At 38.6% G+C, this 60,948-nt stretch overlaps 1 protein-coding gene across 1 annotated transcript; it reads left to right on the top strand.

Moving 5' to 3' along the window:
• The first annotated feature begins 407 nt into the window (after window positions 1-407).
• On the top strand, window positions 408-38,765 carry LOC137071281 (globoside alpha-1,3-N-acetylgalactosaminyltransferase 1-like). The gene is made up of 7 exons (XM_067439127.1): window positions 408-530; window positions 8,367-8,429; window positions 22,842-22,868; window positions 23,287-23,334; window positions 24,740-24,769; window positions 25,368-25,505; window positions 37,263-38,765. The coding sequence occupies exons 1-7, from the start codon at window positions 469-471 to the stop codon at window positions 37,948-37,950; spliced, it is 1,056 nt and encodes a 351-aa protein (XP_067295228.1). The 5' UTR covers window positions 408-468; the 3' UTR covers window positions 37,951-38,765.
• Window positions 38,766-60,948: the final 22,183 nt, after the last annotated feature.

The following is a 60,948-nucleotide window of genomic DNA, read 5'->3' as shown; positions in this document are numbered from 1 at the left end:
GTGAAAAGACAGTCTCTGTGATAATATCTAGGTGTGAGAACCTTTGTGTTAGAATTGTCTTACTTTTTTAATATGAGACAGCTATCAAATATTAAACCAGTCCGTCTACTTCCTCACCTGGGCCCTAGTTCGTTAAGCTCTAAGCAGATAAACAAGTTCATGTACAAGTGATGTGAGCTCTTCACAATAGTTCATAAAAATGTGTTGTTCCCAGCATACTGTAATAACTACAAAAAGATGGCTAATTTAGGTCAAAACAAGTTAACTGTATACTAAGAGAGTATTGTATACTTTGCATATCATGTATATTTTATGCAAAAAAACAAACAACAAAAAAAAAACATTCACCTTGCTCTACCAGTAGAGCAACAGTAACTATACTCCTCCCATTGTGACTCTTTTGAATGCTTCCTCTTCTGGGCATTCATTTCTCCAAGTGAATAATTCACAAAACCTAATACAGGAAAAATGAAACTCCTACAAAATGCTAATATCTTTCTTCTTGTGTTGACTGGCCTCTCAATAACTGGGTATGTACTTACTATTTTATAATTTGTAGATGTTTACTTTTACCTTTAGTGTTTAGATCTTAAATGAATAAACTACAACAAATCAGTACTGAAACTGTCTAGGTTTTTAGGTGTAATTTTAATTTGCACTCTGTGTGTCAAGTCAAGATACCTTTATTCATATAGCGCTTTTTATAATACAGAATTTTTCAAAGTGGCTTTACTGTGATAACAGGAAAATAATGTGGCAAAGTTTGTTTTGGCTGTACAGAAGCTCTAAAAGAAAATAGTGTCATTGTCGAGCTTAAGTAAGTAAGCTTAAGTAACTAAAATAAACTTGTGGAATAAACCATGGTTGCATTTAGGAATATCATCCTGGATACAACATCGTTTTTCATCTTTTAAAATACATTGAACTTTTTCTTCAAATTGCAAACTATTATACTTTGCTTTATTTTGTTATGTACAAAAGGGACCATTTGTCCATAACTGTATAAAACATTTTAAAAAAAATAAAAAATACTGCATACACACAAAGGGCAAGTCCTGTTTGAATTGTCCAGATCCAGTATTACAGGTTTTGTTTTAAATGTCCTTTTAATGATCCAGCCAGAAACAAGCTGGGTAATGTTTACGTTATACACTACAATGTGTTTTGTGGGAAAAATAGTTGCTGGTGAAAGATTGAACACTATAACTGCTTCTGAACCAACATGAACTCATCCACTTCATCAGGAACATTTTCTTGAACTTAAGTCAAGTACAATTTCCTTACAGCCTTTCGCCATCTTGTCAAACTTGCCGATGTTTGCAGACATGCTCTGACCCGATCCTTGAGCAATGCCAAGTGTGTCATACTCGCCACTTCTCACAATAAACAGCTTTTATACAGACCCAGATTACATTGATCATTAGTCAGCTGTACATACACATATACCTGCGTTATTCAGAGAAACACGATTATAAGGCCACGATTAAGGCCATACAGAGTAAGTGCGTTTTGCGTAACTATATGTGATTTCAGTTGAATCTATTTTTTTTTTTTGTAAATTCAGAATACATTTTTGGTGAATTTTGATTTGTTCTTAAAATCGTTCATATGCACATTTGACGCCAGGGCTGGACTGGGACTAAAATTCGGCTCTGGCATACCCAGCACATCCGGCCCATGAGTTCCCCGTAAATGGGGTTGGGGCCTTAAATTGGATTATATAAATAAAACTAGGACAATGGCAAATAATGATAGATATTATCGAATTTGCTGCACATGCAGACAAACTTAATATAGCTTTTTTTTGTCACACAGAAATGCGTTTGGCAGTAAAGCACTGATGATTTTGAGCTAGGATGCATTAAAGTAAATGTACTGCTTTTAAATGCTGTCATCATCATTTACTCACTCTCGTGTCATTTCAAACCTGTATGACTTCTGTGAAACACAAAATAAGATGTTTTGAAGAATGTTGGCAACCAAGCCATTTAGGTTAGGGCTACCATTTGAATATTGTATAAACAAAAACAGACTCAAATTATTTTATTTTATGGTACACAGAAATAAATTCATTAGGTTTGGAATGACATTAGGGTGAGTAAATGATCACATTTTTGGGTTGAACAATCATTTTTCAAGAGTTAACACATTTAAGTAAGACACTGATATCTATCTTTCATGAGGCTATTCAATTTTATTAAATCTATTAAAAAAGTTAATAAAACTTTTAAAGAGGAAAAAAAGCTTTGTCCTTAATTCATGTGATCCAGACTTTAAAACTGTTTTATAGATTATAGTTTAACTGTAGGCCAGTTTCATTTATGTAAGATCATGGTAGTCACAGGGTAAAAAACATAGACTGTAAAAATCTTGCTTCTCATTATATGGCTATATGGTTTCTAAAACTATATAAAACATATATAATAAACTATTATATTTGTAAGTAAAAAAATGTAAACACCTGTAGAAAATACAAAAACAAAAGTGATTTATATTCTGCCATATTAATATAGCAAAATTTTTAATAAATGTTTCTTCCAAAACACCATATTTCTTCGCTGTTAGCTGCATTGTAAATTGTGGTTCTGCTAAAGTGAAACGTTTGTGTATTGTCATTTTCCACTTTACCTCGTATAGGCTACATGCTCGCGAATATTTCCATATCACATGATTGTATAAAACAAAATAAGTCAAAGTGCCGTTCATAGAGCAGTATTTAAACGCAGCGTACATTCGTCAGCGGCTGTGCTGTGCGGATATTCGCCTTTGCAGTTCCATGCGCTCAAATAATAAATAAATAAATAGAAAAAAAGCACCTAATATGGACGGAGGGGAGGTCTCTCTCGCTTCGGCTTGTCAGTTCAGAAGACAAACCAATGGGCTGCTGTCGCTGCATGTTGTCAGTGGTACAAAATAAATAATTAAAAACACTATACCGGCCCAAAGTGCGACGACCCACCGGGCAAATGTCCAGCCCTGTTTGACGCTCAAATGTGTGCGTATGCATGCTTAGTGAATGAAACAATGTTTTATGCTGCAGTTCTCAACCACCTTTAAACAATTCCTCTGTCTTGAGTCAGAACGGCTTCATTTACAAATACTGCAAAACATTTATTAATAATAATTATAAGTAATTCATTACATTTATATAGCACTTTTTCTAGACACCCAAAGCGCTTTACATATAGGGGGGAATCTCCTCAACTACCACCTATGTGCAGCATCCACCTGGATGATGTGAAGGCAGCCATATTGCTCCAGAACGCTCACCACACACCAGCTGATTGGTGGAGAGGAGACCGAGTGATAAGGCCAATCATTATCATTATTTGGGGATTATTAGGAGGCCATGATGGACAGGGGCCAATGGACAAATTTGGCCAGGATGCCGGGGTTACATCCCTACTCTTTATCGAAGGACGTCCTGGGATTTTTAATGACCACAGAGAGTCCAGTTAGGACCCACAGTTGGTCTCCCATCAGATACTGACCAGGCTCAGCCCTGCTTAGCTTCAGTGGGAAACCAGTCTTGGGCTACAGGGTGATATGGCTGCTGACATTAAGCAAAGGACAGACAACTTGAACTCTCTCTTATAATTTGACAGTCTTCGTAATATTAGTTATAGACTCACTATAAGTAGAAGGACGACTGGTTTAACCAACTCTCTGTTTGCAGCTTTAAGACATCACATAATATTTGCAATGAATCTGCACATAGCCCTTGTTTACACCTGGTATTAAGATATTTTATTCAATTGAGTCACAGGTAGAACAAGTAGTTGAGGAAGTCACATTCCTGTTTCCACATTTGTTTAATTAACCATGGCATAGTTGAATAACAAGAGTTCAGTACATGGAAAGCACATACCGTGAGTCTCAAACACCATTGCTTCCTCCTTCATATGTAGGTTTCGCACCTCAGTGAAGTTGGCACCCCGTAAAACAAAATAATCCCCAAAACTATGCCATTTGTTTGTACTATGTTTGTGCTGATTTGTGCCGCAAAAACAAACGTTTGTGCTGTTTTGGTGTTTGATATATTAAACATATTTTTTTTGGTTGTGTGACATCACTCTCCACCCCACGGCGTTCAAATCGCTCCCAACAGGTGCCATTCATTTGTGCTCGATTTGTGGTGGTTTGTGCCGTTAAAACAAACACTGTATCTATTTTCCTTCGGCATATATAACCAATTTAATTCGGGGGCTGTGACTCACTCTCCACCCCACTTGGTCTAAAAATCGCATGAAACCGGCATCGGTTCAAACTAAATTTGAAAGAGCAGTAGCAAAAAAACTGAAGACTGTAAAATGACTACTACTGTAATAGGTGGAGTTTTAATTATTTTATTTTAAGATGCTGATTGTGTTCAGCATGATGAGAGAAATCAGGTGTACTAAGTTTCATTTTTCTACCTCAAAGGGTTCAAAAGTTATAACGGTTTCAATATGTTGAATTTTTGAACTGGTGGTGGCGCTATAGAGTTGGTTAATAATAGGCTAGCCTGCTAATGAAAAAAAGGTGTCTCAGTTTGGTGAAGTTGGTAACGCAAATGCAAAAAATGACCCTCGTTATTACTAAGGAGGGTAAATAGATAAGTGTTCATTTTAATTAGCCTGACAAGCCAGACCCACATCAAGATGTTTGGTCTGGAAACTCACCATAGACAGAGCTCAATCCGAGAGGTGGGATAAACGGTTGTCTTTCAAACTCCCGCTGCACGTGATAGGATAGCGGTACACCAACTGGAGCAACGACGGTGAAGGGGAGCTCGCTGACTGATTAAACATTCGCCGTATCTGGTCGGCTAAACTCCGAACACATCTTCCCTTTTTAAGAATGACTTCAGTGCCGCTCTTTGTTCTTTTCTCAGAGGAAAGCTTAACTCCAAGTCTTCCGGAGGCACGGGCAGAGCTGATTCGAAAGACCGCCGCCGTTCGCCAGTTTCTGTGTTTACTAGAAGACTGTGTTACTAGAAGCACGCAAACCCAGCTTGGCCGTCGTCATTATGGCCCCGCCCGCCGACTCTATACACGATGTGATTGGGCCGTCCAGATTCTGAGGAATACAGCTCAGATAGGAATTGAGAGTTGCTAGACCACACTTGCGGGCAAATTAAATTTGCTGCCGCTAGGGTGCGTCTAGATTTCTAGGCTACATTTTAATGGCACAAACTGGCAAAAATCGAGCACCAACCGACGACGATTTAGACCAAGTGGGGTGGAGAGTGACGTCACAGTCCCCAAATTAATTTTTTTATATATGCCAAAGGAAAATAGATACAGTGTTTGTTTTAACAGCACAAACCACCACAAATGAATGGCACCCGTTTGGAGTGATTTGAACGACGTGGGATGGAGAGTGACATCTCAAACACCAAAACAGCTCAAACGTTCGTTTTTGCAGAACAAATCAGAACAAACGTAGCATAAATGAATGGCATAGTTTTGGGGATTATTTCGTTTTATGGGGTGCCAACTTCACAGAGGTAAATTACCTATATATAAAACACCACAGAAAAATTGGAAAATAACACTGATTGTGAAGCAACATTTAGGATTGTAAGGGTGGATCGCCTACAGTGGTTCTGACTGCAGGGTTGCCGAACGACTAAAGAAACGTTATCAGCGTGATGGTAGAAAACTGTACATTTCTTGTCTATAACCACCCACTGCAACTTATACCAACAACGGAAATAAGCGCAGTTACAATAGCAAAATATGTGGGAGAGCGTTGCTTTAATGTGACTATATTGTATTGCAATAGGGAGCACTTCAAAGTCAATACCAAACCAAAACTAGTTAGCAAATTTATAATTGAAAGAATTTAATGACAAAATCCGGTTATGGTTACACTTAAAATAGTTACAAAATAGATGAATGAGATGATAAAACTTATACCATTAATCGTACCCAGCATGTATAGAATGTTACCTGAGAGATAAAGAGAGATAGAAAGAGATAGAAAGATAGAAAGAGAGAGAAAAAGAGAGAGCAAAGAGAAGAGCCAAAGAAGGCCCTAGAAGAGACAGTCAGAGCAAAAGACAGCGTCAGAGGAAAAAGACCCCCAGAGAAAAAGAGAGACCGTCAGAAGACCTCGAGCAACCGTTGTAATCTTCTTTTATACATCCCTTGACCATGTGACTGAAACCCTGAGACATTCAAACTGACCAGTCAGACCAGACTTCCCCCACTGTACTACAGGTGTGGCACCATTTGGCTTACAGGCCCTCAACATCTCTTTGTCTTTAGGAATCCCAAACAGCCCCACTGATAAGAGAGAGGGGGGTGGAACACAGTAAAACAAATGTCTTTGTTCAAAGAAAAATATCAAAATATCTTTGATTATTTTGGATTCTTTCAGGATCATTATTTTGTACCCCCAAAAATTTACATATTTGCACCCAGCGATGATAAAAAAATAACGTGTTCATTCCTGCTCTGATACAGCATTCAATGTGGGCTAAGTTCAAGTTAGAAATCAGGCATGATGGGAAAACACTGTGCTTAGTACGTTTTTTGTCTTCAAACCAAACTTGGGTCTTCAACTGATAAAGTTTAAGTCCTGTCTGGCTAGCGTGCTTTCCCCAATGTTTATGCATTTGGCGGCATTTGTCAGTAGGCAAAAAATAGGTGGTCTTTTGCAACTGTTCGAATGCATTTGACCACCATGTGCATTTACACTACGAAAAGTCTAGAAATGGTCAAAAGTGGACAAACTCAAAATGTTTTTAGACCATGTGTACACCTGTATTAAGAGTCATCCTCTTGTAATCTGATCAACCGAAACAAATCTTAATACCAGGTGTAAACAGAGCCTATAGTTTCATTCTTACAGATATTGTGCCTGTTTCCTAAATTGCCAAAACTAAGAGATTTAGAAGACCCTCCTATAGGTGTTCTGTGTAGATGTTCTAATCTTTATACATGATCATTAGCTAATACTCCCACCTAGTAGTAACGCATTAAATTAATTATTCCCCTTTAAAACAAATATTTATCATTAACAGAATCATATTTTTCAATAAATAAATCTTATGGGTTATATACACTCCCCTAAAGGATTATTAGGAACACCTGTTCAATTTCTCATTAATGCAATTATCTAATCAACCAATCACATGGCAGTTGCTTTAAAGCATTTAGGGGTGTGGTATTGGTCAAGGCAATCTCCTGAACTCCAAACTGAATGTCAGAACGGGAAAGAAAGGTGATGAGCAATTTTGAGCCTGGTATGGTTGTTAGTTCCAGACGGGCTGGTCTGAGTATTTCACAATCTGCTCAGTTACTGGGATTTTTACGCACAACCATTACTAGGGTTTACAAAGAATGGTGGAAAAACATCCAGTATGAAGCAGTCCTGTGGGTGAAAATGCCTTGTTGATGCTAGAAGTCAGACGAGAATGGGCCGACTGATTTAAGCTGATAGAATAGCAACTTTGACTGAAATAACCACTGGTTACAACCGAGGTATGCAGCAAAGCATTTGTGAAGCCACAACACACAACCTTGAGGCGGATATGCTACAACAGCAGAAGACCCCACCGGGTACCACTCATCTCCACTACAAAAAGGAAAAAGAAGCTACAATTTGCACAAGCTCACCGAAATTGGACAGTTGAAGACTGAAAAAATGTTGCCTGGTCTGATGAGTCTCAATTTCTGTTGAGACATTCAGATGGTAGAGTCAGAATTTGGCATAAACAGAATGAGAACATGGATCCATCATGCCATGTTACCACTGTGCAGGCTGCTGGTGGTGGTGTAATGGTAAACATGTTTTCTTGGCATACTGTAGGCCCCTTAGTGCCAATTGGGCATCGTTTGAATCCCACAGCCTACCTGAGCATTGTTTCTGACCATTTCCATGCCTTTATGACCACCATGTACCCATCCTCTGATGGCTACTTCCAGCAGGATAATGTCACAAAGCTTGAATCATTTCAAATTGGTTTCTTGAACATGACAATGAGTTCACTGTACTAAAATGACCACCACAGTCACCAGATCTCAACCCAATAGAGCATCTTTGGGATGTGGTGGAACGGGAGCTTCGTATCCTGGATGTGCATCTCACAAATCTCCATCAACTGCAAGATGCTATCCTATCAATATGGGCCAACATTTCTAAAGAATGCTTTCAGCACCTTGTTAAATCAATGCCACATATAATTAAGGCAGTTTTGAAGGTTAAAGAGGGTCAAACATGTATGGTGTTCCTAACAAGCTTTTAGGTGATTGTATATCAGGTTAGATAAAACCTGTGACAGGATTCCATCTGTGTTAAATATGATAGCTTATAACATTGTGAAAATATAGGATCTGCTTCACCCTACCATTCATGATCTCTTATGTGTTTCCTCACAGACTCATTTATTTTTTCTTCACCATCACCACCACCACCACCACCACCACCACCACCTCAACCAGGTGAGTTTTTATGGCATGAAATTATGGACAAAACATTGCAGGCGCATGAACATAGCATACAAGTGAATTACAGGAGTGTGGGTGAAACCAGTTCTATTCAATTCAATCAGAGCAGGTGAATTTAACCCGTAAGTTACAATTTTTACTTGGTAATGTCTTTGTTAAATGGCCAGAAGGAATCATGCCATAACCTAGGCTTTTGTTAAAATGTCACCACTGGTCTCATACACAGAACTGACCACAAGCGTGAGCTTTGTTCTGCACGCACACGGAGATCTGAACACTGGTGCAAACTGAATTTTCTCTAAGTTTGTCCGACTGCATCTCGCAGTAATAGGCCCCTACCTCAATTTATGCCCCTATAATGAAACAGACATTTAGGATAGGGATGCACAATATTATCGGCGAAACATCGGAATCGGTCCGTTAGACTGCTATATATTTATACATGTAGTGGGGGCGCTGTTGTTACAGTAATACAATGAAAAGTAGAATACAAAAATACATTGAAGCTACTTGAATAAACAAATCAGTAATGATGTCATAAATCACAAGCATGACACTATCCAAAAATACAATATTTAGGTTACAGCTGGATCTGGGGTGAAAAATGACTGACTTTATTATTGTTATTTTCAGGGCTTGTAATATACTCTTATCATAAAAATAACTGTATTAACATTTCTTTATCTTCAACAAGAATCCTTTTAGTAAGGAGACCTCATTAATCTGAAACCAGAATGAAAAAGAAAAGTTTTTGCTCAAAATGGTGTTGTTTCCAAACAAAGGTTAAAAAAAAAAACCATCAGCATCAGTATCGGCATCAGCCAAAATGAGCTGAAAGACATCAGCATATCGGATATCGGCAAAAATCCAATATTGTGCATCCCTAGGATGTCATCAGAGTTTGTTTTATCAATAGCTATTATTTTCAAAAGCAACATACGTTAGTCTTGTTTCATGACATTTCATAGACTACATAAAACATAAAATAATCGGTCCCACTTTATATTACATTATATTGTGTATTATGTACTTACATTAAAAAATAAGTAAAATATACTTATGCCGTGTTCCAGGCAACCCGTAATCCGTGTTTTTCCAAACTTCAACACGTGAAAGTGCACTGGAACAGCAGTCAAACCCGTGACTTCCCATCCGTGCACGTAAATCAAACTTCGCTTATCAATACATAGAAAACAAACGTGGATATACACCTATAAATTACTTGCATATACATGTATAGCCTACTATTGGATGTTCAAAATACATTTATGAAATACACGTGCACACTAATATAAAATACACTAATACATTTGTGTGTACTGTACAGGGAAGTAACCTGTCTATTTACCATGTTTAAAGGCGGGGTGAAACACTCAGTTTCAGTCAGTCATTCTCATGTCAAACTTGAGTACCTATAGAGCAGTATGCATCCTTCATATCTCATATCTTCATAAAAGTCTTTAGTTTTATTATATTTATAAAAGAAATATGGGCTGTACTGAGTCTTTCCGGAAAAAAACGAGCGGCTGGAGCCGTATCGTGTGGGCGGAGCTAAAGAATGACGAGCGCACACAAATCGGTGACGTCCTCAAGCGTGGAGAAGAAAACGCTACCCTAAATAAACCATGGCTATCAATCAAATTCAACTAATACAGATAATGATCCAGAATTCAATCCGGAGGCTGAAATAAATTGAACAGGAGAAACAGAGCAGCAGGACATCCGTCTCTGTGGTATGTAAGTTACTGTATTTAGTGGCCTGTCAACATTTGTGTGTGTTTACTCCCGACTTTATGGGGACATGATTCGGTTTATGGACTATTGTATGCGACTAAACCTTAGCAGTAGCAAGCAAAACGGTTTTGCACGTCAGACTAGTGTAACGCTATACATAGAACAACAATGGAGTAACGGTTAGCGCATTTGAATGACGAAGCACGCTTTGTGAGAACGCTAGGTTTATGTTTGGGTGGTTTTACAATAAACAAACTGACACCTATATTGGTCAGCTTAACAAATGTATTTAAACACCATAGATCGCATGCTTCATTGATAAATTAACTAACGTTATACACGATCGTGTTGTTTACTGATGTTTACTTACGCGACGATAGCCAACAACATAGGCGGTGAGTAAAACTGCTTCAAATATCTGTTTCCAAAGCAGGACCGTGAACCTTTATCGTTGGGACCTCTCCGTCAAAAACACGCTTCTTTGGTAACTGTTGATTTCGTGATGTCCTGTGACAGCAGTGACCGTGGAGATCCACTTTTGCGACACGACCAAAGCCCCGTCATTTCTGCGTTCAAATCGGTTCAAATGCAGCGCTGCCTTCCCGGAATGCTGTGCTGAAGCGTTGATGTCACCCATAGGAATAAAGTGGAGCGCGGCGCGACAGACTTGTTGCACGGACTAGTGGATCTGCTGCACCTGAGAGCAGTGTTTATGGGCGGCGTGCATCTAGTCACGCGCGCGCGCGCACACCCTTCTGGGAGAAGAGCCCGTACGGCCCATACAAGGACCTTCCGCTCTGTCGACGTCAAGCGGACCCATACTCGAAAAAAACTCTCCGAAACTTGTGAGAAACCGGAAGGAGTATTTTTGACACAGAAATACTCCATCAAACGTCCAACATTAGTTTTTGAAACTTTGTCTATGTTAAAGACTTGGATTCCCATCCTAAACAGAGTAAAAAGCTCAGTATGCATGAAACAGCATTTCACCCCCCCTTTAAGAAACTATGAATTAACACATTGAAAAATAAAGCCAGAGATGAATATATTTCTATTTATTGCCATCTATTAGCATCATATATTAATTAATCAAACAAGGCTACCTTTTTAAAATAGCTATATCTTATTAAATATAGGCATGTCATCTTTTAATTTAAAATCTTAAGTTTATTCAGAACAATCAGAGTTTTACACTTATTTCAGCCCAAGGGATCCTGCACTGCAGAGGTGTTAATGCAGCATCTGAAGTTGCTTTTAGACGTAGGCTATTTACACAATTTAATGCTGAGAGAGGTCTGCAAATACAATCACACAGCAGAGCAAATATTGCCTAATGCAATGACATTAGTTTTATGTTTATACAAAATGCTTTGAATACAGAATATGAAATAGAATTACAAGATGAAAAATATGACATATTGCCAGTAGGTGGCAGCAAGTCACTGTGCTAATGAATTTTATTTAATTTTATTCAAGCGATTCGCTTGAAACGCTAATTCATTCAATAATACATGGGGTGCTTCTCACTATCCCTCCTCGTTTCCTCGCTCCTCCGTCCTCCATCCTATGATCCGGAAGCTGATGGAGCTCAGCAATCTTGTAGAACATCTCCATTCTCTAATTGCACCGTGAGGAGGCGAGGATCGAGGAGTGAGGAGGCTTCCTGAGGAGTCGTGAGCGAGGATACACTGGAGTATCCTTTACGGAAGTGTTTTATCGACTAAACGTCACGCACGCATTACTTCTCCTCCCCCTTCACAGAGTGCCACAGTTTATTCATTATTATTATTATTATGTTTAGCTACATAATACGCAAATGTTTGTCAAAAAACAACACCTGATACTTGCAGAATAATATCAAAGCACAAGAAAATGAAAGAAACAAATAGAAACAAATACCATACAACGAATAAAAAGCAGTTCATAACGAATTTGTTGTTAATAATAACTGGTAATATTAATTAAAATATGGACAAATGTGGTATTTTGTGGAGTTTGAAGCTTACAATATAAATAGTTATCTCTAATGTTTAAGAATCCAGACTAAATCGAGCGGTGCAGAGTCCTTATTCGATGACATTGAAGTGATGTTAAAGGGAGCTAGGATATATCATTTCACATGATTCAATTCCTACGTCCTCACGTCTTTTCCTCACATCCTCACCTCGCATCCTGAAGGGGTGGAGCTAAGGCGCGAGGAAAGGAAGCTAGGACAGGAAACGAGGATGCACGAATAAGAATTGGGAAGCACCCAAAGGCTGTATGGCTCAAGGGGGTAATCTTGCACTCGGAAAGCGTTCCACCCCTAGGGGCTGCCATTGCTAACCAAGCCATCACCTGCTGTTAGCATCCCATTGACTCCCATTCATTTGAGTCACTTTGACAGTGAATAACTTTACATCCGAGACGTTTAAAGACTCCATTTGTCCATTGTTTATTTCTAAAGAAACACGACAATGCATAAAAGGCTCCATTACCTTGTATCTTACACTATCGCCCCGTAGAAGCTGTTTTTGTAAAAATAGGCTAACGATTGCGTCATAACCAACGCGACTCTGTCGCACAGTTGAGAAATTACCGTATAGACCTGAGGAGACGCTCGCAGGCAATCTTTTACTGTCTATGAGACAGTCGGGGGGACGTGGAAACATAAAGTCTGATAAAGTCAAGGGGGAAGAATGGGTAGAAGCCCATAGTGAGCCAAAAGCAACGGGAGAAAATATTTAAACAACGTGATTCAGCTTTCACTTTCCACAACTACTAGAAGACCTACAGCTGTCAGACAGGAGGCTCACGTCACATCTACGTCGTCAAGCTCAGTCTAAGCCTGCGCAGTTCGCTCAGCCATCAGGAAGTGAGTGCCCCTAGGTTAACTTCATTATTTCGCCGTTGACGTCAATGGGACCGCTCAGTCCATTTCTTTTACTGTCTATGGTATGGCTGGTGAATGTTCAAAGACTCGGATTCATTCACGGATGAACTAGGTTACTCTGTGCGCCTTATGTTGCGAGTTGCACAATGATTTGTGGCAGGGACGTGCACAGGGGGTTGCTCAGGTTGCCCGGGCAACTGCCCATATGCCCTTCTCGACTCACGTTGCCCTTCCGAGGTGGAAAAAAATAAATAAAAAAATCGTACAATGGATGCAGAATTTCACGTAGGCCTAGATACAAAAAAATAAAAATAAAAAAAAAAAATAAATAAAAAAAAAAAAAAAAAAAAAATCGCAAAGCCTCGTTCACTTCCATATTCGGGTACCCGTCCGAAAGTGAAAGTCAAGCAATTGCTTGGGGCACTGAGCTGGCCTGGGGCCTCAAGACAGCGACAGGTTAAGAATAAAATGCAACGACAAACTGCTTGAGCGCCCCTTTGATAGTCAATGCAGTAAAGTGCATTGACACTGTTATCGGAATCCCCCTCAAGGGGGCCCTCTCAGTCGTCGCTGACAACAGCCACCCAACCACGCAATCTCTGCTGCCGGCAAAATACAAAACCTCCTCGGCGATCATGAAGCGGAATTATGCTTTAGGAAGCCAGAAAAGAAAAAAGAGAAAAAAACAAGATAGTGGTAAGTGATAAATTACACTATATAAAATAGCTTTATTTGTACAAAAATGGTGTAATTTTGCAGCAGGTAGGCTAGCAAAAATATGTTTATGTTAGCTAACGTTACCTGCCTGGCAAATGCTGCTTGTAACGAACAGTTAGTGCAACTTTTTTTTTTCGAACGGACAGAAAATGGTTACTTACTGTAATATGTTTTTTTTAACGGGATAAGAAAGAAGCAGATCTGTTCCAGAATAACCGTTTATCGTATTTAATGACATAAAATTGCTATAGCTTTGTAATAGGTTTTGATGAAAGTGGCATAGCATGCTATACTAACTATTTTTATGCTATGCATAAATAACCTGGAATAGTTAATATAGCATTAACTATTATTATAAAGATTATTTAACCAGAAAGAGGCAGAGGAACATGATTTTTATTGATTTTTTTTAATTTTTTATATGATTTTCATAGCTTATCTTAATGTGCTAGTGTCGGGATATTTGGTAGTAACAGTTTATGCAAATATGATATTTTTATAAGTTACCAATGGATCTTGAACAGTTACTTTATTCGGTGTGGCAATTTTTACACTGTTGCATTTTGAAGTACAGTATCAGGACAACCCACATGTTTTACTGGTACTGTTTATTAACTATTTAACAGGTATTATAGTCATCTGTTGCAACTTCATAATAACCACCCCGATAATGTTTATAGACAGTTTACAAACCAACTAGTAACCCTTAACAAAGTGTTAGGAATATTTGGTCTGTCTATCTATGTAATGTTTATAGATGTTTTAAAAATGGTATTTTGCCCCATTTTGCTTGGGGCCCCCAAAATCCTTCTAACCGCCCTGGCTGAGCCAGCATGAGCGGCACTAGAAGGAGATTGTCGCCGTTGTCGGGTGAGACTTAACGTTGTCGGAAAGGTATAACAAATGGACGATCATAAACTGTTGATGGCAGTTAAATTAATATTGTCTTTTTTTATTAGACTATTGATATTGACTGGTTTGAGTTCTTTATTGGTATAGGCAAGGGAAATGGCCTCAAACGCACCAAAATGCAGGAAATCACATCTACGAAATAAAAATTCTTGGGGGAGAAACCCCCAGACCCCCCTGCAAAAAAATAGCCCCACCTATAATATTTTTCCTGAGCAGAACAAATACCACGGGGGGGGTTCCCTTTTGTAGGTCAGAGCAACTGCCCCTCAAAAATCCTGTGCACGTCCCTGATTTGTGGGTTTGCTTTAGAAAACTGTTTTGAGGGACATAGGCTACTCAGTGTTAATGAAAAAAAAAACTGTATTGCGCAAAACAACAGTCAGGAGTGCTGATCACTTCACTACAACATTCTCTCTGTTCAGTGTGTCGCGCATTTTTGGCACACATATTTGAAGAGTTGATCAGCTAAATAAAACAGGTGGTGTGCCAAATGTGACAGCAGATGCAATGTAAATTAATTAAAATTTACTATGAGAAACAAATTCCACCGCACACAAAAGCATAGGCAGAATAAATGATAAATGTGTCATGCCATTTATTAATCTGGTTGTTTGATGAGATGCCTATAGACCCAGATGAAATGTCCGATATCTCGTGCTGCAGTGCTTAGCTCCAGCAGAGATTTTTAGAGTTGGTCAGCTAAAAAAAACAGCGGTGTGCCAAATACATAGCTAGGAGTAGTTGTGAGAGCAGATTCCGCATAAATTAATATTTATTACGATACATTTTTATTTCTCTGCACGCGAATGTGAAAGCTCTGTCTAGGCTCTGCCCTGGTACGGGTTGTGTCGAGCCATTTATTAGTCTGGCTGTTTGATTAGAACGAGATTAAATGTAGTTGCAATAAACTGTGTTAATAATCTGTACAAATGTAACGGATAGAAAGCTACTATTCTGTCGCGCAATGCACGGAGCTAGAACTGAAGGCGTGACTTGATCTTTGGTGAGTCTGTTCAAGTTCGCTTGTATTTTATAGGCAAACAGACATAATTTCTTCAATAAAATATCTTAATCTGTGAGTAAGATGAACTATTCTTGAAGTCTGAAAAGAAAATGAGACTGATTGATTTCATGTATTGACTGTGAACAATGTGAAACATGTATTTTCTTCAATGACTGTCTGTATGACACACTGGAAGCAATAGTTTGACTTGAAATTTCAAATAAAACAGAGCAAGATTCATTAAAAACAAAGTCTTGTCAACATTTTCAGTACTTACTTCTGAAATCTGACATAAACCTGAGAACAGCTGGTTTCAGGGGTTGCTGTAATAGAGTTAATAATAGAGTTAAGCATTTCTGGTCAAATGAGAGGTAAATGTTAACTTAAGTGCTTTCCCTGCTTGAAAGTCCATCTCTCTTTAATGTGCATTTTGACATGAGAAATAAACTCAGGTAAAGAAGAACTTTACAGACAAAAAGATTAACACTTAAAATTGGCTGTTTCATAAACTTCATTCCTATGATTGATGCATAGCCGAAACAGTGTGTGTATACGTGCAAATGAGCTCACGGCTGAGTCACAAGCAAATTGATTGCTATCATATACTCATTCGCTAACCAGCTTCTAAAATCAAAAAGGCTTCACTTGATCTTTATAATATAATTTTTTAGAAGTAGGCTACGTGAAGGTTAAAGTCGGACGTAGTGGCAAACAATACAAGCAGATACAAAATGACTGGCGCACGTTAAAAGTTACCACACAACAAAAAAACTATCGATTTTGTTCACTCCCACCGAGTCCCACTCATATTTTACTTGGATAATGTTTAGTAAAATATCCATTTTGGATGAAAATGAGGGATTCTTACCTGTGTCTGGTGACTGACCTCGTGCAATCGATTTATCGGTTGCTCAATCACCCTTTCACATAGAGTCGTCTGATTTAAATAACAGAAGTGTCATTGGATGTTTAAGATGTAATATTTTAAAGTAATAAGTAGAGACAAATACAATCATAAATAGTTGCAAACTTACCCCATGCAGATAATCCAAAATGTCGCTTTGTTTACATTGGAAAAAAAAATATGGTATAATTCTGTTAAATAACAGTGACATACTGTCGTTGGTCGACCACGCAACCCGAAGTGAACAAGTCTTCCTTAATGCACTGTAAATAACAGCAACTTGCTGTTATTACTTGAAAACATAATTTTACCATTAATTTTCCATGTAAATTTACAGGATTTTTTTACAGTGTAGTCAAAAACAGGCAAAATGTAATACACAAGCAAACAGTCCAAAAAGGCAAACAAGACAGGGAGACAGGTAATCTGGGAAACAGGCAAGAAATCCAACAAACCAAGTGACAAGGGAAAATGCTCAGAAATGCAGTGTACACAAAACAAGACATTGCAGTGAATGACAGAGATAACCAGGCAGAAAACAGGATAATGAGACACAGGTGTAAACAGTGAGTGCTAATGAGACCAGGCAAAGGATAATGGGTAATGTAGTTTATGATAGAATGACAGTCCGTATTGGAGTGCCCTCTGGTGGTGATCACGGGCACTCACACTGGTGAATTGTGACACTAATCAGTGTTTGAAATGTGTTGCTGGGATTCGCTGTTTCAACTGACTGCACCTGCAATAAAAAGTTAAATGTAAATAATGTTAACAGCAATACAACCTGGAAGCTAGATATGCATAATTATGATTAAAATAAATGTTAAACTAAAGGGATAGTTCAACCAAAAATATAATTCGGTCATCATTTATTGTCGCTTTTTTTTTTTTTTAAATCAATGTAATGCATCACTAGCCAGGTTAAGATTTGAATTTATTGATTTATTAATTAAAACACATAAATAACACACATTCAATAAATCCTTAGGAACAACATGAGGGTGAGTAAATAACAGAATATTAATTTTTGGGTTAACCATCGCTTTAAGCTCATAGACACAAACAAAAAGATGTCGTTCCCCTCAAAAGATCTCATGGCCACAACACACTTGCGTTTCCAAAAGTTATTATATGTCGCGGCCACAACAAAACTAAACCCCGGGTGCACACTGTCAGATTTATTATAGTCATTCTATATAGTCATTCACGCGTTAAAAACGGACGCACGCAAGAAAACTAGTCCGGAGTTTTAAATCATCAATCAATGACTCGTTTGGTGACTGTGTGCTGCACATGTGCTGCACATTACACATGGGATTGAAATAGAAAATACACTCAACTGAGGCTAATTCGACACTCTCCTAATACATAGGGCCTAATGCTGCACAAAATAACCCTAAAAAGGCTTTGAAATGCTAAAACTTCACTTACCTGAAAACTCATGAGAGCAGATGACAAAATGGTGCCTTATCAGTCAGATTCATTCCACTAATGAGATGCAATCACCTGAGTTGTGAAACCTCGGAGGTCAGCTGCACTTGATTTCAGGTTTTTCTGTGTTTTTCCATATAATCCAAAGGTTTACCACAAAATAGCCTTTCTCACTTTGTGCCATAGCTCAAACACATATGGCCCATATGTGTTCTACATTGTTATCTGGGCCATATCCCTCAAAATGAGTTGTGAACCAAGAGAACATTTCCTGCCGATTTTAAAGTTATGGCAAAACAAATATGGTCACATTCTGGCCATTCTCAGCCATGCCATATCTAGGCCATATGTGCCATATAATACCCACGTGGCCCAAACATGCTTGCTATCTGGGTTGTGTGTGTATATATATATATATATATATATATATATATATATATATATATATATATATATATATATATATATATATATATATATAGTGAGGAAAATAAGTATTTAAACACCCTGCTATTTTGCAAGTTCTCCCACTTAGAAATCATGGAGGGGTCTGAAATTTTCATCATAGGTGCATGTCCACTGTGAGAGACATAATCTAAAAAAGAAATAAATCCAGAAATCACAATATATGCTTTTTTTTTAACCTATTTATTTGTATATTACAGCTGCAAATACTTATTTGAACACCTGTCTATCAGCTAGAATTCTGACCCTCAAAGACCTGTTAGTCTGCCTTTAAAATGTCCACCTCCACTCCATTTATTATCCTAAATTAGATGCACCTGTTTGAGGTCTTTAGCTGCGTAAAGACAACTGTCCACCCCATACAACAATAAGAATCCAACTACTAACATGGCCAAGACCAAAGAGCTGTCCAAAAGACATTAGATACAAAATTGTACACCTCCACAAGGCTGGAAAGGGCTACGGGGAAATTACCAAGCTGCTTGGTGAAAAAAGGTCCACTGTTGGAGCAATCATTAGAAAATTGAAGAAGCTAAATGTGACTGTCAATCTTCCTCGGACTAGGCCTCATTCAAGATCTCACCTTGTGGGGTCTCAATGATCCTAAGAAAGGTGAGAAATCAGCCCAGAACTACACGGGAGGAGCTGATCAATGACCTGAAAAGTGCTTGGACCACCGTTTCCAAGGTTACTGTTGGTAATACACTAAGATGTCATGGTTTGAAATTATGCATGGCACGGAAGGTTCCCCTGCTTAAACCAGCACATGTCCAGGTCTGTCTTAAGTTTGCCAGTAATAGAAAAAAGTAATGTTATCAGATGAGACCAAAATAAAACTTTTTGGTCATAATTCCACTAAATGTGTTTGGAGGAAGAAGAATGATGAGTGCCATCCCAAGAACACCATCCCTACTGTGAAGCATGGGGGTGCTAGTATCATGCTTTGGGGGTGTTTTTCTGCACATGGGACAGGGCTACTGCAATGTATTAATGAGAGGATGACCGGGGCCATGTATTGCGAGATTTTGGGGAACAACCTCCTTCCCTCAGTTAGAGCATTGAAGATGGGTCGAGGCTGGGTCTTCCAACATGTCAGTGACCCGAAGCACACAGCCAGGATAACAAAGGAGTGGCTCTGTAAGAAGCATATCAAGGCTCTGGTGTGGCCTAGCCAGTCTCCAGACCTAAACCCAATAGAGAATCTTTGAAGGGAGCTCAAACTCTGTGTTTCTCAGCGACAGGCCAGAAACCTGACTGATCTAGAGAAGATATATGTGGAGGAGGAGAATTTCTGGAGGAGGAAAAATTGAAAAACTACAGGAAACATTTGACCTCTGCAATTGCAAACAAAGGCTACTGTACCAAATATTGACATTGATTTTCTCAGGTGTTCAAGTACTTATTTTAAGCTGTATCATACAAATAAATAGTGAAAAAAATACATTGTGATTTCTAGAAAAATTTTTTTGTGATTATGTCTCTCACAGAGGACATGCACCTATGATGACAATTTCAGACCCATCCATGATTTCTAAGTGGGAGAACTAGCAGGGTGTTAAAATACTTATTTTCCTCACTATATATGTATAACCATTATAGCTATGGCTTTTCAAAAGCCATCCTGACGTTTCTACTGCCTCCGGATCACCACCGGTGGTCTAACGACTCATTGCTATCTGAGGGTGTATGCTAAAAGTGCTACCGCCAGATAAAACTCAACTGTTTAACTCTATGGTTTTCAAAAAAGTGGACTGTTCCTTTAATACATTTATTCAGCACTTTGGTCAGCCTGGGGCTGTTGGAAATGTGCAATACAAATAAAATTGAACTTGAACTTTGATCAAGTGACAGTTAGTAGGCCTAGACATAATGTTTTATGTTTACAATAAAAGCTGTTCCTTTGAACTTCATATTCATTAAACAATGCCGAAAAAACTGCTATCAACATTGATAATCATAAATGTGTATTGAGAAATCCTTGTAATATGATCCTCAATACACATTTATGATTATTATCTTATATATCCGACATAAATTAATAAAACTGATACAAATTTTAATTATTTAAAAAATATATTAAAAACTAAAAAAAGTTTAAATTATTAACTCTTTCAAATAAAATAATTGCGCGCGCACGCACACACGCACACACACACACACACACACACACACACACACACACACACACACACACACACACACACACACACACACACACACACACACACACAATTATTTAGATAACATTTTAAGCTGTCATTTGTGTTACTTGGTCATGTTTACAACTTCCATTCGTTGAGGGTGAATCAATAAAAAAGTAACCACATAATTGTACCTGCACAGTGCACACACCTAGTGATTCTCAGTAGCCTAATTTGTATATGTATCTATGCAAAACAGCAATGCAAGTTCGCCTCTACCAGTGCATGGTAATAGGAATCAAATGAAATCCACGTCCTTAAACAATCAAACAGTTGTATCAGCAAACATTAGAGCCTGACGCAGCTTGATGCCTTCCTGCCTTCAAACGTGTCCGCCGAAGGCAACATTTTTCAGGTATCTCCAGCGCTAATTAAACACACCTGAAGCAGCTGATCACAGTCATCACGATCAATGAAAACTTCAGGCAGGTGTGTTGAGCTAAACATGCAGAGGAACAAACACCTAGGAGCTATCACCATAAACAATTACAGGTTTATCTCAGGTCAGATTTTCAACAAAACATTATTTAAAGAGATAGTTCACCCTGAAATCAAAATTACATATTTACTCACCCTCAAGTTTTTCCAAACCTGTACGAATGTCTTTCTTCAGAACACAAAAGAATATATTTCAATTAATGTTGGTAACCAGACAGTTGGCATGTCAGTCACTTTCTCAATAACCACAATATGTTTTTTCTCCACATCCAAACAATGTCAGCATTATCATGAGGGTGCTTCTCATTTTTTTATTGTCCAACTTCATCTTCCTTCGCTCCAACTAAAAGAGAAATGTGCTCTGCAAGCTGTGTGCGCAGTGTGACATTCCTGCTCATGTTCATGTCTCTTGCACTTCTGTTAAATGATGTTAGAACTTCATGCATTTTTTTAAGAATGTAGACAAATATTTCTAATTGCAATCAATAACAATACATATCAAATGCAAATAACAATCACACAAAATAAAGGAACAGAAATGATAAAGTAGATGGAGCATAGTTTGAAACTGCACAAGAGAAGTCGTGTGTCTGGTGGTTCAACACACAAGACTGTATAGGATGCACCTGTGTTTTCTCTAATGAAGAAACATCAATTAAACTACTGAGAAGAACACATGCTAAACTGTTTACCAATCAGTGGCCAATAGATGTTTTTCAACCATTTTTCAACAGACTTGCTAACTCATGAAGGCCCATCCCTAAACCAAGCCCCCAGGGGATTAGAGCAAATCAGGTAAAGCGATTAAAATGCCGATTGTGGTTTGAAACCGCCCCACTGATTGGGAAACACCCACTAGTATTCTGCAGAGATACACACCTGTATGATCTTGTGCTCATCAACTACAAATCACTGTTACGTCACTGTCTCCACCTATGTGTGCTGTTGACTTTCATCAAAGTTTCTATGCTGATCCAACATACTTTAAACAATGAAATGTCAATCTCAACCAAAATGATGGTTTGGATCAAAACTCAACATGGTATCAATGTTACCATGCTGTCTGGGTATGCATGGAAGTTTCTATGTATGTGCGAGTTTGTATAGGTGTGTCTGCGTGCGTCAAGTTTATTTGAATATGCAAGTTATTCACAAGTGTGTATGCATTCATTACTAACATAATGTATTGGTATTAGTGTGCACATGTATTTCATATATGTATTTTGAACATCCAATAGTATACATGTATGCGAGTAATTTATAGCCTGGGTGTATACGTGTGTTATGTATGTATTGATAAGCAAAGTTTGATTTAAATCCTACGTGGCGCCTCATACGAAATAATTCACTTCAAAAATTGTTTTAGCCAGTGACATCCACGCTTTCTTTGTGGGATGCATAATTTGTTATAGTAGGTGTAATTTGCAAGTACGTGGTTTGTAGCACTGTGGGACACAGACAGACCCTTCTCATTTTTTTATGCACACCACACAAGTAAGTTTTAACTACAATGTGCAAACAATAGCTATTGGTTGCTGGTCTTTTCCGAAACTCTTATTTTGATTGGCTGCTTGTTAAAAACGTGCTTTAAAACAATCAAACAAAAAAAGAGATAAAGAGTAATCCCTTATTCCTGAATTATAGGGAAACATATTGTGATTTATAAATACCATTAAACCCAACGTTGACCATGCAGTGTTTCAGCATTATAACCATATATCTGTTTCAGATATAAAGAGCAAAGATTCTGTCTCAAGTAAGTACTGTCACCGTCCTTGCACTCTCTGAAACAAACACATGGTCAAAACACATAAAAAAGTGCATTCAGAAGCATACATAGTCTAAACTCAAATATAGTGCGAGTTCAAATTACTGTCAGTGATTGTTTGTTATTGTTGTTGTTGAGAGCTCAAAAAACAAGGTGAAATCAACTTCCTCATTTTATTCATTGTATTTTATCTTTGCTTCTCTCCTGTTACTGAACACTTTTGCTTGATAACTGTAATGCATTAAGGTAAGCCTTGGGATCATGAATGCATGAATTAACTTTTCTGTATTTGATGTATACATTGCAGTAAGCCTGCAAACACTTGCATTCATGTGCTATTAAAACACACCGACATGACAGAAGTTATATTATAGAACACAAACTGATTGTGTCTCCTATTTCTTAGAATAACTAAAGACCACGAGGAAAACTCTCAGTTGCTATCACCACAAGGGTGAGTACACCACTTCCCTCAAAAGTTTTGCTCTAATTTATTGTGATTTGTGTGTTTAGTTTTTGCAGGACTTTATTCAGAGCCAAGGAAATGCAATCCACCTAAAGGGATAGTTCACTTTGAAATTAAATTTTGATATGTTTTAGCTTACCTCATGGGCATCCGAGATGAAGGAGTATTTGTTTCCCCAGTAGTTTCAATTTTGATCATTTTAGGTCAAACCGTTCTTGTCTGTGCCTCACATAATGCAGGTCTATGGTCACCACCTCAAAGAGCATACACAGAGAAGTCCAAATTAAACAATCCCCCATCATAAGTACACACTGATGGCTAAAAAGACTACCTCTAAAGCCAGAATGCGCGAATGTCACAACAGGAAACACACACGCGCGCCCTCGGATCAGTCGGACGTAGTGGTGTACAAGAGGTAAAAACGGTATAAATACTGTTCGTTTTCTCACACAAACCGCTCGTTTCGTGTCTTAGGCCATCAGTGTGTACTTACGATGGGCGATTGTTTAATTTGGACTTCTCTGTGTATGCTCTTTGAGGTGGTGACCACAGACCTGCATTATGAACTCTTATTTACAACGGAACGGTCTGCAAACAAAAGAGCAAAATCAGGGGTTTGGTAGTTGGAGAGGAAATTGATTAGAGGAAGATTGTCTTAACACTTTCTGAATTGAAAGAGGAAAAGGAAGGGGATCTATTTTAATATTCCTAAATTCTGTTTTTCCTTTTGCATTTGACTTTTTCTGAATTCTGCTAATACTTATGAAGCCTTTATATAGCGCTTTCATATGTACCACTGCACACCCAAAGGGCTTTACACTCATGTCAGGGGTCTCTTCTAAAACACCACCAGTGTGCAGCTCCACTTGGGTGATGCGACAGGTCAGCCACAGTACAACAGCGCCAGTGTGCTCACCACACACCAGCGATAGGGGGAGAGGGTGTGATAGAGCCAATTTAATGGATGGGGATTATTAGGAGGCCATTATTGGTAAGGGCCAATCGAGGGAAATTGACCAGGACACCGGGGTTACACCCCTACTCTTTTACGAGAAGTGCCATGTGATTTTTAATGACCACAGAGGATCATGATCGGCCCTCGGTTTAACGAGGGACAGTACAACAGTACTAAAAGCTATATATAATAAAAAACCTAATACTGTGAGAACTGGTAGCTGGTATAGTTTGGGTGTAATGTGCTGCAGAATTTTAACAATAATAAAGTCAATTAATAGCTTGAGATGTGTTCAAGATCAATGTTCAGATCACAGTAAGACACAATTGACAACAGACTTTTCAAAGTCAAAACTTTGTATAAAGTAACAAGGATTAGCAAGCTGTGAGTGTACAAAGCATCACAACTGTTCATAACAGATTTTTTTTTTTTATACAGGCTTTCATACAAACAGCCCATTGTAGTGAGGTAAGAACATAAAAGGTTATATGTATTTATATAAATATAGGGCACAGTGTACTGTATAAATATGAAGGAATTTATTGTATTGGTTTTTTACAGGTGTTTTACTTGTATTTTGAATTACACATTGCATTAGTTTGTGCTTTAAAGGTTTAGTTCACTTTAAAATGAAAATTATGTCATCCTTTATTCACGCTCAAGTTGTTTCTAACCTGTATGAATTTCTTTCTTCAGCTGAACACAAGGGAAGATATTTTGAAGAATGACAGTAATCAATCAGTTAACTGGAACCATTGACTTCCATAGTATTTTTTTTCCCTATATGGAAGTCAATGGTTCCAGTTAACTGTTTGGTTACTGGCATTCTTCAAAATATCTTCCCTTGTGTTCAGCTGAAGAAAGAAATTCATACAGGTTTGAAACAACTTGAGGGTGAGTAAAGGAGGACAGAATTTTCATTTTAAAGTGAACTATCCCATTAAGGGTTAATAGAAATTTGCGTAAAATTACTGGATAATGTACTGGCAGCATTTTTGCATAATATAGGCATAATTATAATTATATATATATATATATAATATATGTGTGAATTTATTTAAAACAGCCCAGATGGCAACCCTGTTACCTTAACACCATGGTTGGCCCCAATTGTATGGGAAGGAACTTTTGATCCCACATTGATTGATTCAATCTACAGACAAAAAAACATCACCATAGCAACTGCAGTCTTCGCTGTTGGAAAGTGAGTTGACATCTCTTCTATCTTCATTGACTTGAAATTTTAACAATATTAAAAAAAGAAAAGAATGCCCTTTAAGCACTGCTGATGCTTAAGTTAGGTAACAAGAGACATTTTTATGTAAGCTTGCCAAAATCTAATCTTATTTAAGGCAAAGTGCTACACACAGGCTAATTAAGACGGCACTGGCTATAGCTCAATGTCAAATGCTAGGCTTACACCATGTCTACACCGGACACCACTGCTGACATGTCGCGTCACAGAAGTTATCTACACTGGCTGCGACCAAGCGACCATTGCATATCAAGTTGTCCTTCTTATGCTCTGCATGGTTAGGCACTGAAATTAATTAGGCATTTTGGAGAGCCTTATTTGTAAAAATAAATAAAAAAACATTCTTCAATTCTACAAACAATACCCCATGATGACATAATAGATGTTTGTTTGAAAACCTTTGCAAATGTGTGTGTATATATATATTATCATGAACATAAGTATTCACAGCCTTTGCCATGACACTCCTGTTTCCACTGATCATCCTTAAGATGTTTCTTCAACTTGATTGGAGTCCACCTGTGGACCTAAATTCAGTTAATTGGACATGATTTGAAAAGGCACACACCTGCGTATATAAAGTTCCACTGTTAACAGTGTATGTCAGAGCACAAACCAAGCCATGAAGTCCAAGGAATTGTCTGTAGACCTCCAAAACATTATTGTATCGAGGCACATATTTGGAGATGGGAGATTTCTGCAGCATTGAATGTCCCAGTGAGCACAGTGGCCTCCTTCATCCGTAAATGGAAGAAGTTTGGAATCATCAAGACTCTTCCTAGAGCTGGCCACCCAGTCAAACTGAAAGACTCAGTCCATGAGATACAAAATGATCTGGTCTGATGAAATAAAGATTGAATTATTTTGGCAAATGTCATGTCTGGAGGAAACCAGGCACTGCTCATCACCTGGCCAATAACATCCCTACAGTGAAGCATGGTGGTGGCAGCATCATGTTGTGGGGATGTTTGTCAGCAGTAGGAACTGGGAAACTAGTCAGGATCAAGCTGTGAATACTTATGTTAAAATTCCTTAATTTAATAAAATTCCAATTCCTTAGCTCTGCCTGGATAACAATGTCTAGTGGCACGATTCTCTCCATGGATTCTCTCCCTTGGTAGGGCTGTCCCTAGTATAGTACATGGCCTCCTCTCATTCTAGAGAGTCATCCTGTTAAGGCCTTTGTCCATCAGATACCCTTTTTTTCCAGCTGAACTCTCTTAGGTTGAGCATGGTTGATACTGCCCTTGCTTGAGGTAAAGGTGTGTAATATCACAATTTTTGATCCCACATGATTAAAATGTCAAACTGAGGAGAGAGGGTGAGGACTCTGGAGGAGGACGTGGAAGAGGACAGGAACAAGCACAGTTAGGGGCAAACACAGCAGCCCATGAGGGAGTGGAGGGAGAGAGAAAGGGGCCAAGAGCAGAAAGGGGTGGGGTGATCCTAGTATATTTTGGAGAACAAAATTACCATCCAGTCACAATTCTTTATCGATAACTTGCAGTTAGTGAAGGCAGCATTTTAGAGCATGGAGGAGATCAATTTATTAATAAGTTATTGTAAACTTAAAAAATTGTCAGTATCCACTGATTTATATAGAGATCATATATACTGTATGTGTGTATATATATGTTCAATTTCTCATTAATGCAATAATCTAATCACCCAATCACATGGCAGTTGCTTCAATGCATTTAGGGCTGTGGTCATGGTCAAGGCAATCTCCTGAACTTCAAACTGAATGTCAGAATTCAAAAGAAAGGGGATTTAAGCAATTTTGAGCGTGGCATGGTTGTTGGTGCCAGATGGGCCGGTCAGAGTATTTCACAAATTTCTCAGTTACTGGGATTTTCACGTACAACCATTTCTAGGGTTTACAAAGAATGGTGGAAAAACATCCAGTATGAAGCAGTCCTGTGGGTGAAAATGCCTTGTTGATGCTAGAGGTCAGAGGAGAATGGGCCGACTGATTCAAGCTGATACAAGAGCAACTTTGAAATAACCACTCGTTACAACCGAGGTATGCAGCAAAGCATTTGTGAAGCCACAACACACACAACCTTGAGGCGGATGGGCTACAACAGCAGAAGACCCCACTAGGTACCACTCATCTCCACTACAAATGGGAAAAAGAGGATACAATTTACACAAGCTCACCTAAATTGGACAGTTGAAGACTGGAAAATGTTGCCTGGTCTGATGAGTCTCGTTTTCTTCTGAGACATTCAGATGGTAGAGTAAGAATTTGGCATAAAAAGAATGAGAGCATTGATCCATCATGCCTTGTTACCACTGTGCAGGCTGGTGGTGGTGGTGTAATGGTGTGGGAGATGTTTTCTTGGCACACTTTAGGCCCCTTAGTGCCAATTGGGCATCGTTTAAATGCCACAGCCTACCTGAGCATTGTTTCTGACCATTTCCATCCCTTTATGACCACCATGTACCCATCCTCTGATGGCTACTTCCAGCAGGATAATGCACCATGTCACAAAGCTTGAATCATTTCAAATTGGTTTCTTGAACATGACAATGAGTTCACTGTACTAAAATGCCTCCACAGTCACCAGATCTCAACCCAATAGAGCATCTTTGGGATGTGGTGGAACGGGAGCTTCGTGCCCTGGATGTGCATCTCACAAATCTCCATCAACTGTAAGATGCTATCCTATCAATATGGGCCAACATTTCTAAAGAATGCTTTCAGCACCTTTTTGAATTAATGCCATGTAGAATTAAGGCAGTTCTGTAGGTGAAAGGGGGTCAAACACAGTATTAGTATGGTGTTCCTAATAATCCTTTAGGTAAGTGTGTATATATATCACACGGCTTTGGAAAAAATTAAGAGACCACTGCAAGTTTTTCTTAACCCCTTGCCTGTCACCCCCCATTTTGGCAAATGAGGCATTTTGACATACCCCAAATAAAAGGGCTGGTGCTCGCAAGTCTTTATCTAGAAAGCCAACACTTAAGAGTTTACAATTTAAGATGAAGATATATAGGCTCAAACATTAAAACAAAAATAAAATATATTAAAATAAATTTGTATAAAAATATGATGTGACTTTTAGAATATCAAATTATAACCTCAACTATTGTGAAGCCACAAGTGTGCCCATGCTTCATTTTAAATCTGAGGATAAAAGAAGCATATTGTAAGACTATGTCATGTGAGTGTTTAGCAAAGGCTAAGAGACTATGCTAATAATTTTGTTATTGGCCTGTAAAACACAAACTTGCAGTCTACTAAATGGTCTTTCAACTGCTCAGATGTCTGTTGTTTCACTCAATAAATGTTTCACACGTCTGTCATGAATGACTTAATCCTCATTAATCTTTTATAGTAATTATTTCATTTATATTGAAGCATAATAACCCATTCAGGCATTGTGGATTGGCCATCAATCCCACATTCATTCCAATTTAGATTAAAGCCTACTATCTGAAGTATTTTGGCAACTAGACAACGAAAAAAAAGCATGCTGTTGGTACCTCATATGAAATAAAATATAGCCCCTGGCGTGACACGTGCATTAGAGCTATAGTTAGCATCAAGCTACATAACACAAAATAAAAGATTAAAATTACATTTTAACGCCGACATCGTGACATACTGTGGGATTCAGTGATGTTCAATGATATTAAACTGTTTTATTTAGCATTTTATATAGAGCTAATCGCTGCACCTGGTTAGCATGTTACTGGACACATTCTTTATACAAATGGAAATACGCCAAATGGCATGCAAAACACACACAAACCATATGCCATCATATTCGTGCATTTATTAGCTTCGTGTTTCAGGGGTTGTTTAATGTTTACAGCAGACAGATGATAATGAGGAAGTGTGCAGAGCAGCATTACCAGATGGCACAGGATTATTGTCACGTCGAGTCACCTGATGACTGAAAGCTATACACAAATCTACCGAGAATTTTATGGCAGTAATGCACGACATGCTGTAAATGATAAAGGATCAAATGAACGTATATAAAACCACTTAAAGACAGAAAATAATTAAAACATACATGCCTGTTACAAAGGGACTTTAAGTCACAATTACACTAATTTAACTAGTTTTCTCTATTGTTACTGGCATTATGGTATGAGTCCACTGCCTGAAAACCTCACGACACCTGTGATTCCTACCCAGCGGCTTTGATGGTAGGATGCAGTATCCGGCCAATCCATCCAGAACTCATGCCCTGTAGTTTAGGTTCTGACGCTCATCGCATGCCAGATGATTAATAAAATAATCTTATACCTGTAGGAACATGTATTATATTGCTACAACTGGTCGTGGTTATTTATTGCAGCTTGTGAACATATGCATGAGCACATCGTTAGGTCACGCAAGTTTACGTGCTGATTTAATAAGGCCATATTTTTTGTAACCGATCGTTTCATATTTATCTAATTGTGACTAAGTCCCTTTGTAATGGACACGTATGTTTTAATTATTCTCTGTCTTTAAGTGTTTTTTTTTTTACGTTCATCACAGCGCGTCGTGCATTACTGCCGGGCTCTGCTGTTTATTTATTTATTTATTTATTTTTTGTATTATTATTGAAAGTATCAAGATTTACAAACAAATATCGTTGCATAAAATCAACTTCTTTGAAATAGGATACAGAAAATATATAGCCTGAGGGAGCAGCTCTTAATACAAACAGGGGGAAAAATAATAATAGTATGCATTCGTAATAAAAATAATTCATAAGGGAAAAAAGGTAGGCTATTATAACATGACATGAGGGGAGAATCCGTCATTGTTAAACTATTAACCTCATTTGAGAACTGTTTTAGTGTACGCACTGCTCTAAGTCCTTAGCAGCAAGGCACGCAGTAATGGCGGCGATGCTTTACTTCCGTGTTTCGCTGGATTTGTGTATACAGCAAATGAGAGAGCTCTGAGATCATAAGTGACGTGACCCAGGATGTAAACAGACTCATAGATCGCTCTTCAGAGAAACAGCTCTTCAGATCAGCATAATTCAGTGAGAAATTAATAGAAATGTTATTTTGTATTACAAAATATTTTGCGAACATGTGTTGATAAATCTATATTTGTCCAAATATGCGCACGTTTTGACTAAGTGCCAAAACGGATGGTGTTTAGTGCATGTATGTGATCAGAAATAAAACGGAGAACATGTAGAGGAGATACAGAGAGATATTCTATTCAAAATATCATTCATAACGGATCGATTATAATGCACTCCTGACATAAGTTAAGAAATTACATTCACTGCAACCTTATTTTTTCATAAATATTGGTCAAATAATGAAGCTGAAGGCTTTAATCTCTATAATTATACCAAGTTTTTCCAGATGAAGTTAGAGTGTAATGTTTTAACGTGCATTGAATGTTGGCATCAGTAATCTGAGGCTGTCTGCGATCTTTGACTGGTAAGGAGTTAAATCAGCATCTTTACAAGTACGGAAGCATTTTCCATTCCAATAGGCTTGTTTGAGATGAGCAAAATCTGCGCAGAACCGATCACCGGTGATCAGCGCAAGATGTAGGCCTATGCCGGTTAGAAATGTGTCCGAGGGCGGTCCGCCTTGCTCTGATGTCATGCTGACGTATGTCAAAAATCTCTTGCGAGCGAAAGGCGGATGTGTCGGATTCTGCAGTCGATTGCAGTTGCTCTCCACCGACTGCGCTAAAAAAAAGCATGATGGGAAACGACTTGCTGACGACGCAGCTTAATGTTTATTGGTTTAAACAACCGTGATGTAAGGTTCTTTTTTTAAATATTTGATTTTTTAACTCTGATATCATGTTTTTATGTGTATAAACTATGTGTGAATATTCATCAAACTCTCGGACAGTGTGATCTTTCTGTGGATTATGTGATTGTTGTCATATTAATAAAAAAATATAAAAACGTGTGTAATTAAAGTAAAAATGCTTGATAAACAGGCCTTTCGAAAGGAAATAAATAAAATCTTTGGGTGTCTTGTTCATAATATTTATTTTCATATAAAAGCAACAGAACTTAAATTACATCCAGTTCATTAGCAATAAAGCACACGAGTGTGAATCCCGCGATGTCCGCAACTGATCTCGCAGGTGTCTGATCCACTACGAGATGAGTGAACTGTCCTGCTTGCCTGCTCTTTTTTCACTCCTCCCCTCACTGCAGCCGCCTAGTCTCGCCTTTATTTTAGGCGAGGCAAGGCGCATCTCAAACAAGCCAAACAAGCCTTGTTGAATTCCAACACAGGCACACCTCATTCTACGAAATGAGGGGCTGATTATGTGATCACCTGAACCAAATCTTATTTAATAAAGAAAAGTATAAAAAAAACCTTCTGTGTTCGTCACTATACTCTTGCAGTAGGACCAGCTGGATGGCAAAGACAGTGCTAGTACACTGTAAAAAATTTGTGGTGGTTTTTGTTGGTTTAACTTAAAAAAGTAAGTAACCTGGTTGCCTTAAAATTTTGAGTTTATTGAAATTAAAAATTTGAGTTGATACAATAAAGGAAATTAGTTTAATTAATAGAAACTCAAAATAGTTTTGTATCTGAACCACATAAAACATTTGATAAATCATTGGCATGTTTCACTACGTCATCAGAAATAACCTACACATAATTACCCAATATGCTTACAAAATCTTTTAATAATATTTTAATAAAGGCTGTCGAATCTCAAAAAATGTTCATTGTATTAACTCAAAATTTTAATTTCAATGAACTTAAAATTAAGGCAACCAGGTAACTTTAAGGCAACCAGGTAACAGTGTAGTACACTCTAAAAAAATGCTGGGTTAAAACAACCCAATTTGGGTTATATTGGCAACCCAACGCTGGGTCAAATATGGATTAACCCAGCGGTGGTGCTGGGTTGTTTTATTTAACTAAACTATTGATTAAAAATCACTAGGCTACATTGCTGGTGAAAAAAACCCTGAAATATGTTTGAAAATAATAAGTGCAGAGAATTACCAGAGGAAACATCAATTGTCAAAAGTAGAATATTTATTAATAAGAAAGAACATCCAAATGTAAGACAAAAAGCAGTATTTTCATGCTCAATGAACAGTCCAATTTGTTTAGAAATATTTAAAAAAAAAAATAACAACAGCACACAGCACCAAGGAGAGTGTTTTGCTGTAGTGCCTGTTTGCCAACAATTACAAAAGCCTGATGGCACTGACTGTCATCTCCAAGACCAAGGACAAAGGGGAAGGGTTTAGTGAGCCCAGCCTCCTTCAAGTATTCAACTATGTTGGTCCCAACCTGTTAAAAAACAGAAGAATGTTAAAAACATACAACTCACAACACAATGCAGCATTATACAAAATTAGGGGTGGGACAAAAATCGCTGCTAAAACGTTGCTATTTGTTTGAAGGCAAAATCACTAAAGACAAAATTGATTGAATGTTGATATAACTAGATTCGCACCGCCCGCTCTAAGCGGGGCTCGAACTCGCGTCTTTTCCGCACAGGATTCTGACACTAACGATGAGGCTAAATGCTGCGTAATTTTCCAAAGGCCACTAGACGAAGTGAGCGTCTCTTGAAATTACGGGAGTTTACTTGCACATGTTCTTGTGAATCGCCCTGTTCTTGCACAGTTCTCATTAGCTCGCCTCTGTTACACTGAAAGATACATTTCAGAACCAGCCGCTATCAAAACAATCTGTCAGATTCGGCAGATGCGGGCGCGGGACAGATATTATCGCCAGTTGCCGACCACTGGTAGCATATTAGTAAAACTGAATATTATTCCGTCTGAAGAACATTGTAGCCGGCGCTACTTCTTTCTGTTTACAGATATTATATTTTACATATGTTAACTAACGTTATATGTAACTTAACTCACTCGTCTAAAATAACATTACTCTGAAGTAGCTCGTCCAACAGGTCTTAAGTAAGACTATAAACAAAAAGCACGATTTATGCTCGCCTGACGCGAGTTTCGTATCATAAAGCAAACGATGCTCGCGTATCAACCTTAAAAAAACAATATAAAGAAACGTCAGCGAACTAAATGACTCACATAAGTCACATATTTTAGGTGTTGGCCAAAAGAGACATTTTAATTATTCAAAAGGCAGGAAAAAGCTGTATAACAAAGTATATGCCTAACAATCCAACGAACGATGCTAGGGGTTACCTTGTAAGACTGTTGTGTCGTGTGAATCGCCCTGTTTTGCATACTTTTGCATTTGTCTGGGGTAAAGTAATACTTTTCTAGATTGAATACTCTAAAACATACCTTTTTTGTGTCTTCTTTTTTTCTTCGAGTGCTGTCCTCGCTGAAAAACGAGACATTAACGTTACCTCCTGAGTGCTGAGGTGATTCAAAATGACCGCAAAGATGATGGGGGAGGGGTGAGTTCTGTTTCAACTGTCAGTCCAACAACTAACCCAACAATTGGGTTACACAAAAAAAAAAAACAACACTGAGAAAATAACCCAATAAAATGACCCACTAGTCTCAACCCAGCAGTTGGGTTAAAAAAATAACCCAGAATTTTTTAGAGTGTACCTCAAAGGTAATTGGAATCAAAACATAACTGTTGACCATGCCACATTTTTTGAGTGAGGAAAAGAAGGGTTCAAATCTGTCTTTAGATTGGATTAGATTAGATTAAACTTTATTGTCATTACACAAGTACAGGTACAAGGCAACAAAATGCAGTTTAGGTCTAACTACATTGGGGGGTGGAGTCTTTGGGTCGTCTGGTAGGTGTGATACATCCTGGTTTTTATCAAACACCTCGTGAACATTTCACATATGAACGCAGGCCAGAGTCTCAAGCGTTCATTCCTCATTCTGAGGGTGATTATTATTATGGTGGGGCTGTGATCGGTGGTTTATTAAAAGACGTACATCAGCTTGCTAAAACCTGCCGGGAGCAGCTGGACATTGATAAATCTAAATCCATAGAATCAATGTATACAATAAGTTAGATTAAGATGAACAGTATAGCAATGGATGATATAGTGCAAATAAGCATATTCAATAAGGTGGAGTAGTGCAGGATGCACATGTAAACAGATGTTGCTGTATTTAATGGTCTGTAGTGCAAATGAGCATTCCAGTAGTGCAAATGAAGTAAAGGCAGATGTGAGGGGGGAGAGGAGTGTTAGCCATGTATGAGGGGAGTTGGGTCAACGAGGGTTAGAGTTCAGTAAAGAGACAGCTTTTGGAAAGAAACTGTTCTTAAGTCTGCTGGTCCTGGTCCGGAGGGACCTGAAACGTCTGTCGGAGGGCAGGAGAGTAAACGGTCTGTAGGCTGGGTGAGAGGAGTCTTTAAGGATGCTGCAAGCTCGATGCAGACAGCATTTCTTCTGGATGTGCTCGATGGCAGGTAGTGGAGTCCCTGTGATGCGTTGGGCGGTTTTCACCACTCGCTGCAGTGCCTTGCGCTCTCTAATAGACCAGTTCCCATACCATACAGTAACACAGTTGGTCAGGATGCAGGACGCAGCAATAGAAGTTCACCAGGATAGTCAAAGAGAGCTGGTTCTTCCTCAGTGTCCTCAGAAAGAAGAGGTGTGGGTGAACGTTTTTGACCAGGCTGGAGGTGTTGGTTGTCCAGGACAAGTCCGCCGAGATGTGGATCCCCAGGAACGTGAAACTGGAGACATGCTCAACAGCTGTTCCATTGATGTGGATGGTGTCGTGTGTGCCTCTTGACTCTTTCCTGAAGTCCATGATGAGCTCCTTTGTTTTGGTGGTGTTGAGGAGCAGGTTATTTTTAGTGCACCATGTGGCCAGGGGCTGGATCTCCTTCCTATAGGCCAGTGTTTCTCAAATTTTTTCTGCCATTCCCCACTTTGGAGGTAGGGAAGGGCCACGAGCCCCACCTGTCCCCAATCACCCAACAAAATGGTAATTATCTAGGCTTTAAGTTTGCCTGTTAACATTTATTTGATTAACATCACATTTAAAACTTTCATGTGTACAGTCAAAATATTTTAGCTGAGTTTTTTTTAAGGCAACGTTATTTTAGAACGTTTCATCTTAATGTTTCTATGGCAACGCGTCATGTTTATCACGTGACTCACCACAATCAAAATAGCGCTGAATGACAGATGTATCGCTTTTATTACGTTTTTTTATTTTTTATTCAAAATATTGACATACTTGCTTACCATGTCATCAACTGTCTAATAATCCAATTGTAGGTGTGTTTTGCCATTTAAACCCCTTTATAAATGATCTTGATTTTGATCTATAATGTGAGATGGGCGCTGCCACGTTTGAACAAATGCACCGCAGTTCAGAGTCCTGTCAATCGGATTTGCAGTACGTATATTCATCAGCTTCTCCTGGAATAACTTCTCCTAGAGCTTGTTTTTTCAATAATACAACCCTGCAGTGCCAGAAGAGCTAGTCGGTGTTTTAAATGCAGAGAGTGTTCGTATACAAAAGAAACTAAAATTAAACAAGCAGAAATGTGCGCAAACTGGACACAAGTCGAGTCCATAGACCGTAAAAAAATATGGATGACTCGACATCATCCGTTTCCGCTTGGTAGATTTGAAGCTTTTAGGCGGCCTGCACGGCGAGTCTGCGCAGTAGCGATTTCGGGACCGGAGTTGCGCAGTAGAGTGCAGGAAGTAGACCAGGAAGTACAGCTGCGATATCAAAAGCCCGCCCACACTCTCGCAGATGCAGAACGATTAATTATGTTGGTGTGAAATAAACAGTTATGGAAATGTAGAAATTAAAGCTAAAGCTCCAATTTGCTCCCAAAAATTTCGAAAAAAGTCAGTTAGTGCCTCAGTGACAACTTCACTCAGAGAAGCTGTCAGTCTCAGCTGTCAATCATGACGTCACACCCCCCGTTTTTATAGCATCAAATAACTATCTCAAACTGAACTTATTTTAAAAACGAACACTTGAAATGAAATCATCGTGATGATAACTGTCTTCAGTGACATAAACTAACTTTGAGGAAAAAATATTTGAAGTGTAATTTTATTATTTAGTTTGCCTCGCGTCCATTAGAAAACACAGAGGGGCGGCTATACTGGGACCGGTCACCGGGGGGCGATCGAGGCGCGAAAGCTTCAGTAAATGAGAGGGAGACTGTAGGCTTGGCGGCAACACGTTTATTCGCGCCAAACCTGCTAAATCGCGCCAAACCTGCCTTCCGGTTCTACTAAATGCCTTCCATTTCCACTATACTCTCACACACACATACATTCTCCTTTCTCATACATATATAGTCTACTCTCACGTACATAAATTCTCCTTTTACATACATATATTTTCTACTCTCACACACATACATTATCCTTTTACATAGGTGTAGAAATGTATGTATGTGAAAGGAGAATGTATGTGTGTGAGAGCGGACTATATATGTATGTGAAAGGAGAATGTATGTGTGTGAGAGTACCAGAATGAATTATGGCTTGTACGGCTCCTCATACATATACAAGTATTTCATTTGTAACTAAAACCCTAATTTAGTTCAGGGTTTATGTGATGGTACATTACCTGCTTTCTTGAATACCCTCTGAGTTCACCTCAACCTTACACCAGGGCAGGTGTGTTAGAGCTAAACTTTGCAGGAAAGGGTCCCTCCAGGAGCAGGATTGGATGCCCCTAATCTAGTGTTTTTTTTAAATGCGTTTTGAACGTACATTATATTGGAGTTTGTCTTATGGTCTTTGTGAATAAACTGCCAAAAATTTACATTTTTGTCACTCCCTCTCTCTTTTTTTTCCAGGTATACACGGTTTCTTAAAGTTTTCCTGGAGTCTGCAGAGGAGAATTACTTTGTTGGATTTCGTGTGCATTATTATGTGTTCACTGATCAACCAGAACAGGTTCCTGCAGTGAAATTGGGTGAAAAACATTATCTGACAGTGATGAAAGTCTCTAGTTCTAACAGATGGCAGGATATCAGTTTGGGGAGAATGGCAAGACTGGAGAAACTGATTGAGAGTCAATTGGAGAATGAAGCAGACTACATTTTCAGCCTAGATGTGGATTCAAAGTTCTATGGTCACTGGGGGGTGGAGTCTTTGGGTCGTCTGGTAGGTGTGATACATCCTGGTTTTTATCAAACACCTCGTGAACATTTCACATATGAACGCAGGCCAGAGTCTCAAGCATTCATTCCTCATGCTGAGGGTGATTATTATTATGGTGGGGCTGTGATCGGTGGTTTATTAAAAGACGTACATCAGCTTGCTAAAACCTGCCGGGAGCAGCTGGACATTGATAAATCTAAATCCATTGAGGCAGTATGGCAGGAGGAGTCTCATTTGAACAAGTACTTCCTTTATAACAAACCCAGCAAGGTGCTCTCACCTGAATATCTGTGGCAGGACCAAATACCTCACAAAGACAGGGTCAAGCTCCTTCGCTTCTCTCAAATTATTAAAAACTATGCTGATATTCGTCCAAACTAATAACAGCTGTTAAAGGTGCCCTAGAATGATTTGAAACTATGTTAAATTGTTCTCTGATATCTACATAGAGGGTATGTGGCTTATTTAAGGGAAAGAAAATTGTCCAGATACAGTTTTACAGTTTATTTTATTTAAACCCCTATAAATTGTCTCTAGGACGTACTGCTCTGCTTCTGCCTTATTTGGAAGAGTCATGAATATTAATGTTGAGCTCTGCTCTGATTGGCTTATTTCAGCAGCTCACAGCAGTTCAGCTGTTCAGCTCGTGAGTCCTGACCTTCCTGACAGAACACAGACCGACTGACACTAAGCAAAACATCTCAAATGGAGATTGATAAAATGCAGCTTACTTGTTTATTTGATATTTTCAGATCAGAAAAAAACCTGTATATTATCCGGTGTTTTACCTAAACATGTCCAATCTGGCAACCATATGCACACAAGCTCTCTCGCACGCGGATGATCTGAAAACACCAATAAACAAGTAAGCTGCATTTCAGCAATCTCCGTTGACTATTGTTTTAACTTATATGGTGGAAAAGGTGGCATTTGCTAGAAGGATCGAGTGAACGGTTGTATTTTGTAATACGGTTGTCTTTTGTAATACAAAATAATATTTTTTGTAATACTCTTAATAAAATAATAGTTTCCTATTGTTACTGTACTAGCATCTTGCGTCATCTAGACAATTTAATCAGAAATTGTTTAAACAGCTAGTCAATAAGTGGATAAATCACTACTTACTGCTTGCAGGAATACAGTTGTCCCTTAAGACACTGAGCGAAGCTTGCTTGAAATGGGCCGAACAAATGAACGATTTGTTGTGGTATCAAACATATGACAACAGTCATATGACATGACAACAGTCCCCTGCATAGCCTAAACATGACGTCTGTCATGAGAGCCGTTTTTGCTATTCTCAAGTGGTGTTGATTACTGGGCTTTGTCAGTTCTGCCTGACAATGAACATGTTAGGACAGATGCAAATGTTGGGGGCGTGCAAATAAATGATCCCCAACGCTTGCGTCACGGTTGGGTTTATGTTGAGAAGCACTTTTTTTTCCGTGGAGTTTTTGATTTACGAGACTTACATAAGAAGTAGGAGGCAATGGTGTTTGAGACTCACAGTATGTGATGTCCATGTACTGAACTCACGTTACTTTTTCACTATGGCAAGGTTAATACAATTTTTAATTCTAGGGCACCTTTAACTGAAACAATCTGTTACACACAGGATTTGTACACACTGAAGAATGAAATGTATATGTATAAAAAAACATTACAATTCCATTTATTGTAAAATAAACATGATCTAATGTTGGGAGTAATGTAATTTTATTGTGAATAATAAATATTATAAGCAAATATTTGTACTTCGTGACTTTTATATACACCAGGATTGCATTGAATTAATAACTAAAAAGAATATGAAATCTAACTTAATTTTTAATGGTCAAATAATCTAAAAATAAAAAGTTTATTTGTTCATCAGTTAAATTAAATTGAATTCACATGTATTTGTATAGTGATTTTGACAATCAAATAGCATCAGTTCTGGCAGGTCATGTTAGTCAAACTTGCATCAGCTGGCTGTCAGCTGATCACGTCTACCTATAGGAATACAACGTCTTGGTATCATCCCACAAGAAATTTGTTTCCCACATGGATTTTACTTGAATTTCATTCAAGTTTGCGAACTTGAACACGCGATTCGCTGATCTGGATGTGACTTAGTTGGCAGTGCTTTTCACATTGCTGCATTGTTTACATGAACTCACTAAAACTATACTATAATGTTAGAATGCTTTTTACATAACAATTGTCATAATTTGTAAATAAAAGGCATTTTTCAACCCTGATTTTAGCCTCTGCTCTAAACACTCCGTTTTAAGGGGCGTGTCTGCAGTGAGACTTCAGTGTAAACACCCACTGCTGTGATTGCTACGTCTTTGCATAGGAAATAATATTACTCCCTCTTTTAGCTCGTTTGTACAATTACAGCTCTCATGGTTAACTAATCGTGAAAAGTGTTGCATTACATTTAGATCTATGGCATTATATTTAGATCGTGGCATGAAAGGTTGCAGTTATGATCAATGTAGCCGATCACACTCATGCTGAGCAGCGATCTCGTCATTGCAACTCAGTTTCTGTACACTCACGAATGCTTTCATCTTCACTAACAGTGCAAACGTGATATAGTTAAGAGATTCGTTAAATAAAATGGCAGTCACTAAATTAGACACTAATAAGTCACTAAAAGACGCGTCACTGATAAACTCCCCCTGTTTGACTGACAGCTGCAGCGCTTTCTTTATAGAATTTAATCACTGTTAAATAACAGATGATTTTCATCCTACTAAGAGAGACAACGCAAGTTGATGTTTAGTCACTGGTTTGATTTACTGAAACACAAACATCTGACTACATGATCCCATTTCAGATCAGGCATTAGAATGAACAGAGTTGCATATTGTAGGGATGCACCGATCATGATTTTACATGACCGATTCCGATACCGATTTTTTTCAAGCAAACTGGCCGATTCCGATTTTATTTTATTTTAAGCAACAAACAATAAAGAAAGAAAGTATACATGAACAAGATGTTTATTTTGTATTTAATAGGCCAATTTGGCTTTTGGCCAATGAAAACAAGTTTGCAATCTGAAATTAAATTAGGTTGAACCTATTTAAAAATTAACATTACCTATTAACTTTAACATATGCATATTCTGCAATCCAAACAACACAATCAACACACATTCAACAACCCAAACAAAGAATTGTTTTATGTTTTTAAATTCAGTTTAAAGAAAAAAAAGTCTTTACCAGTTAAATTAAAATAAATAATTAAAATTAAATAATTTAAAAAAGTATATAATTGTTCCAAAAATGTTAAATCAAATAATGTTTAGTGCAACGAAAAAAAACAAAGAAAACAAAGATGCTACATCAAATTAAGTCAATGTAATTAAGGTCAAATAAAAAATAAAATAAAAATGATCATCCTTAACTAAAAGTGCACGGATGTTCTTTTTTACAAACATAAGCATTTCGGCTTTCTCACAAGTTAGTCTGTTTCATTTCTCTTCCAACATGTGAGAAGCTGAGCTGAACAAGCGCTATCTACGCTTGTGCACGGCACAGAGAGGAAAGCTTGCGCAACTTCAGGGAGTGCAGGAAAGCGGCTCTTACCGTATTTTTGTGCCAGGACACCAACGGCTGTTCGCTTCTTGGTATCGATGCTTCAGACAGGTAGCTCTGCATTTCCAGTCCTGCTCGCATATTGCAAAATATTTCCACACAAGTGACATGTTCGCGAATGATTGCAATATAAGCGTATGTGGATTGCGCAAGCGGGCGTACTTCCAGAAAAAACGGCGAAAAAAAACAAAAAACACTTGCTGGTCGCGCGCTAGAAGCAAAAACCGTCCGGTTCCGATTTTGGGCCGGTCAACCGGTGCCTCCCTAGCATATTGCATTATTGTTGAATCCAGCCACTGCACAATATTTTTTTATCCTCAACGGCATGTTTATTGCTTTGTTGCTAAATGGTTTAACACTAGGCCTTTGTTACATGTGATCAAGCCCACGGCGGACAGCTCCGAAACACACCAGCAAATGATTAGACTTCCTCCAACCACCCGAACGATCAACATACAGCTTTAATGCCCTAACTGGGCTAAGCAAATGTAACCTCTCGTCCTCCGAGGTTGCAAAAGATGGAGGGTGGAAAGAATGGAGGATGGTGACCTGCGAGCGGAAGTCTGGAAGTCTGAGCCTGGGTCTCAGAGAGACCTAACTAGGCCGGGAGCAAAACCCAAGCAAGCCTAGCTAACAGAGAGGGCTTGCAAATCCCCCACTCGCTTAAAGAAGTTAGCTCTGAGAATAGTAGCCGCCACCCTGGCTGCAAACTTCTAGGGCCAATAGGGCAGTTGACAGGACTTCTACTGTGGGCCGAACACCGTGCCTGAAAACCTCCCACTTGGAAGAGTAAGCTTCCTCGTAGAGGGGGCTATGGCATTAGCGATGGTCTCCTGCACATCTGCTGGTAGACTGGTCCTTAAGACTGATGGCCCCTGGTAGGCTGCACCCAAAGCTTCCAGATATCAGTACGAGGAAGATCGGCCTCGCTCTCTCTCACTCTGCACAGAACCGCCAGAATTAGCTTGATGGGCGGGAATGCATAGAGCCAGAGCAGCATCCACACACTTAGTGAACGTCCTTGATGGCAGAGCAAACCGAAAAAACTCTTTGAAACTTGTGAGAAACCGGAAGGAGTATTTTTAACACAGAAATACTCCATCAAACGTCCAACATTATTTTTTGAAACTTTGTCTATGTTTAGGATGTTACTAGGTCCCCGACCCGAGTCGAATTCGGTAATCAATTCCGGGACGTGGTTGCTTTTACACAGAAGGCGACCCGGCAATGTTCCGGGAATATTGCGGGTCCGACGTGCAGTGTGAAAGGGGCTTAAGAGTGATCCTCCATCATCATATAGCAGCCTCAAGCAATCCTCCTCTTCTTATTCGACACAGTGCCATCGAGTGTTAAAACGCGAAAAGCGAAGCTTGAATTTACGGGTATGTCCCTCTTTGGCAAATGTACTTTCAAGATGGAGGAGCAACATGGCGACCGCCATCCGAACCCTCAACACTTATGTATTTTCAATGGTATATTATAAAATTACGAGAATGCATTATTACTTGAAAGAAGTAAATACATTAATGAGCACATATATTTTTGAAAGAACTAAGTGATTTTAGCTAAGAATAAACTAAAAAAGTTACACAGTGTAGCTTTAACAGTGTAAAAAGCTCAGTATGCATGAAATAGCATTTCACCCCCCTTTAAGTGTGCGTCCTTACATGACGTGACAGCGCGGCCGCGCTCATGTTGACGAGAGGAAAGTTCATTTTTCTGAGGGGTAAACTTTTTATTTCGTAAGTTATGAAGATAATGTTGGAATACTGACACAGCGTATATTGCCCCAGGCAGTTTTTACTTTAACTGCGCCTGACAGAAGAATTATTTTTTTCTTGAGATGATTATTACACTTTACAACAAATAAATAGCTTATACTGTATTAGCCTGGTAGTCCTGGTTAGTTCACCCAAAAATGAAATAGATGTCATTAATGACTCACCCTAATGTCGTTCCATACCCGTAAGACCTTCGTTCATCATCGGAACACAGTTTAAGATATTTATATTTTAGTCCCAGAGCATAATGCAGTCAATGCCCACTTTACTGTCCATGTCCAGAAAGCTAATAAAAACATCATCAAAGTAGTCCATTTGTGATCAAAAATACATTTTGGTTCAAAAATATCAAAAACTACGATTTTATTCAGCATTGTCTTCTCCTCCATGTGCCTCCAAAAGGAATCAAACGGTTAATGAATCAGTGAATCGATCAATGATTCGGGTCGCCAATGTCACATGATTTCAGCAGTTTGGCGCTTCAGAACTGCTGAAATCACGTGACATTGGCGACCCGAATCATGGAGAAGACAATGCTGAATAAAATCGTAGTTTTTGATATTTTTGGACCAAAATGTATTTTCGATGCTTCAAGAGACTCTAATCAAACTGGATGTAATCAGAGGTGGAAAGTAACGAATTACATTTACTAGCGTTACTGTAATTGAGTAGCTTTTCTGTGCACTTCTACTTTTTTAAGTAGTTTTAAAAATCTGTAATTTTACTTTTACTTAAGTACATTTTGATTAAAGTATTGTACTTCGCTACATTTTAAACCACATCCGTTACTGAGTAAAAATAAATCATTAATGCAAAGAGGGGAGGAAAAAAACCGAGATCCGGAAATGACTAATATTGAATAGAGGGCGCGGCGCGCAAATATCAGATGGAGACAACAAGAACAAGACAGACGTCAGTGACGCAGACCCAGGTGAAAGCAAAACGCCGTCGTGAACTCGTGGCTAGTATGGAAATACTTTGGATATAGAAAAAAATAATGTGGTGTTGTCCTGGAGGATATCAAATGTGCACAAAATGTGGATGCAAATGAAGAAACACATAGAACATGTTCGGGCACACATCCCTCTGTGCAAATAAAGGTATGTTTATTTTTTTTTTTTTTTTTTTTTTTTTTTTTTTTTTTTATTGAAGGTGATATTGGGTACAAAGGTGCAAAACCAACAATATACAAACAAATATTAATACAGATATACCATACCGGAAACAAAAAAAAAAAAAAAAAAAAAAAAAAAAAACATACATAGAGGTAGAAAAAAAGAGAACATTAAGAGGATTCGGGAAATAGGTCATAATATTTATACAGAAGTTTTCCATTCTTCTTGTTCTTAACAAGCTTGAGTGATTTAAGAAGCATATTAAGTTCCAAAATATAAAGTTTAAAATATAAGGAAGACTTATTAAATTTCTGCTTGTGTATAAAGCACTTAGCATTTAAGATTATAAAATTTAATACAAACTCCAGAGTGCCATTTTTTGGGAAACAAAAGTAACAATTAAAGCTGCGAGCAGCGATGGCGGGCCCAAGCCGGTGGCACCGCCACCCCGGTGGCATCAGCTTAACTGTGCACAGCAGGCAATAGGCATTTAATATGGGAAAAAATAAATAAAGGGACTATGTCAAAGTCATTTGAATTCACCTCATTAACTGCAGCAACTGGTGCTGCTATGACCAGGAACCACAACAGTCACATCTCTGAGATCAATTACATTTTATTCTTTAATTTTATGACAGGTGATGTCAAATGTCAATTTCAAAATGAGTGCAGAATACTGTCCAAATGCTGAAGTTGTATTATCCTTACACTTCTCTTAAAAATAAATTAAGCCAAATCACAGAGACCGTAACAATGATTTTAAAATCAGTGTCAGGTAAGAGTAATATGCGTGCATATCATTTATAGAAGTTTATTATAAACAGCCACTTTTATAAGATCATGTGAAATTATTTTTTTAATCCATTTGAATTCTATCAATAAATTATTAGTTTAAAGAGGTGTCATACGTGATCTTTGCAAACACAGCACATGACCTTCTTTAAAGCTCATGTGATAGAAAACAATTAAAAGTATTAGGATATAATAGGTCACTTTCAATTATGTGCAAATGCATTTTTTGCAGCTCAAAATATTGTAAGTTCAGAAGACCAGTGTTATATATATATATATATATATATATATATATATATATATATATATATATATATATATATATATATATATATATATATATATATATATATAAAATACATTTTTTTAAACTTATTTTTCACAATAAAGTGATAGAAATTGCTGATATAGCCTATGATATGAAAGGGTTAAATTATGAAAAAAAACAAAAAACAAGGCGACACACACAGAGTGAGAGAGACCCCCTCCACACACACACACACACACACACACACACACACACACACACACAAATAGAGTGATCCTAAGAGAGGGAGAGAGACCCCCTCCACACACACACATAGAGTGATCCTGAGAGAGGGAGAGGGAGGGGGGAGGGGAATGACAGACACAAAATCTAAACAGTGAGCGAACATTGTTTTTATTTCACTGTCTGAAAACACTGTTTTTCAATAACAACAATAGTTTAATCTTCAAAACAGTGTTCCCTTGGACATATCCAACCTGGTTACTAAATAAGGCTACACTTCCACCTTCTGGTTATTCTATATGCCGGTAGCTCATTGGTTCTCATTTTTGTCCTTAAACAAAAGGCATTAATCTTCTCATTTTTTAAGTTACACACACTACTTTTTTTTTTTTTTTAAGACAATTAAATGGGTTTTTTCTTTTGTTGGTAATGTTTTTTTATATTTATATTTTTTATTAATAATTATTTGTATTAACACAATTATTTAACTAATTATATAAAACAATATTGTCAATGCCCTACAAATAAACTGGTTTTATACATTCATTTTTTTATTCAAACCCAGAATATATTTTTTTATCCTTGAATGCAGGCCAGAGCACAGCATTGAGAGGTAATCTTTTTAGACAGAAGAGTGGCTCACATACACACACACACACACACACACACACACACACACACACACACACACACACACACACACACACACACACACACACACACACACACACACACACACACACACACACACTGTAGAAATCAGTGACACGTGTCCCCATGAGTCTGTGTGCATTCAGGTTGAAGTCCCCACCAGGCTAGAAAAAAGAAAACACACACACACGCACGCACGCACGCACGCACACACACACACACACAGTAGTAATGCTGAAGTATGCTGCAGGCAACTCTTATCAGTTAAGTCCATCCACCATCCCCCATCCACAACACACACACACCCACCCACAAACACACACACATACACACACACTCATGTCTGGTTCACTATCTTTCTGGGGACTCATAGACGTAATGGTTTTTATGCTGTACAAACCATATATTCTGTCATCCTACACTGCTCCTGCCCCTAAACCTACCCATCACACAAAACTTTCTTCAAAAGAACTCATTCTGTCTGATTTATAAGCTTTTGTACCCATTGGGAAGTCCCAATGAGTCTGTGTGCATTCAGGTTTAAGTCCCCACCAGGTTAGAAAACCATTCACACACACACACAGAGGCAAGGTTTTTTGCTTGAAAACTTATACAATATTGCCCTCTACTGGTCATTTAAGGGAGAGCATAAGTGTTGAAAAAACAGAGAAAAAAAAACAGAAAAACAGCCAGTGTGATATATAGAATAACCAGCAGGTGGGAGTATAGCCTTATTTATGAACCAGGCACGTGTGTCCCTATTTTGTGTTTTTTAGGCTTTTGCTACGGGAACACCGTTTGAGATAACCAATAACCGTTCGCATTTTAGCATCTTCTGTATATTTACTTCATGTTGTCCGAGTTTGGAGGAGATTGAATGAATCGCTTTTGAGGAGAAGGTAAAAACTCAGAGCTCGCTTTCCACTTTGTGTTATCTTCCAACCAAATTATCTGACTTCCTGTTGGTCAGAGCTAATGACAGTAAATTAGAAAGTTGTCCGGCTCGAAAAGTACAATATATATACCGAGTTTGGTGAATGTAGATAAAACTAACCCCCCACTTTGGACAAAAGTGACACTTCCTGCTGCCAGTTGGTGGCGCTATAACTTTGACTCACAAAAGTCATATCCATGTGATCGGCCTCTTACAACGAACACACAGCTGAAGTTTCATCAAAATGAATTAATGTATGCAGAAGTTATTACACACTTCCTGTTTCCCTTTTCTCGCCATAAATTCGTCTCTTCGCCACGGCCAAACCGTTTGAGATATCAAAAAGTTGCTCGCAATTTAGCATCCTCAGTGTCTTGACTTCATGCTGACCGAGTTTGGTGCTGATCGGGTGAATCGTCTAGGAGGAGTATCGCAAATTCCACAGCATGTGTTTTCCGAACAACCCATAATAGCTCACTTCCTGTTGTGCTGACGCATGACTTAGAGCACGAAAGTTGTTCGGCCCGATGAGCTCTATATGTGTACCGAGTTTCATATGTGTACGTGCAAGTGTGTTTGATTTATAGACCCCGTTTTCAGACCCCACTTTAGGGGGCGCTGTCGAGCCCCCCTGCCACGCCCGGGTCCCAGCCTCAGCCCGGCCCTGATGGCCGCGCATTCTGATGCGTGTGCAAAGTTTCAAGAGTTTTCGAGCATGGGAAGGGCCCCAAAAATGCCCAAATAGTCGCGTAAAAAAATAATAATAAATGAAAGCTGCGAGCAGCGATGACGGGCCCAAGCCGGTGGCACCGCCACCCCGGTGGCATCAGCTTAACTGTGCACAGCAGGCCAATAGGCATTTAATATGGGAAAAAATAAATAAAGGGACTATGTCAAAGTCATTTGAATTCACCTCATTAACTGCAGCAACTGGTGCTGCTATGACCAGGAACCACAACACTCACATCTCTGAGATCAATTACATTTTATTCATTAATTTTATGTCAGATGATTTCAAATGTCAATTTCAAATGAGTGCAGAATACTGTCCAAATGCTGAAGTTGTATTATCCTTACACTTCTCTTAAAAATAAATTAAGCCAAATCACAGAGACCGTAACAATGATTTTAATATCAGTGTCAGGTAGAGTAATATGCGTGCATATAATTTATGGAAGTTTATTATAAACAGCCACTTTTATAAATTAATGTGAAATTAAATTGGTTTAATCCATTTGAATTTTATCAATAAATAATTAGTTTAAAGAGGTGTCATACGTGATCGTTGCAAACACAGCACATGACCTTCTTTAAAGCCCATGTTACAGAAAACAATTAAAAGAATTTTCAACTATGTGCAAATGTATTTTTTGCAGCTCAAAATTTTGTAAGTTCAGAAGACCAGTATTTAATTAAAGATATAATATATGTTTTAGTTTTTTACTTATTTTTCACAATAAAGTGATAGATATTTGTGATAGCCTATGATATGAAAGGGTTAAATTATGAAAAAACAAGAGGAAAGGTGACACACACAGAGTGAGAGAGACCCCCTCCACACACACACACACACACACACACACACACACACACACACACACACACACACACACACACACACACACACACACACACACACACACAGAGAGTGATCCTGAGAGAGGGAGAGGGAGGGGGGAGGGGAATGACAGACACAAAATCTAAACAGTGAGAGAACATTGTTTTTATTTCACTGTCTGAAAACACTGTTTTGCAATAAAAACAATAGTTTTATCTTCAAAACAGTGTTCCCTAGGACATATCCAACCTGGTTGCTAAATAAGGCTACACTTCCACCTTCTGGTTATTCTATATACCGGTAGATCATTGGTTCTCATTTTTGTCCTTAAACAAAAGGCATTAATCTTCTCATTTTTTAAGTTACACACACTACTTATTTTTATTTTATTTTTTTAAAGACAATAAAATGTTTTTTCTTTTGTTAGTAATGTTTTTTTTTATATTTATATATTTTTATTAATAATTATTTGTATTAACACAATTATTTAACTAATTATATAAAACAATATTGTCAATGCCCTACAAATAAACTGGTTTTATACATTAATTTTTTTATTCAAACCCAGAATAATATGTTTAATCCTTTAATGCAGGCCAAAGCACAGCATTGAGAGGTAATCTTTTTAGACAGAAGAGTGGCTCACACACACACACACACACACACACACACACACACTGTAGAAATCAGTGACACGTGTCCCCATGAGTCTGTGTGCATTCAGGTTGAAGTCCTCACCAGGCTAAAAAGAACACACACACACACACACACACACACACACACACACACACACACACACACACACACACACACACACAGTAGTAATGCTGAAGTATGCTGCAGGCAACTCTTATCAGTTAAGCCAACCCACCATCCCCCATCCACAACACAGACACACACACACACACACACACACACACACACACACACACACACACACACACAAACCCACCCACACATACACACACACACTCATGTCTGGTTCACTATCTTTTTGGGGACTCACCATAGACGTAATGGTTTTTATGCTGTACAAACCATATATTCTGTCCTCCTACACTGCCCCTACCCCTAAACCAACCCATCACACAAAACTTTCTGCATTTTTACATTTTCAAAAGAACTCATTCTGTTTGATTTATACGCTTTTGTACCCATTGGGAAGTCCCCATGAGTCTGTGTGCATTCAGGTTTAAGTCCCCACCAGGCTAGAAAACCATTCACACACACACACAGAGGCAAGGTTTTTTGCTTGAAAACTTATACAATATTGCCCTCTACTGGTCATTTAAGGGAGAGCATAAGTGTTGAAAAAACAGAAAAAAAAACAGAAAAAAACACAGTGTGATATATAGAATAACCAGCAGGTGGGAGTATAGCCTTATTTATGAACCATTACTAGTGTCCCAATTTGGTCTTTTTTAGGCTTTTACTAAGGGAAAACCGTTTGAGATATCCAATAACCGTTCGCATTTTAGCATCTTCTGTATATTTACTTCATGTTGTCCGAGTTTGGAGGAGATTGAATGAATCGCTTTTGAGGAGAAGGTAAAAACTCAGAGCTCGCTTTCCACTTTGTGTTATCTTCCAACCAAATTATCTGACTTCCTGTTGGTCAGAGCTAATGACTGTAAATTAGAAAGTTGTCCGGCTCGAAAAGTACAATATATATACCGAGTTTGGTGACTGCAGATAAAACTAACCCCCCACTTTGGACAAAAGTGACACTTCCTGCTGCCAGTTGGTGGCGCTATAACTTTGACTCACAAAAGTCATATCCATGTGATCGTCCTCTTACAACGAACACACAGCTGAAGTTTCATCAAAATTAATTAATGTATGCAAAAGTTATAACACACTTCCTGTTTCCTTTTTCTCGCTATAAATTTTTCTCTTCGCCACGGCCAAACCGTTTGAGATATCAAAAAGTTGCTTGCAATTTAGCATCCTCAGTGTCTTGACTTCATGCTGACCGAGTTTGGTGCTGATCGGGTCAATCGTCTAGGAGGAGTATCGCAAATTCCAGAGCATGCGTTTTCCGAACAACCCATAATAGCTCACTTCCTGTTGGGCTGACGCATAACTTAGAGCACGAAAGTTGTTCGGCCCGATGAGCTCTATATGTGTACCGAGTTTCATATATGTACGTGCAAGTGTGTTTGATTTATAGACCCCGTTTTCAGACCCCACTTTAGGGGGCGCTGTCGAGCCCCCCTGCCACGCCCGGGTCCCAGCCTCAGCCCGGCCCTGATGGCCGCGCATTCTGATGCGTGTGCAAAGTTTCAAGAGTTTTCGAGCACGGGAAGGGGCCCAAAAATGCCCAAATAGTCGGGTTAAAATAATAATAATAATAATAATTAAAGCTGCGAGCAGCGATGACGGGCCCAAGCCGGTGGCACCGCCACCCCGGTGGCATCAGCTTAACTGTGCACAGCAGGCCAATAGGCATTTAATATGGGAAAAAATAAATAAAGGGACTATGTCAAAGTCAATTGAATTCACCTCATTAACTGCAGCAACTGGTGCTGCTATGACCAGGAACCACAACACTCACATCTCTGAGATCAATTACATTTTATTCATTAAGTTTATGTCAGATGATGTCAAATGTCAATTTCAAATGAGTGCAGAATACTGTCCAAATGCTGAAGTTGTATTATCCTTACACTTCTCTTAAAAATAAATTAAGCCAAATCACAGAGACCGCAACAATGATTTTAATATCAGTGTCAGGTAAGAGTAATATGCGTGCATAAAATTTATGGAATTATTTTATCATTAAATAATTAGTTTAAAGAGGTGTCATACGTGATCTTTGCAAACACAGCACATGACCTTCTTTAAAGCCCATGTTATAGAAAACAATTAAAAGTATTGGGACATCACTTTCAATTATGTGCAAATATATTTTTTTGCAGCTCAAAATTTTGTAAGTTCAGAAGACCAGTATTTAATTAAAGATATAATATATGTTTTTGTTTTTTACTTATTTTTCACAATAAAGTGATATATATTTGTGATAGCCTATGATATGAAAGGGTTAAATTATGAAAACACAAGAGAAAAGGTGACACACACACAGAGTGAGAGAGACCCCCTCCACACACACACACACACACACATACACACACACACACACACACACACACACACACACACACACACACACACACACACACACACACACACACACACACACACACACACACACACATAGTGATCCTAAGAGAGGGAGAGGGAGGGGGGAGGGGGAATGACAGACACAAAATCTAAACAGTGAGAGATCATTGTTTTTATTTCACTGTCTGAAAACACTGTTTTGCAATAACAACAATAGTTTTATCTTCAAAACAGTGTTCCCTAGGACATATCCAACCTGGTTACTAAATAAGGCTACACTTCCAACTTCTGGTTATTCTATATACCGGTAGCTCATTGGTTATCATTTTTGTCCTTAAACATTAATCTTCTCATTTTTAAGTTACACACACCAATTACTTTTTGTTGAAAAAGACAATTAAATGTGTTTTTTCCTTTGTTAGTAATTTTTTTTAAATATTTATATGTTTAATAATTATTTGTATTAACACAATTATTTAACTAATTATATAAAACAATATTGTCAATGCCCTACAAATAAACTGGTTTTATACATTTATTTTTTTATTCAAACCCAGAATAATATGTTTTATCCTTTAATGCAGGCCAAAGCACAGCATTGAGAGGTAATCTTTTTAGCGCACACGCACGCACACACACACACACACACACACACACACACACACACACACACACACACACTCATGTCTGGTTCACTATCTTTCTGGGGACTCATAGACGTAATGGTTTTTATGCTTTACAAACCATATATTCTGTCCTCCTGCCCCTACCCCTAAACCTTCCCATTTCACAAAACTTTTTTTTCAAAGCATTTTTACATTTTCAAAAGAACTCATTCTGTATGATTTATAAGCTTTTGTACCCATTGGGACCTCAATTTAGGCCCCTACAGTGACATGTGTCCCCATGAGTCTGTGTGCATTCAGGTTGAAGTCCCCACCAGGCTAGAACAACACACACACACACACACACACACACACACACACACACACACAGTAGTAATGCTGAAGTATGCTGCAGGCAACTCAAATCAGCTCAGCCCATCCCCCCATCCACAACACCCCCCTTCACCCCCCCCCCCCCCACACACACACACCCCTGCCCCTCACACACACACACACACACACTCATGTCTGGTTCACTATCTTTTTCTGGGGACTCACCATAGATGTAATGGTTTTTATGCTGTACAAACCATATATTCTGTCCTCATACTCTGCTCCTACCCCTAAACCTACCCATCACACAACTTTCTGCATTTTCACCTTTTCAAAAGAACTCATTCTGTCTGATTTATAAGCTTTTGTACCCATTGGGAAGTCCCCATGAGTCTGTGTGCATTCAGGTTTAAGTCCCCACCAGGCTAGAAAACCATTCACACACACACACAGAGGTAAGGTTTTTTTGCTTGAAAACTTATACAATATTGCCCTCTACTGGTCATTTAAGTGAGAGCATAAGTGTTGAAAAAAAAAACAAAAAAAAAACAGTGTGATATAGAGAATAACCAGCAGGTGGGAGTATAGCCTTATTTATGAACCAGGCACTTGTGTTCTTATTTTGTGTTTTTTAGGCTTTTGCTACGGGACCACCGTTTGAGATATCCAATAACCGTTCGCATTTTAGCATCTTCTGTATATTTACTTCATGTTGTCCGAGTTTGGAGGAGATTGAATGAATCGCTTTTGAGGAGAAGGTAAAAACTCAGAGCTCGCTTTGCCACTTCTTGTTATCTTCCAACCAAATTATCTGACTTCCTGTTGGTCAGAGCTAATGACTGTAAATTAGAATGTTGTCCGGCTCGAAATGTACAATATATATACCGAGTTTGGTGAATGTAGATAAAACTAACCCCCCCACTTTGGACAAAAGTGACACACTTCCTGCTGCCAGTTGGTGGCGCTATAACTTTGACTCACAAAAGTCATATCCATGTGATCGGCCTCTTACAACGAACACACAGCTGAAGTTTCATCAAAATGAATTAATGTATGCAAAAGTTATAACACACTTCCTGTTTCCCTTTTCTCGCCATAAATTTGTCTCTTCGCCACGGCCAAACCGTTCGAGGTATCAAAAAGTTGCTTGCAATTTAGCATCCTCAGTGTCTTGACTTCATGCTGACCGAGTTTGGTGCTGATCGGGTGAATCGTCTAGGAGGAGTATCGCAAATTCCAGAGCATGCGTTTTCCGAACAACCCATAATAGCTCACTTCCTGTTGGGCTGACACATAACTTAGAGCACGAAAGTTGTTCGGCCCGATGAACTCTATATGTGTACCGAGTTTCATATGTGTACGTGAAAGTGTGTTTCATTTATAGACCACGTTTTCAGACCCCACTTTAGGGGGCGCTGTCGAGCCCCCCTGCCACGCCCGGGTCCCAGCCTCAGCCCGGCCCTGATGGCCGCGCATTCTGATGCGTGTGCAAAGTTTCAAGAGTTTTCGAGCATGGGAAGGGCCCCCAAAATGCCCAAATAGTCGGGTTAAAATAATAATAATAATAATAATAATAATAATAATAATAATAATAATAATAATAATCCTTAGAAGAACAATAGGGCTCTGCGCCCTTTCAGGGCTTGGGCCCTAATAATAATCCTTAGAAGAACAATAGGGCTCTGCGCCCTTTCAGGGCTTGGGCCCTAATAACAAATAATCCTTAGAAGAACAATAGGGCTCTGCGCCCTTTCAGGGCTTGGGCCCTAAATAATATCTTTCAGGGTAAAAGAGTGAGTTATATTTTGAGATTGGAGAAAGTGAGTACCCAAATCTTCCCAAAACCTTTTGGTAACTGGACAATTAAAAAATAAATTAAAGCTGCGAGCAGCGATGACGGTCCCAAGCCGGGGGCACCGCCACCCCGGTGGCATCAGCTTAACTGTGCGCAGAAGGCCAATAGGCATTTAATATGGGAAAAAATAAAAGGACTATGTCAAAGTCATTTGAATTCACCTCATTAACTGCAGAAACTGGTGCTGCTATGACCAGGAACCACAACAGTCACATCTATGAGATCAATTACATTTTATTCACTAATTTTATGTCAGATGATGTCAAATGTCAATTTCAAAATGAGTGCAGAACACTGTTCAAATGCTGAAGTTGTATTATCCTTACACTTCTCTTTGTGTTTTTGACCTACCGTAGCTTCTGTTTGTTCACCAGTCTTATGCAGTAAAAAGCATGCATGTTTTTATTTTAATATGTGTGGCATTCAATATTTTTAAAAATATAAATAAATAAATAAATCTAAATCACAGAATCCACAAAAATGATTTTAATATCAGTGTCAGGTAAGAGTAATATACATGCACAATTTTGTAAGTCCAGAAGGCCTGTATATTTTTTAAAGATATGCTATATTTTGTGTGGTTTTTTTAACTTATTTTTCACATCAAAGTGATAGCTATTTGTGATAGCCTATGATATAAAAGCGTTAAATTATGACAATCAAGAGACAAGGTGACACACACACACACACACACACACACACACACACACACACACACACACACACACACACACACACAGAGTGAGAGAGACCCCCCCCCCCACCACACACACACACACTCACGCACACACACACGCACACACACACACACACAGAGTGAGCCTGAGAGAGTGGGGGGGGGGGGGTAAGGACAGACAGAAAGAGAGAGGCATAGTCTGATTCCGATTGAACAAGGTTTGAAACAAAAAATTAAATTTTCATTCTCAAAAGAACTCATTCTGTGTGATTTATAAGCTTTTGTACCCATTGGGACCTCAATTTAGGTCCCTACAGTGACACGAGTCCCCATGAGTCTGTGTGCATTCAGGTTGAAGTCCCCACCAGGCTAGAAAAACATGAATATTGAACAAGATTTTAATCAAAAAATAATAATAAAATCTAAATGGTCGGAGAAAATTATTTGAAAAAGAAACTCAAATGTGTTTTTTTTATGTTAGTATTTTAGTTTTAAGAATTAATCTTCAAATACAAAATGTTAAAGAAAACCAATATATTGATAAAAAAAATACAAAAAGTACATTCATTTTACATTTTTATTCTTTCTGAGTTTGGTGACTATAGATAAAACTAGCCATGTGTTTTATTTTTATACATTTTTCTCAAAGACTTATCCAGCCGTGTTCATAAATAAGGCTATACTCCCACCTTCTTTGTATTAACACAATTATTAAACTAATTATATAAAAAATATTGTCAATGCCTGTCAAATCTTCAGTGTCCTTTGTTTCATGTTGACCAGGCTAAAAAAACATTCACACACACACACACACACACACACACACACACACACAGAGGCAAGGTTTTTTGCTTGAAAACTTATACAATATTGCCCTCTACTGGTCATTTAAATGAGAGCATAAGTGTTGAGAAAAAAAAAGAAAAAAAAAACTGTGATTATATAGAATAACCAGCAGGTGGGAGTATAGCCTTATTTATGAACCAGGCACTGGTGTGCTTATTTTGTGTTTTTTAGGCTTTTGCTAAGGGAACACCGTTTGAGATATCCAATAACCATTCGCATTTTAGCATCTTCTGTATATTTACTTCATGTTGTCCGAGTTTGGAGGAGATTGAATGAATCGCTTTTGAGGAGAAGGTAAAAACTCAGAGCTCGCTTTCAACTTTTTCTCATTTTCAAACCAGATTATCTAACTTCCTGTTGGTCAGAGCTAATGACAGTAAATTAGAAAGTTGTCCGGCTCGAAAAGTACAATATATATACCGAGTTTGGTGAATGTAGATAAAACTAACCCCCCACTTTGGACAAAAGATGGCGCTATTGAGCCCCTCTACCACGCCCGTTTCTGAATCTTTGCTTGCATCTTCTGGACAGCATGTCAGATGTGTGTGTTGAGTTTCATGCAATTTCAAGCATGCTAAGAGTCTCAAAAACACATAAAAAGATTATTAGACTTTGACACGTTGCCATGACAACAATATTTCAAGAATCAGGAATCCATTCATATGTCTATATCTGCCATGTTTTGACATTATACTGATGAAGTTTGAAGTGAATCGGGTGAAAATAAGATGGGGATTTAAAGCAATTTTGAAAGTGACACACTTCCTGCTGCCAGTTGGTGGCGCTATAACTTTGACTCACAAAAGTCATATCCATGTGATCGGCCTCCTACAACGAACACACAGCTGAAGTTTCATCAAAATGAATTAATGTATGCAGAAGTTATAACACACTTCCTGTTTCCCTTTTCTCGCCATAAATTCGTCTCTTCGCCACGGCCAAACCGTTTGAGATATCAAAAATTCGCTTGCAATTTAGCATCCTCAGTGTCTTGACTTCAGGCTGACCGAGTTTGGTGCTGATCGGGTGAATCGTCTAGGAGGAGTATCGCAAATTCCACAGCATGCGTTCCACAGCATGCGTTCAACAACCCCTAATAGCTCACTTCCTGTTGGGCTGACGCATAACTTAGAGCACGAAAGTTGTTCGGCCCGATGAGCTCTATATGTGTACCGAGTTTCATATATGTACGTGCAAGTCGGTTTGATTTATAGACCCCGTTTTCAGAGCCCACTTTAGGGGGCGCTGTCGAGCCCCCCTGCCACGCCCGGGTCCCAGCCTCAGCCCGGCCCTGATGGCCGCGCATTCTGATGCGTGTGCAAAGTTTCAAGAGTTTTCGAGCATGGGAAGGGCCCCAAAAATGCCCAAATAGTCGCGTAAAAAAATAATAAATAATAATTAAAGCTGCGAGCAGCGATGACGGGCCCAAGCCGGGGGCACCGCCACCCCGGTGGCATCAGCTTAACTGTGCACAGCAGGCAATAGGCATTTAATTTGGGAAAAAATAAATAAAGGGACTTTGTCAAAGTCATTTGAATTCACCTCATTAACTGCAGCAACTGGTGCTGCTATGACCAGGAACCACAACACTCACATCTCTGAGATCAATTACATTTTATTCATTAATTTTATGTCAGATGATGTCAAATGTCAATTTCAAAATGAGTGCAGAATACTGTCCAAATGCTGAAGTTGTATTATCCTTACACTTCTCTTAAAAATAAATTAAGCCAAATCACAGAGACCGCAACAATGATTTTAATATCAGTGTCGGGTAAGAGTAATATGCGTGCATAAAATTTATAGAAGTTTATTATAAACAGCCACTTTTATAAAATCATGTGAAATTAAAAAAAATGTATCCATTTGAATTCTATCAATAAATAATTAGTTTTAAGAGGTGTCATACGTGATCTTTGCAAACACAGCACATGACCTTCTTTAAAGCCCATGTTATAGAAAACAATTAAAAGTATTAGGATATCACTTTCAATTATGTGCAAATGTATTTTTTTGCAGCTCAAAATTTTGTAAGTTCAGGAGACCAGTATTTAATTAAAGTTATAATATATTTTTTTTGTTTTACTTATTTTTCACAATAAAGTGATAGATATTTGTGATAGCCTACGATATGAAAGAGTTAAATTATGAAAAAACAAGAGACAAGGTGACACACACACAGCGTGAGAGAGACTACCTCCACACACACACACACACACACACACACACACACACACACACACACACACACACACACACACACACACACACACACACACACACACACACACACACACACACACACACACACACACACACAGAGAGAGAGAGAGAGAGTGAGAGAGACCCCATACACACACACACACACACACACACACACACACAGAGAGAGAGTGAGAGAGACCCCCTCCACACACACACACACACACATAGAGTGATCCTGAGGGGGGGTTGTGACAGAGACACAAAATCAAACCAATATCTTAATGGTTCTCATTTTTGTCCTTAAACAAAAGGCATTAATCTTCTAATTTTTAAGTTACACTACTTTTTTTTTAAAAGACACTCAAATGTGTTTTTTCCTTTGTTAGTAATGTTTTTTTTTATATTTATATATCTTTTATTAATAATTATTTGTATTTACACAAATATTTTGCTAATTATATAAAACAATATTGTCAATGCCCTACAAATAAACTGGTTTTATCATTTATTTTTTTATTCAAACCCAGAATAATATGTTTTATCCTTTAATGCAGGCCAAAGCACAGCATTGAGAGGTAATCTTTTTAGACAGAAGAGTGGCTCACACACACACACACACACACACACACACACACACACTGTAGAAATCAGTGACGCGTGTCCCCATGAGTCTGTGTGCATTCAGGTTCAAGTCCCCACCAGGCTAAAAAGAACTCACACACACACACACACACACACACACACACACACACACACACACACACACACACACACACACACACACACACACACACACACTTTAGTAAGTATAAACCGGCCCACACCCCCACCCCCACCCCCCCTCCACACACACACACACACACACACACACACACACACACACACACACACACACACACACACACACTGTAGTAAGCTGAAGGTAGAAATCAGCCCCCCTCCCTCTCTCTCCACACACACACACACACACACACACACACACACACACACACACACACACACACACACGTCTGGTTCACTATCTTTTTGGGGACTCAGCATAGACGTAATGGTTTTTATGCTTTAACAACCATATATTCTGTCCTCCTACACTGCTCCTACCCTAAACCTACACATCACACAACTTTCTGCATTTTCACATTTTCAAAAGAACTCATTCTGTATGATTTATAAGCTTTTGTACCCATTGGGAAGTCCCCATGAGCCTGTGTGCATTCAGGTTTAAGTCCCCACCAGGCTAGAAAACCATTCACTCACACACACACACACACAGGCAATGTTTTTTGCTTGAAAACTTATACAATATTGTCCTCTACTGGTCATTTAAGGGAGAGCATAAGTGCTGAAAAAACAGAAGAAAAAAAAACAGAAAAAAAAGTGTGATTATATAGAATAACCAGCAGGTGGGAGTATAGCCTTATTTATGAACCAGGCACTTGTGTGCTTATTTTGTCTTTTTTAGGCTTTTGCTAAGGGAAAACCGTTTGAGATATCCAATAACCGTTCGCATTTTAGCATCTTCTGTATATTTACTTCATGTTGTCCGAGTTTGGAGGAGATTGAATGAATCGCTTTTGAGGAGAAGGTAAAAACTCAGAGCTCGCTTTCCACTTTGTGTTGTCTTCCAACCAAATTATCTGACTTCCTGTTGGTCAGAGCTAATGACAGTAAATTAGAAAGTTGTCCGGCTCGAAAAGTACTATATATATACCGAGTTTGGTGACTGCAGATAAAACTAACCCTCCTCTTTGGACAAAAGTGACACTTCCTGCTGCCAGTTGGTGGCGCTATAACTTTGACTCACAAAAGTCATATCCATGTGATCGGCCTCTTACAACGAACACACAGCTGAAGTTTCATCAAAATGAATTAATGTATGCAAAAGTTAAAACACACTTCCTGTTTCCCTTTTCTCGCCATAAATTCGTCTCTTCGCCACGGCCAAACCGTTTGAGATATCAAAAAGTCGCTCGCAATTTAGCATCCTCAGTGTCTTGACTTCATGCTGACCGAGTTTGGTGCTGATCGGGTTAATCGTCTAGGAGGAGTATCGCAAATTCCAGAGCGTGCGTTTTCCAAACAACCCATAATAGCTCACTTCCTGTTGGGCTGACGCATAACTTAGAGCACGAAAGTTGTTCGGCCCGATGAGCTCTATATGTGTACCGAGTTTCATATATGTACGTGCAAGTGTGTTTGATTTATAGACCCCGTTTTCAGACCCCACTTTAGGGGGCGCTGTCGAGCCCCCCTGCCACGCCCGGGTCCCAACCTCAGCCCCGCCCTGATGGCCGCGCATTCTGATGCGTGTGCAAAGTTTCAAGAGTTTTCGAGCATGGGAAGGGCCCCAAAAATGCCCAAATAGTCGGGTTAAAATAATAATAATAATTAAAGCTGCGAGCAGCGATGACGGGCCCAAGCCGGGGGCACCGCCACCCCGGTGGCATCAGCTTAACTGTGCACAGCAGGCCAATAGGCATTTAATATGGGAAAAAATAAATAAAGGGACTATGTCAAAGTCATTTGAATTCACCTCATTAACTGCAGCAACTGGTGCTGCTATGACCAGGAACCACAACAGTGACATCTATGAGATCAATTACATTTTATTCTTTAATTTTATGTCAGGTGATGTCAAATGTCAATTTCAAAATGAGTGCAGAATACTGTCCAAATGCTGAAGTTATATTATCCTTACACTTCTCTTAAAAATAAATTTGCCAAATCAGAGACCGCAACAATGATTTTAATATCAGTGTCAGGTAAGAGTAATATGCGTGCACATAATTTATGGAAGTTTATTATAAACAGCCACTTTTATAAGATCATGT

The sequence above is a fragment of the Pseudorasbora parva genome, chromosome 3 (assembly GCF_024679245.1).
Source record: "Pseudorasbora parva isolate DD20220531a chromosome 3, ASM2467924v1, whole genome shotgun sequence".
In the NCBI taxonomy this organism is placed as follows: domain Eukaryota; kingdom Metazoa; phylum Chordata; class Actinopteri; order Cypriniformes; family Gobionidae; genus Pseudorasbora; species Pseudorasbora parva.
This window is presented reverse-complemented; position numbering and strand designations above follow the sequence as displayed.

Excerpts from the sequence above, each read along its gene's own strand:
- LOC137071281 (XM_067439127.1), top strand. The coding sequence starts at position 469 with ATGAAACTCCTACAAAATGCTAATATCTTTCTTCTTGTGTTGACTGGC. Across the intron at positions 8,430-22,841 it reads ACCACCACCACCTCAACCAG|ATATAAAGAGCAAAGATTCT; the intron begins GTGAGTTTTTAT and ends TATCTGTTTCAG. Across the intron at positions 25,506-37,262 it reads GCAGTCTTCGCTGTTGGAAA|GTATACACGGTTTCTTAAAG; the intron begins GTGAGTTGACAT and ends TTTTTTTTCCAG.